The following is a 72089-nucleotide window of genomic DNA, read 5'->3' on the forward strand; positions in this document are numbered from 1 at the left end:
CCCTCTGCCTCTACCACAACCACCTCTCTGAGACACTGCTACTGATCTCTCAGTCTAAACAAATCTCTCTCCTACCATCAGACAATCTCTAATAAAATAACCAATGTCTTCACAATGGAAATAAGCTCCTGAACTTGCTCTACATATACCAGGATGATATTTCCCACACTGCTGACATAATGAGAATTTTCCTTGCAATTGAGCTCGTCTACTAGCTCCAATAGTTGTTGTATGCGGTTGATGACCTTTTTCCTTTGCATATGATCCCTTCTGACTAGAAACATCACTTTCTGACCTACTCTAGTATTGATATCTTGAACCTCGACCTCTTTTCGACTAAGATGAGGATGATGCTCCTGATCAATCATAAATCTTTCATATTGTGCAATTTCCAAATCTTTAGCTTTGTTTGCCAATTCCTGGAAAATGGTCAAATTTGTAGTCAACAGAAGTTCCCTCAGTTTGGGGGTGGATACCTCGAACTAACTTCTGGCATACATCTCTCTCTATGGGAACCATCTCTGAAGCATATTGGGTGAGCTTATTAAATCACATTCATACTCATATACCAATCTATTACCCTGTATCAAATTGAAAAAGTCATGCTTTATCTTGATAATAAGCTGCTTCCCAATGTATTTCTTCTAAAAATCTTCCTGAAAGAACTACTAAGTAATCTGATCACCAGGAACACATGTAGTCACATTCATCCACCATATACGAGCCTGACCTCGCAACAATGAGACTATGCCCTCTAGTATTTCTTCAATTGAACAATGAAGACTGTCTAACATGATCTTATCATTATTTAGCCATATATCTGCCACTATTAGACCTTCATTTGCTTCATCTTTAAATTTTATAGTCCCTAAACTTTTTAATTCTTTTAACACTGATAATTTCAGAGCTAGAGAAGAAGAAAGAGGAGGTGGAGGATAGGGAGGCACTATAACTGACTAATATCTAGCTAAGATAGCCTCTAATGCCTGTAAGGACATCCCTTGATCTGGAGCTGGCACCCACTGATGTGCCGTACTCCTTGCTACTGAGGTGCGTGCTTGACCTCATTACTACCATTATCGGTTCTCTCAGAAACCTTCTTTTCGATAGCTCATCTAGATTCCTCTAAATTCGACATCTAACAACAGTCACATAACATTACTTTAGTAAAGAGCAACATCATAAATAAAATCATCAAACTATACCAGATTAGTAATTTCGACATCCTAGTGGCATGTACATATTTTTGACATAAAATAGTCTCGGTTTAGGCCAAGGATCGACTAAACTTGCAGCTTTGATACCAATAAATGTGACATCCTTAGCTTGTATTTTGAGACGTATATGAACTATGGGTGTTACAAATATGGTTATTGATGAGCTAGCAAAATTGACATGAAACTTACCCTTCAGATTCCACATGTTTCAGTATGTGCCAAGAGAGGGGAACATGGTTGCTAATGAGCTAGCCAAATTGATATGAAACTTACCACCTATTTTAGTATGTGCCAAGAGAAAGGGACATGACTGTTGATGAGCCAAAAAAAAATTGTCATGAAACTTACTTTTCATATTCCATATGTTTTAATATATGCCAAGAGAAGGGGACATGGTTGCTAACGAACTCTTAAAATTGACATGAAACTTACCTTTCATATTCCACCGTTTCAATACATGCTCATAGAGAGGAACATGGTTGCTGATGAGCTAGCAAAATTGACATGGAATTTATCCTTCAGATTCCACATTTTTCAGTATGTGCCAAGATAGGGGAATATAGTTGTTGATGAGTTAGCAAAAGTGACATGAAATTTACCCTTTCGATTTCACATGTTTTAGTATGTTCCAATAGAAAAGAATATAGACGCTGACGAGCTAGCAAAATTAACATGAAAATTACCCTTTATATTTCACCTATATCAATATGTGCCAGGAGAGGGGAACTTGGTTGCTGATGAATTAGCAAAATTAACATAAAACTTACCCTTTATATTTCACATGTTTCAATTAGTGCCAAGAGAGGAGAACATGATTGTTGATGAGCTAACAAAATTGACATGAAACTTACTCTTTAGATTTTACTTGATTCAGTATGTGCCAAGAGAGGAAAACATGATTGCTGATGAGCTAGCGAAATTGACATGAAACTAACCCTTCAAATACCACATATTTTAATATGTGCCAAGAGAGGATAATATGGTTACTGATGAGCTACAAAAATTGAAAAGAAACTTACCCTTCAGATTCTACCTGCTTTAGTATGTGCCAAGAGAGGGAACATGTTTGATAAAGAGCTGGCAAAATTGACATGAAACATACCCTTCAAATTCAACTTGTTTTAGTATGTGCCAAAAGAGGAGAACATGGTTCTTGATGATCTAGTAAAATTGATATTAAACTTACCCTTTAGATTCCCCTGTTTTAGTATGTGCTAAGAGAGGTGAACATGGTTGGTGATGAGCTAGAAAAATTGGTATGGAACTTACCTTTCAAATTCCACCTATTTCAATATATGCCAAGAGAGGAAAACATGGTTGTCGATGAGCTAGAAAAATTAACATGGAACTTAGCCTTTAGATTCCACCTATTTCAGTATGTGCCAACAGAGGGGAACGTGGTTTCTATGAGCTAGAAAAATTGACATGAAACTTACCTGTCAGATTCCACATATTTCAAAATGTGCCAAGAAAGGAAAACATGTTTGCGAATGAGCTAGAAAAATTATCATGAAACCTACCTTTAAGATTTCACTTGTTTCAATATATGCCAAGAGAAGAGAACATGGTTGTTGATGAGCTAGCAAAATTGACATAAAACTTACCCTTTAGATTCCAATTGTTTTAGTATATACCAAGAGAGGGGAACATGGTTGCTGATGAGCTAGCAAAATTGATATGAAAATTACCTTTCAAATTGCACCTGTTTCAATATGAGCCAAAAGAGTAGAACATGGTTTTCGATGAGCTAGTAAAATAGACATGAAACTTACCCTTTAAACTCTACATACTTCGGTATTTTCTAAGAGAGGGGAACATGGTTGCTCATGAGCTAGCAAAATTGGTATGAAACTTATCCTTCAGGTTCCACCTATTTCAGTATATGCCAAGAGAGGGAAGCATGGTTGCTGATGAGCTAGCTAAATTGATATGTAATTTACCCTTCAAATTCCACCTTTTTCAGTATATTCCAGTAGATTGGAACATGGTTGCTGATGAGCTACCAAAATTGACATGAAACTTACCCTTCAGATTTCACATGTTTTAGTATGTGCCAAGGGAAAAGAGCATGGGCACTGATGAGATATAAAAATTAACATGAAACTTACCCTTTAGATTTCACCTATATTAATATTTGCCAAGAGAGGGGAACTTAGTTGCTGATGAGCTAGCAAAACTAACATGACCCTTAATATTCCACCTATTTCAGTTAAAGCCAAGTGAGGAGAACATTATTGCTGATAAGCTAACAAAATTAACATGAAACTTACTCTTCAGATTCTACCTATTTTAATATGTGCCAAGAGAGGAAAACATGATTACTGATGAGCTAGCCAAGTTGACATGAAACTTACCAACTTGTTTCAGTATGTGCCAAAAAAAAGGAACATGGTTGATGATGAGTTAGAAAAATTGAAATAAACTTACCCTTCAGATTCCACCTGTTTTAATATATGCCGAGAGAGGATAATATGGTTACTGATGAGCTAGAAAAATTGACATGTAACTTTCCCTTCAAATTCCACCAGTTTCAGTGTGAGCCAAAAGTGGAGAACATGGTTGCTGATGAGCTAGCAAAATTGACATGAAACTTACCCTTCATATTTCATCTGTTTCAGTAAGTGTCAAAATAGGATAATATGGTTTCTGATGAGCTAGAAAAATTGACATGAAACCTACTATTCAGTCTCTACCTGTTCACTATGTGCCAAGAGAGGAGAACATGATTTCTGATGAGCTAGTTAAATTGAAATGAAACTTACCATAAGTTCAAATGTGCCAAGAGAAGGGAACATGGTTGATGATGAGCTAGCAAATTGACATGAACTTACCCTTCAGATTTCACATGTTTTAGTATGTGTGAAGAGATAATAACATGTTTACCGATGAGCTAGCAAAACTGACATGAAACTTACCCTTCATATTCTACATGTTTCAGTATGTGCCAAGGGAGGGGAACATGGTTGCTGATGAGATAGCAAAATTGAAATGAAACTTACCCTTCAAATTCTATATGTTTCAGTATGTGCCAAAAGAGGAGATCATAGTTGCTGATGAGCTAGTAAAATTTACATGAAACTTACCCTTTATATTCCACTTACCCTTTATATTCCACTTGTTTCAGTATGTTCTAAGAGAGGGTAACATGTTTGTTGATGAGCTAACAAAATTGGTATGGGACTTACCATTTGTATTCAAAATATTTTAGTATATGAGAAGAGAGGGGAACATGGTTGTTGGTGAGCTAGCAAAATTGACATGGAATTTATCCTTCAGATTCCACCTGTTTTTGTATGTTCTAAGGGAGAGGGGAAAATGATTTCGGATGAGCTAGTAAAATTGACATGAAACTTACACTTTAGATTCTGCTTGTTTTAGTATGTGCCAAGCGAGGGGAACATGGTTACTGATGAGCTAGTAAATTGACATGGAACTTACCCTTTAGATTCCTCCAGTTTTAGTATGTGCCAAGAGAGGATAACGTGGGGTTACTGATGAGCTAGCAAAATTGACATGAAACTTATGTTAGAGTATGCCCAAAGACCAATCATATGATGATTGTAATAATACTTTTATTTACCGGTTTTATTGAATAAAGGCATTGCCGCTATTATTTCAGTTATATAAGTGTTAACATAAACTGGAAGATAATAAAGTTCATATAATTACATAATTATTATTATTAAAAGATCCCTAGTCAAGTATTATTATGGGCATGGACAATAATAATACGCTTAAGACTAACATGTTATTGATTAATGACAACGAGTTGTCATTGACATAGAGATGTCAGAATTGATACATGATTATATTGTTAGAGAAAAATGTATTGGATTGACCCACCATGAGCATATGTCTTGGATTATTATGTGACATTCATAACATTGCTCATGGTGATGACTATATGTACGATCCTCATACTTGAGATCAATATTATCCCAACATATATTGTTGTATGTTTTGATGCAATTAAACAAGCTCCGTAACTGGTTTCTCTATAAGATTGTTATTGAATATATCTCAATATATGTAGTGGGTGTGTATGATTAAGATAAAATTTGTCCTTCCTACATAATAGGAAATATCACAAGCCACTTGATTGAGTGAGACTAGAAACGCATGGCCATGCTCGAATAAGTTGATATGAGATATCATAAACTATTCGTTAATTAAAGTCTACTCTAGATATCAAGAAACAATAGATGGGCTATACAAGTGTGGACTATTCCAAGACTTGTGCCTATTCTAGATATAAATGACATAAGGATGTAATACATAAAAGAGTTAATCACCAAGATGATATGTCGAATCATATTTTCTTGTAACTTAGATGAAAATGATATATTGATAGATGTCACTCATTATATGTTATATTAGAATTATTCTAAAATTACTGCTAACGTTACAAGAACCTACAGGATCACACCTTAGGATTGAAACGAGCAAAGATATACAATTTTTTGTACATTACTAAAATATTTCAAGAGTTATTTATGTATGTTTGATATACATATGTTTTAATAATCCTGAATATTTAATTCCAATTAATTAAATATAGATTTAATTAATTTAAAATAATAAAATCCCTAATATGATTAGGGTAACTTGGATATAAAATGATTATTAAATTTTAATTAATTAAATAGATTTAATTAATTTGAAATAATAAAAATCCCTAATGTGATTAGGGTAACTCGGATATAAAATGATGTGTTAGGTCTAGCAGCCGTTTCTAACACAAAACATAATCTTCAACCGTTTTCTCTCAAACAGTTTTGGGGAAAAAATATTGCTCTCAATCGGTGAACTGAGTAGAGGCTGAGACGTGATTTCGTGGAGGCTTTCAATTCGAACAGTTCGTGATCACCTCTTCTCGTGATGTCCTTACTGTTTTTTTCAAGGAACTCGTTATAAGTATTCGCATCCCTTCCTCCCGTTTTTCGGTTTTACGTACTTGGATCGCTGGTGAGACCATCGAGTTTTGTTTCCGTGCACCGTGGGGCGCGCTGATGGTCCCAACAACTTACCCTTTAGATTCTACTTGATTCAGTACGTGCCAAGAGAGGGGAACATAGTTCCTGATGATCTAGCAAATTAACATGAAAATTACCCGTCAAATTCCACCTATTTCAATTGGTGCCAAAATAGAAGAACATGGTTACTGATGAGCTAGTAAAATTGACATGAAACTTACATTTAGATTTCGCCTCTTTTGGTATGTTCTAAGAGAGGGGAACATGATTTCTAATAAGTTAGCAAAATTGGTATGTAACTTACCCTTCAGATTCCACCTATTTCAGTATATGATTCCACCTGTTTCAAATGGAGATAAAGATGGTTGCTGATGAGCTAGCAAATTTGACATGGAATTTACCCTTCAGATTCCACCTGTTTCAATATGTGCCAAGAGAGAGTGGAACATGGTTGATGATGAGCTAGCATATTTGACATGAAACTTACCCTTCAGATTCCACATGTTTTAGTATGTGCCAAGAGAGAGGAACATGATTCCTGATGAGCTAGCAAAAGTAACATGGAACTTGCCCTTCAGATTCCACATGTTTCAGTATATTCCAAGAGAGAGAACATGGTTGTTGATGAGCTAGCAAAATTGAAATGGAACTTACCCTTTAGATTCCATCTTTTTTAGTATGTTAAGAGAGGATAATATGGTTATTAATGAGCTAGCAGAATTGACATGAAACTTACTTTTCAGATTCTACCTATTTCAATATGCACCAAGAGAGAGGGATATGGTTGCTGATAAGCTAGAGAAATTGAAATGAAACCTACCTTTCAAGTTCCACAATTTTAGTATGTGCCAAAAGAGCAGAACTTGGTTGCTGATGAGCTACTAAAATTGACATGAAACTTGTGTAACACATTTCTCGTATTGGACACAAACACGAGTCACAGATGTCACATAACATTTACAAGAAAATTCACATTGAAAATTGGTAAAATTTTGTTTCTTAAAATTTATATAATTTAACATTTATCACTAAAGTTTTATCGCATAAAAAATATCATTCAAATCAACCGAATTTTAGGCAGCAACATAAAGTGAAACTGCCTAATTTAAAATTCATTCAGATGGAAAATAAATTATACTTTCGTAAATTACTAAGTATACAAACTATTTTGTACCTAGTAATATCCTTTATAAGCTAACATATTTAATTATACATGTAAGCTAGAAATAACATAAACATTGAAAGATGTCATACTGATACTGTGATATGATCTGATACTCAAAAAGTGATGTCGAGCCTAACTCCTTACTCCGTACGTTTTTCTTTATCTACGCGTGAATAGTCACGCTAAGTATACACTTAGTGAGGCATTATAAATAAATAAATAATAAAGCATATCAAAATAGAAATATCATATAAACCATTATATAGGAAAATGTCTTATAATAATACAATAACATATAAAAATACTTACTAAAGTCTTTCTTTAATCAAAAACCTGTAAAATAAAAGTTCTCATATAAACACTTAATCTCATATCAAATTATTCAATGAAAGCTTTACTTTTAATGAATCAATCACTTTTAAGTCTGATTAAACCATAGCCCAATGTATATCAGATGAATACATGGTATGTGAGTAAGATGAGTGTGCACAATATGCACTCAAAAGTGCTAAACAAGAGCATAGGTACAATAAAACATAGTATCACTATACTAATAATCGGGTTGGTAGATCATAATGTCAAAACATCATGAAACCCATAATTATATAATATGTTAGGAGTACACAAATACTAAGTACAAGAGTACACAATGGTACTAATACGAGAGTACACGAATGCCCTAATATAGGATTGACAAATGCACTAATACATGATCGATTAATAAAACTCCACCTCATGGCATGTCATTGTACCAATACTCTCAATGCACATACAATGAGCTTTATATCAAACCATATATCATTCTTTTATTTGGAGTATCCATAGACACTAACATATCCAAATATTATAGAAAAGTGCATTGGGTGGTTCATACCCGAAATCATCCACAAACTATTTAGTAAATACCATATAAAATATAAGTAAAATATCATATAAAAATTATGGGTAATTCATACCCAAAATCATTAATAAATCATTTCCAAATATCATTATGGAAATATACCATAATACGATTTAAACCCTTTTCATTTCAAAACATTCAAGGTTGACTCATTGCAAGTCTTCCTCATATTATATATATAATAAGTAAAATCCAATCACATGGTAATGCCTCACTAGTAAACCTCACTTTCAATATAACCTCACTCTCGTGCCTTTTCTTTGGCTTTAAGCTTGCTCGTATCTCGATTTTGATCTCAATTGATACATACATCATTTACAAATTATGTTCAAATTTCAAATTATATGTTAGTATCATACTAACATAAGTATATTAGAAATAAATTCATAAAAATGCTTTCGATATTGATTCGATACTAGTTCCTTTTCACAACCTCGACATTATCTTTGATACTTCAAAATGACACTTCAAGTCCTTTAATATTCAGAGTCATCAGTAGTTCACATGAATTTTTGAATTTCACATTTCATCACTAATTTTAATTATTTTAAAATTTATCTCAATATTTCCAAATTTTCAAAATGGTCCTTGCCATTTAACTTATATTCAAGCTTTTAATAACATAATTAAACATTCTAACATTTAATTCAAGCATGATACATTAACTTTTGAACAACTTCCATTTCAAACTCATATTTTCCATAATCTATGATTTAATCCCTAAAGTTATAGAAACTTCCAATTGGTCTAACATTTAAAGTTTGTATTTTTATCTATTCATCATTTCTAGCCTTAGAGAAAATTTTCCTAATTTTCCCTTAGGCCGAATATTAAGAGTCATTTTTGTCATTGTCTCCAACTTGATTCAAGCATGATTTTATATTCTAAACGTCATTCCAATCAACTACAACCAATTCCATATCATTTTAATTCAAGCAACCAATTCCGTGAAAAACCCTAAGTGGCCAAACTTTTATATATTGATCCATTGACTTCATTCATCTTTCAAGCATGAAAATTATTCTATAACATCGAAATATAAACTCCCCTTCATCCACCATATTCATGAAACTAAGGATTCAAGCAAGGAAAGCTTGAACACATGGTATCAAATAATAGAGAATTTTATAGGTTAATTTCTTATTTCATGCTTTCTTTCAAAAATAAAAAATATCTTAAAAATGGAAAATACATTTATTACCTATGGAGGAACTCACGATAGCAGCTTGGAGAAGATGAAGAGTTTTCATGAGTTTTCTAATAAAAATCTAAGTATACTGATCATTTTAAGGATTAAAATGAATAAAAAAATCATTTAACGAAAAATGAAAAATACCTCATGATAATTACTATGCCACATCATGATATCGTTATCCTTACATCATCAAGTCAAATATGAACAAACATTTTCATACTTTCTACCTCCCTACATTTTTCCAAAAAGTACAATATTGTCATTTTAATCCAACGATCCCTATTTAACATGAAATTAAACTTAAATACAATGATCCATGTTAATTTTACTAATTTAAAATATTGAAATAAATTATTAACCTACTTTCATCCTTCAAAATTTCCTGAATTTTTTATTTGATCTGAGTATCCGAATATTTTGCCAAAATATATCGCTTTATAACTTTTAATACAAACTTCATCTAAAAAATCCAAGTAATACCAAACCATCACTCTTGGGGGTAAATTATTCATTTACAAGATAATTTATGGGAAAATTACTATTTTGGTCCTTAAACTTTTTGTAAATTTTCACTTTGGCCACTATACTTTCAAAATATTTTTAGTCATAGCCAAAATTTGTGATATTGCACTTTCACTTTAGACTCCACCTCTTTCAGTATGTGCTAAGAGAGGGGAACATGGTTGCTGGATGATCTAGCAAAATTGGTATGTAACTTACCCTTCAAATTTCACCTATTTTAGTATATACCGAGAGAGGAAACATGGTTGCCGATGAGCTAGCAAAGTTGACATGGAATTCACATTTTAGATTCTACTTTTTCAGTATGTGCCAAGAGAGAAGAACATGGTTGTTGATGAGCTAGCAAATTGACATGAAATTTACCCTTCATATTCCACATGTTTCAGTATGCGTCAAGAGAAAGAACATGGTTTTGATGAGCTAGCAAAATTCACATGATACTTACCACCTATTTTAGTATGTGTCAAGAGAAGGGGATATGGTTGTTGATGAGCTAGAAAAGTTTACATGAACTTAAATTCCACCTGTTTCAATATGTGCCAAAAGAGGGGAATATGGTTGCTGATGAACTAGTAAAATTGACATGAAACTTATATTTTAGATTCCACTATTTCAGTATGTTGTAAGAGATGGGGACATGGTTCTGATGAGCTAGTAAAATTGACATGGAATTTATCCTTCATATTCCACATATTTCAGTATGTGCCAAGAGAGGGGAACATGGTTGCTGATAAGCTAGCGAAATTGACATGAACTTACCCTTCAATTTTCACATGTTTTAGTATGTGCTAAAAGAAGGGAACATGGTTGCTGACGAGATAGAAAATTGTCATGAAGTTTACCCTTCAGATACATGTATCAAAATGTGTCAAGAGATGGGAACATAGTTTTCGACGAACTAGTAAAAATGACATGAACTTACCCTTTAGATTCCATCTGTTTCAGTAAGTGTCAAAATAGGATAATATGGTTATTGACGAGCTAGCAAAATTGACATGAAACCTATTTTTGACATGAAACTTACCACAAGTTCAAATATGTGTCAAGAGAATGGAACATGGTTACTCCACCTATTTCAATATGTACCAAGAGTGGATAATATGGTTACTGATAAGCTAGCAAAATTGACATGAAACTTAGCCTTCAAATTCCACCTGTTTCAGTATGTGCCACGTATGTGCCAAAAGAGGAGATATGGTGCTGATGAGCTAGTAAAATTGACATGAAACTTACCCTTTAGATTCCACCTGTTTCATTATGTGCTAAGAGAGGGGAACATGATTGTTGATGAAGAAAAATTGGTATAGAACTTACCCTTCGGATTTACCTATATTAGTGTATGCCAAGAGAGGGAAACATGGTTGTTGATGAGCTAGTAAAATTGACATGGAATTTACCCTTCAGATTCCACTCGTTTCAGTATGTGCGAATAGAGAGGGGAACATGGTTGATGATGAGCTAGTAAAATTGACATGAAATTTACCCTTTAAATTTCACCTGTTTTAGTATGTTCCAAGAGAGAGGAACATGATTCCTGATGAGCTAACAAAATTGACATGGAACTTACCCTTCAGATTCCATTGTTTCAACATGTACCAACAGAGGGGAACATGGTTGATTATGAGCTAGCAAAATTGACATGAAACTTATTTAAGTATGTGCCATGAAAGGTGAACATAATTGTTGATTAGCTAGCAAAATTGACATGGAACTTACCCTTCAGATTCCACTTGTTTCGGTATGTGCCAAGAGGAGGGAACATGATTGTCGACGAACTAGCAAAATGACAAAACCTTATCCTTCATACACCATCTGTTTCAGCAACCACCAAGTACGGTGGAACAACTGCTACCTGTAGAGAGTTGCATGTTGTAAAAGCGGCAATAGTTAGCTAGTGCTTAGCTTCTTCTTGGTTTGATACATCCTTCCATTAAAAATATATTAACATAACTTAAATTGTAAATGCAAAATTCTTTATATTTTAAATTAAAATAATATTGTAACAATATCACCTTAATAATTTATTAATTTAATTAAGCCATCTTAAAGTATACATAAATATATTAACATTTGAACTTCAAATTGTAATTACCTCAATTAAAAAAAATGTTTATGTTAATCGAAAATCAAAAATATATTATCACATTAAAATATTAAAATAATTAAAAAAGAGTATCTAAATAACATCACAAAATCATAAACTTTAATCTTAATCTTTTCTTTCATTAAAAGACATATATTTAAACATGCGATCACCAAAATCTTTACGGTAAAACTTTAATCTTAATCTTTTCTTTCATTAAAAGACAATTAAGTGAAGTGGATACATGTTTATTTCAAAATTTAATTTTTAAAATATTATTTATTTTATTAATTGTATCCATCTTAAATTTGTATTTATACCTACCTTACAAAAATTTGATTATATATTTCTAAATCTATCGACATCTAATCCTAAACCTTACCATAGAAAAACATGAAGGAAATTTATTTCACGCATTAATAATTAACCCACTCAAGGGAGTGTTGTACTCTTAAGGCCCCATAATCGAGATACGTCTGCAAGATATGTGATTTTATGACAAAATTCCCTTCTCCACTGATGGTGTCACTAGTACTTTTGCAGTCCCTCCCCATGGATAGTTAAGTTACATCGAGACCTCCACGGTCGCCCTTTTTAGACAATAGTCTTTGTATTGGTTTTTAGCCCTTTCTTTTAAAAAACAAATAAAAAAAAATCTGAATTAATAATACTACTTTCTAATCAGTAATATCCTAGGCTATTCAAACAATAAAAAAGTTAATTGCATTATATGTATTCAAAGTATTATTCTCATTTTAAATTAGTCTCTAAGTTTTTAAATATTCTAATTCCATCTCCAAACTACAACTTTTATTCTAAATTGGTCCTCAAATTTTTTGAATATTCCAATTTCATCACAAAGTATAAGTATATGCTAATCAGATCCCTTGTTAATAAAATTGTAAGGCCAAGTTATGTTATTATATGTTTGAAAAAAAAATAAAATTTTACGTTAAACTATGGTGGAAATTAATTACATATTGATGAGTTTAGGGATTAAACTAGAATATTCAAAATTTTGAGGACCAACTTAGAAATAGGATCATAATTTAAGGATGAAATTAGAATATTCAAAAGTTTAAGATCTGATTTAGAATAAGAATCATAATTTGAGGATGAACGTGAAATATTTAAAAGTTTAAAAATCAATTTAAAACGAGAGTTATAATCAAGGGACATAAAAAAAAACAATAATGGTTAAAATGCCAATGTCTTTTATGGAAGGATGGGCCTGGCCTACCATCGGTACTTTCTAAAGGTGGTCGATTGATGCAGATGAACTGTAATTAAATAAATACAGGAAGGACGTGGAGAGTGTAGCACCCACCCATTCTCCCTTGGAAGACCTCTGAGATCTGTTAAATGAAGCTTGAAATTGCAATCCCTTGCATCGGGGTTTCATTTAACTCAAAAAATGATGAGGTTTTTCCTTGGCACCCACCCACAATTAATGGCCATTCCCATGAGATTCCAGGCTTTGCTTCCTTCGCTTCTGCCCTCAAATGGGAAGGCGGGGTTTCCATGGTTCAAGGTGCTTCTCGAGGAATCGGTCTCGAATTTGTGAGTCTTCTTCTGCATTCTCTTCTTTGTTTTATTTCTATTTTTGATTTTTTTAATGGAAGGATGTGATTATAAAGCAAATCTGTTCAGAATTTTTCTTTAACTATTGACGATACAATATAGCTGCTCAAACTTGGTATCTCTAGGGAGAATAACTCTCCACTTAATCATGATTTCTTTTATTTTTCTTGTTTTGCTTGAATTGCCCTTCACATTTTATTCTCTCTCATGTAACGTTAAAATAGTTAAGTGAAAACTAATTGGAATTTTGGGAAGAATACAATTGCATGCACTAGATTTTTTTAATTAACTAGACAAGCGATTCTTTTGTTAGAAAATAGTTGTATTTCTTCTAAAGTGTGTATTACATAGGTGCGACATGTTTGGGAAATCAGTGCAAATGATGCCTCCACTGAATTGATCTAATTAGAGCATCCCAATATGCGAGAAGGGGTTGAATTGGAGTATTTACGGGTGTAATTTCTAATAATGATTTTTTATTTTATTTAGTTCATTTTTAACTACTGGGTCCATCAAATTCTCTGCGATTACATTTGCTAAACAAATATGCATATGAATTATAATTTCTTGTGATTAACAGAAGTTGTAATTACTACCCTAGTGATTATATTTTCTTGTGCAAACACACTCTTAAATCTTAATAAATTCTATTCAATGGTCTAATAGTCTTACCAAGTGCTATGTATTTCATTGTTGGTTAAAGCATCTAGGCAGTTCTGGTATTATAGTTATGACTTTTAAGTGCAATTTAGTCCTTATATTCGCATCTGAGTAGTATTTGATCCTTGTAATTTTAATATTATTGCAAACAAGTGAAATTGGTGTAGCTGCTTACAGATATCCATTGAAACGCTGAAGTGGATTTCTTGAATTTGATTATACCGAATTGTAGATGAAACCTTAGTGGCAACATAATTTTTACTATTAAAGAACATATGCTGTCACATTTGAACTCATATCATCATATTTCAAAAGTATATGCCAGCATTTGACAATTTTCTATTAATACCTGTTATCAATTTTATTTGTTTGACAATGATGATTAAAGTATTTAAGTAGTCTGTGTACCATTAATACCTTATGATCCTATTTACTTTATGCATGTTCTAGTGACTCATTCACCAAGCTCAACATCATGTCCTTGTGACACCATTTTTTTTGTTGTCATACTGAATGGCTATATAGCTCGTAGATCTGTATTTATACTTACTGCCAGCAGGATGATGGTATGGTGTTAAAGAGTTACATGTTTTCTTGGTACTTTTAAGCAGCTACAGTAGAATATTTGGTTATGAGGAGCGGGGATTAGTTTTCAGTCTTGTGTAATTTGCATATATTTTAATTGGAAGAGGCAACTTGATTTTGAAATGTTCACCTGTTGATTCAGGTTAGACAATTGCTGGGAAAGAACAAAAAGGGGCAAGTTATTGCCACGTGCCGTGATCCTACTAAGGCAACAGGGCTTCTTGAATTAAAAAATCAGTTTTCTGAACGCCTTAATATTTTACCATTGGATGTGACGGTTGAAAGTACTATAGAGGTTCATTTTCCGATTCTGTTTCTTCCATTTTATTCGTCTTCTTGCATATCAAATCCATGTTACCCGGACTTTGAGTAAATGTTGGATGCGAGTATGTGTCCTACACGAGTACTTTTTCTAATTTTTTATAATAATTTTGGAGGAGTTTACCCCTATACATATGCTTGAATATGTTTCGAACACTATGATATATATATTTACTGTAGGAAAAATGAAGAGTCCATGAAGAATAGTGTCAAATATGTCAAAAATGAGACTGAACTTTGACGTATGATGCCTCAGGAGTCTGCAAGATCTATAACAGAAAGATATGGCTCTCTTAACCTTCTCATTAATGCATCAGGCATTCTTTCAATACCCTGTGTATTGCAACCAGGTTTGGCTTTCTGCCATTGCTTTTAGTTTTTTAGGCTTTAACATCATCAGTGTCTTGCATCTGTAGATCAGATCGGGTTTCAAAAAAATCCCTTAAAAGCTTAGATCTACGACCAAAGTGGCAGCTTTCACCTCACTAAAAGCTCCATTTCCGCCAGTCCAAACGAAATCCTTTCATATTTTTTTTTATCTGGGTTCTGCTTGCTTCCACAAACGCAGACAAATATCGCATAAAAGGAGGAACTTCTAGGCCGGGACTGGGATCTACTTTCGCTACCCACCTACGCTTATCCTTTTGCTCTCTTCCTTTGCTTTTAGCTCCGCAAATCTTCAGATCTACTCTTTCACTCACCTGATTTTCGTTTCTCGGAAGCTGGAGATCCAGAAAGGAAAGTGTGGAACCTTCTCTCTCTCCCGATATTCGTTGGAGTTACTTTTGCTTTTTACAGGTGAACGTTACCGCAACCATATTCCACCGGTGATCTCTACAGGTGACTCCGGCTACCCCATTAAAGTTCCACAGCAGAATCTTCGTCGGAAAATAATCCCGCCAAAAAAATAACAACTACTTCTTACTTGCCGGTCAGGTACATATAGTAGTTGGCCAGATATTTAAACGTATTATGCTACTTTTACGACTAGTTTTGATTCTGTATTAATAGTAGGTGTATCTATGTGATTGTTTAATATTTTTATTTTTGGAATTATCACTTACTACACTATTTTAATCATATTTATATTACTTGATATTAAATTAAAAATCATTATAAGGCACTACTGGATCTATATTTTGCTATATTGCTCTGGGTAGGAGTTACTAGATCATTTTTTTTTTTTTTTTTTTCATTGTCCTATACCTCTAGTATCTTATATCATTATTTATATTTCAAATTGAGTATATCTGTTATAAATATTTATAAACTGTTTTTGCTTTTTGGGTGTTGCATTTTCGGGCCTGAGGATTTTCAGAAAGGTTTCTTCTTTGGATATTCTTTTTCATAGTCCCACATAGCTTCGATTATAGATGATTACGTGAGGTCATGTCATTCTTTTAGATCCCATAGGGCGTATAGGGGGAGGGCTCAACGGAGTGGTGTCAAGGAGACTAGACTTAGAGTTTGTTCGTTAAATGTAGGCACATTAAATGCTAGGCTGCTGGAGCTGACCGACGTACTTAGTAATAGGAAAATAGATTTTGCATGTATTCAGGAGACTAGGTGGAAAGGGGCTCGCGCCAGAGAGTGTAATGGGTACAAGTTGTGGTATTCAGGAGTAGATAACGCTAGAAATGGGGTGGGTATCTTGGTATCCTCTAGTCTCAAGGAAAATGTTGTTGAAGTTTGTAGATACCGGGATAGGATCATGATGATTAAGGTTATTATAGAAGCGGAAGTGGTTAATGTCCTTTCAGTGTACGCTCCACACGTTGGCCTAGGGGAGGGGGAGAAACGTTGCTTCTGGGATCAGTTAGATATTGTACTTAGGAGCATCCCGGAGGACCAAAGAGTTTTCATAGGGGGAGACTTCAATGGCCATATAGGTAGTGCAATCGACGGGTATGACGGTGTTCATGGAGGTTTCGGTTATGGTAACAGGAATGATGAGGGGCGTACGTTGCTTGATTTTGCTACTGCTCACGACTTAGTGATCACTAACTCCTTATTTAATAAAAGAGATGCGAACTTGATTACGTTTCACAGTGGGGGACATTGTACCCAAATCGACTACATCTTGGTTAGAAATCGGGAACGATGGGCTTGCATTGACTGTAAGGTGTTCCCTGAAGAGGCATGTACTTCACAACACAAATTGTTGGTTTTGGTGTTCCGCGTACCCAACGGGCGGAGCACGCATAGGAGGGCTAAACTGGGTAAACCTAGGATCCTCTGGAAGAACTTACATGGAGCGACAACTGATGACTTTAGGAGTAAGCTTTTATCTAATACAGGTTTTGAAACTACAAACTCAAATAACGCAGATATGTTATGGAAAAATATGGCAAATTCCATCAGAGAGGTGGGCAAAAAAACCCTTGGGTTGTCGACGGGGAAGGCCAAGGAACATAAAGAATCGTGGTGGTGGAACGACGAAGTCCAAACTAAGGTGAAGACAAAACAAACTTGCTTCAAGGAGTTTCTTCAATGCAATGACGACGAAGAAAGGTCGGGAGCTAAACAAAGATACCAGGAGGCAAAGCGGGAAGCCAAGAAAACGGTAGCTAAAGCAAAGGATAAGGCATATGAGGAAATGTACAAGAGATTAGACACTAAGGAAGGACAAAATGGCATATTCAGACTTGCAAAATCTAGGGAGACTAGGAAAAAATCTAGGTAACATTAGGTTTATTAAGGACAACAATGGTGTTCTTTTAACGAAAGAACAGGATATTAAGAGGGTTTGGGGTAGTTACTTCTTTGGCTTATTTAATGACGGTGCCTCTCCATGTAGAGATAATATCGTTGTTGGGTCAGCCGACCATCATACTACGGCCAATGACTGCCCTACAAGTAGGATTGGGTTTGAGGAAGTCAAAATGGCTCTTAAAAATGGGAAGGGAGAAAGCTGTCGGTCCTGATCAAATTCCTATCACTGTGTGGTTAGCCTTAGGTGAGGAGGGAGTTAAGTGGTTGACCAACATCTTTAATATTATTTAGAGACTGCCAAGATGCCAGAGGAGTGGAGAGAGTCTACGGTGATACCAATTTATAAAAATAAAGGAGATCCCCAACGTTGTGGTAACTACAGAGGTATTAAACTACTCAGCCATACCATGAAGCTATGGGAAAGGGTGATAGAGGCTAGGTTGAGACAAGTCACTAGGGTTTCGGAAAACCAATTTGGCTTTATGCCAAACAGATCTACCACGGAGGCGATTCATCTACTTCGACGGCTTATGGAGAAATATAGGGAAAAGTCTAGAGATCTCCACATGGCGTTCATTGACCTTGAGAAGGCCTATGATAGCGTTCCTCGCGATACGATATGGAAGACTTTGGAAACGAGACGGATACCAACTGCTTATATCCGGACGATTCGTGATATGTACTGTAGATCTACTACTTACGTCAGGACTACAGTTGGCGACACCGAGGCATTCCCGGTGGAAATCGGACTCCACCAGGGGTCGGCTCTTAGCCCTTACATCTTCGCCTTGATTATGGACGACATCTATTGTGCGACACCAGACGGTGTACCTTGGTGTATGCTTTTCGCTGACGACATTGTCTTAGTGGCTGAAACAAAATCTGAGTTGAATAGCAGACTGGCTACCTGGAAGACTGCTTTGGAAGAAAAAGGTTTAAGGATCAATATTGAAAAGACAGAGTATTTATGTTCAAACTTCAGTGGGAACCAAAATGATGAAAATGTAGAAGTATGCATCGAAGGACACGTTCTTCCCTCAAAGGATTGTTTCAAGTACTTAGGGTCTATGATACATAAAGATGGGGGTGTAGATGATGACGTTACACACCGTATAAAGGCGGGATGGCTAAAGTGGAGGGCTGCTACTGGAGTTTTGTGTGACAAGAAGGTGCCTCTAAAACTTAAGGGAAAATTTTATAGAATGGCAATTAGACCAGCGCTGTTGTATGGATCAGAATGTTGGGCACCCAAGAAGGATCACGTTAGGAGGATAGAGGCCGCAGAAATGTGAATGCTTCGATGGACATGTGGTAGGACTCTGTGGGATATGACGACAAACTCTGCTATTAGGATGTCCTTAGGGGTGATGTCTGTTTCCGAAAAAATGAGGGAGGGAAGACTACGGTGGTTTGGACACGTCCTTAGGCGACTACCGTCGGATGCGGTCAGGAGGGTAGAGTCGATTACAGTCGACGGTGCCAGAAGGAAAGGACGACCAAGGCGGAAGTGGGATGACTGCTTGAGATCTGATTTGAGGGATTTAGGCCTTACCGAAGACATGACCTATGATAGGAAATTATGGAGGCTTAAGACTAGGGTAGTCGAGTAGTGTGGGTCACATCTATAGGGTGTATCATCTTTGTCTTCTTTTAAATACATTTGTAGTTATTTCCTTGACTTTTACTTTTTATACTTTTCTGTTATTGGTATTTATGAAATATTAGAACTGGGCTTGCTATCGTTGTCTCATGTGTATCATTCTCATCATGTTTCCTATGTTAATTTTAGCCGGGTCTTAGGTTTCTGTCTATATGCAGAGACTCTTTCGCAGGGATTATTTTGCAGGGATTTACTCCCCATTACAGAAGCACATATGATATTAATGACTGCATATGAATACTGTTTAGCTATGTATTTATGTAATTATTTATACATGCATTGCATTTTATCTATATTTTTAATTTTCTGACTGCCGGAGGTCTTTCACGGGAAGCTATTCTCAACCTGGCGTTGGGGGCAGCCTACTACCCTACCTCCCCCTTACCCCATACATATGGGAATTGGGTTTTGTTGTTGTTGTTGTTGTTGTTGTTGAGTGTCTTGCATCTGTACTAAAAGAGGAACTGAAGTTCTGCCCCTACACTTTCTTCCCCTCTTCATCTTTCTCTTGTTTTTCAATTTAATGCATAGGCGGATGAATAAACTCCCTTGATTCAAGTGCAGAAACAACACTGAGCAAAGTACAAAAATCATCCATGATGCTTGCTTATGAGGTTAATGCTGTGGGTCCTATTTTAGTTATGAAGGTATGTTGACTTCGCTTTAGTTTTCTTTTTCTTTTCCTTTTTTAATATAGAGGACTTCTCTTTGGATTTCAACTTACAAATGACTCTGAATGTTCTATAAATGCCCCAGTTGAGTTCTTTCAGTTAGGGAAGCTATTTGCAGTCCAACTACGTTCTGTTATCATTGTTGTCTATAATGATAAAATGCTTGATCTTTTCTTCTGGCAGAATTTCTATGGTTGTCAACTTGTCATTTTGTTTAACATATTTTGGGGCGTAACATTTATCTGCAGTCACTAACCCAAACTAATGTCATTTTTTTTTAACTCTAGCTTCAGCTTGTAACAACTGATATACAAAACTTTGCAGCTTTTCTAAAATGGCACCATTTTACCATTATTCATTAAAAAAGAAAAGAGAAAACCTGGGCAGTAATTCTGATCTAGCAGTCACCTTAGCTTATTGTAGGATAAATTTTTGCTATATAAAGGAAACACATAAACTAGTAGCGCCCCCCCCCCCCGGCGGAAATTTTAGCTGGTTTCTGGCTTAAAATTCTCATATGCCTTGTATTCAAAATTTCATTGCTTTTGCTGTGGAGGAATGAATTGTGGGATTTGCATAGGAAGGAGGAAAGCATCTGGCTTCAAAAGTCACGACTTAAGTGGATAAAGGATGGGGATAGAAATACTAGATTTTATCATTTATGTGCTCTAAATAGGAGCAGAGTGAATTCCATTTCGACGCTGAAAGTGTATGGGGAGGACACTGCTGATCCGAATCAGATTAGAGCAGCCATCGCAGATTATTTTAAAGTGAATTACCTATCCAGCTCAGTTGGTAGAGCACAAGGCTCTTAACCTTGTGGTCGTGAGATCGAGTCCCATGGTGGGCAATTCATAATTCGGAGGTTTCTCACGGAAGTTGCTCTCAACCTGGTGTTTGGGACAGCCTACTATCCTACCTTTCCTTTACCCATTACATATGGGAATAAGGGTTAGCTAATTTTTTATAATGCGAATATAACTCTGGAGGTGGATGAAATCAATTTGAATTTTGCTAAATTGTCTGATGGCCAAAAGGAGGGTTTAGAGGTTGATTTTAATGAACAAGAAGTGTGGGAAGCTGTCTTTTATTCGGACAGTGCCAAGGCACCGGGTCCGAATGGGTATACTATGGGTTTTTTTAAAAAATATTGGCCTATATTGAAAGATCATGTCATGAAATTTGTCCAAGATTTTCACAGAGGTAAAAAATGGTAAAATGGGGTTAATCCCTCTTTTATTACGCTAATCCCCAAGAAAGTGAATCCTGTGGACATTGAAGACTTTAGACCCATTAGTCTTGTTGACAGTCTCTACAAAATTATTTCCAAAATACTCTCCAAAAGGATGGTTGCGGTTATTAATGGCTTGGTAAGTCCTTCGCAGTTTGCATTTATCCCGGGTAGGCAATTGATTGACTGTGCTCTTTTGGCTAATGAAGACATTGACTATTAGAGAAAATTAGGGAGAAAAGGAGCTGTTTTCAAAGTTGATTTCCGTAGGGCTTCTGATTCGGTTGAATGACCTATCTTATTGAGAGTTTTGAAGGTTATGGGTTTTGGGGAAAAATGGATATCATGGATTGAATGTTGTGTTTCTTCAGCCTCAATTTTAGTGTTAGTGAATGGATCTCCTACTGAGGAATTCCACATTAGTAAGGGGTTGAGGCAAAGTTGCAGTTTGTCCCCTCTCTTGTTCAATTTAGTTGGGGAACTTTTAAACTTAATGTTGATCAAGGCTGCTGATCTAGGTCTTTTTCAAGGGTTTAGCATTGGTAGGGTTGATAATTCCTTCTATTTGACACATTTGCAGTTGATCTAATCCTTTTCTGCAGAGATTCTCAAATGCAGATTTTAAATATTAGGAGAGTTTTGAGGGTGTTTGGTGTTATGTCAGGGTAGCATTTAAGAAAACGGGCTGTGGAGTGGGGTCTTTTCCCATGACTTATCTTGGTTTGCCGATTGGTACAAGGAAAAATTCTGAGGGTATGTGGGAACCAGTAATCCAAAATTTTAATAAGAGACTAGCAGGTTGGAAAGCTAATTCATTGTTGATGGCGGGAAGACTCGTATTGGTTAAATCTGTGTTGTCCTCCTTGCCGATTTTTTTCCTTTCTATTTTCAAAAAACCTCTCAAAGTGACTCAGAAGTTGAACTCTCTGATGGCTAACTTCCTTTGGGGAGATGACCATGCTAAGAAACGAATTCACTGGGTGAATTGGAAATCGGGTTGTCAACTTTTGATGAGGGAGGTTTGGGAATTTTTTATTTAAGTTTGATTAATAGAGTCCTGCTTGGGAAATGGGTTTGGAAATTTGCTAATGAAAAGAATAGTCAATGGAAAAAGTTGATTTGTTGCAAAAACAATGTTAGTAGCCTGTCTCTTTCTATTTCAAGTGCTGCTTCACCTTCAGATTCTTGGGTATGGAGAGGTATCTTGAATAGCTATGCGAAAAATGATAAGATTGGAGAATGTTTGAGAGATAATTCAAGGACCAAGTGGGAAATGGTAGGTCGATAGCTTTCTGGACTGATGTTTGGGTTACTAATTTGTCTTTAAAAAATCAATTTCCCTGAATTTTTGCTTTGTCGACTAATAAATGGGGAAAGGTATTTGAGTTTGGTGAGTTTGTAAATAATGTTTGGGTCTAAATAATGTTTGGGTCTGGAATATTCAACTAAGAAGAAACCTCTGCGATTGAGAATTAGAACAGTGGATTGAATTAATGACATTGATCGACACTATTAAGCTTTCTGGTTCTGTGGATGATTTTCTGGGCTGGTCGGGAAAGGGGGATGGCTTGTTCTCGGTCAAGTCTTGTAGATTGATGTTATATGGTAGTCTTGAACGGAGTTTAGAGTGGAATAAGTGGGTCTGGGCTGGATTGGCCCTCCTAAAGTCCAAATTTTTTTGTGGCAGATTTGTCAATGCAAATTAGCAGTGAGAGTGGAATTAAAAAAGAGAGGGATTCCCATGGCGGATGTGCTTTGTCCCTTATGCCATTCCCATGAAGAAACCATAGAACACCTGCTCTTATTGTGTTCTGTTGCTAGGGAAATGTGGATCAATTTTCTAAGGTTATGGGAAATCACTTCTGTTCTGCCACAAGATCCATCAGCCCTTCTTTTTTCATGGCCGGACCTTAGGCAGAATTCTAATATTTGGAGGTTTATCCCGACTGTTGTTTTCTGGTTAATTTGAAAGGCAAGGAATCTGGTTGTGTTTGAAAACGGGAAATTGGACAGATCAGGGCTGTACTTTATTATTAGATTCAGGTTGGCAAAATGGTTTTTAGCAATACACCCTACTGCTTAGATTCAGACTGACCTACTTATAGAGGATCCTTCGAGAGCTGATAAAATTCATCTTTCTTCTACTCCTAAGAAGGTTATTGGCTGGACTCCTCCTCCTTCGGATGTGTTTAATCTGAATGTGGATGGGGCTGTTAGTGGAGATGAGATGCAAGGTGGAATTAGAGGTATTTTGAGAGACTCTAAAAGCTGCTCCTTAGCCTTTTTCTCTTCTGCAGTAGGGCCTGGTCTTCCTATTTTGGCAGAACTGAAAGCTATTAAGGAAGGAATTGATTTCTTCTACTCGTCTGATTGGGCTAAAAAGGGAAGTCTAATTATAGAGAGTGATTGCAAAAATGCAGTGGAGTGGATTCTTAAATTGCAATCTGCCCCTTTCTTTTTCAGTGATCTAGTGGAGGAAATGGTAGCTGCAATTTATGATAAAGGCTGTGTTCTTAATTGGATTCATAGGAGTTGTAATTTGGAGGCTGACAGACTAGCTAAGCAGGGGATTGGTTGACTGTAGAAGGTTTTTTGTTCTATTGTTTTCTGATTTTTATTCGGGTTGTATAGGTTATTACTTTGTAATTTCCTCCCTAGTTTTCGTAATCAGGACGCACCTTCAGTTGCGGGGGACCTAGCTTTCTAGGTTTAGGCCAAGTTAGTGTTGTTGTTTTTGGTTGTTTTAGGGCGTTGTATGGTTTTTGTTTTACACACGGGTGTTGTCCTGGATGTATCTTATGTACTTAAGTTGTTGAATGAAATTCTAAGGCACTCTTTTCCTCTTTCCAATGATTAAGGAGCTTTCTTTCAAGCTCCATTAATTAAGAAGGAGGTTTTTAATGAGACCTTCAATTCTTATAAAAAAAAAATCATTTTTCTTTCCAGCATCTGTTGATTCATAGACATGATATATGCTCTAGATATTTGGTGATACCAACTTGGCAGAAATGCGTACCTTAATTTTTGTTTATCTTCATCACCCATCAACCCAGTTTATGAAAGATCTTTACTTATTGAGTTCTTTTTTTTGTGGTGTAAATGATTTAAGATGTATTTTTTTAATCTTTTTGTTTGTTGAGTAGTAGACAAAGGTGTTGCAATTACAACAATTTAAGGCTTCAAGTTTCTAACTTCGATAAGATTCTGTTTCTTTTTTTATTTTTACATGGAGAGCAATCATGTGTTAGAAATACAAAGGAGAAATTTGCAGAATCGAAGAGTAGGTTGATTTGTTTGTCAATTGTACATGTTTGTCTATTGTACATGTAAAAATGGTTTGGTCTAGTAAGCAGTTCATTTCTATAACCAGTTTTCTCATTTCTGTCAAATTCTTTTACAAATGCTAGTTAAATGATCTATATTGCAAATTTAAGGATGTAGAAGGTTTTGTGGATTTAAATGAAATTTAATGTTGGGTTTAGTGAGCAGGGTGGAATTACTTATATTTTCAGCAAAACTGTAGAAGGTTTTCGTGATTTCATGTCGGATGATTAAGTACTTAGGTTAATAGCTATCTAGTCATGTGTGCAACTTAATTTTCTAATATGCTAATAAATTGTCTTCTGGTCACCAACGTGAGAAAAGGAGCTAGTTGGAGTAAATTAATATCAGTAGCTGTCGCTGCATTAGCTATACGAGGAGGTCTACCATTTAAGTCTCAGCACTGATCCTGGATGGATTTCCCATTCCATAGTGTGTGTATGTTACCTCTACATGCATTGTGACCCTCGCGGTCCCTTAAGCTCTTCGATCACCATGGGAGCTTCTACCACCATCAAATGTACCACCTGTATTTCTCTGTGTTAATTGTGTAGCCAATGCATACTGTTCACTACCTGAACTACTTCAAAGTTCAAATAAGAGTTGATTTTGCGAAAGAAAAACTTGAGAACTCCAATCTTCTCTCATTGTTTCTGTATTTCATGAACATCAAAGAAATAGGTTGGAAGACTATTTAGTTCCTCGTTTTATCATCTTCAAGTTAGCATAATATTCACTAACCAATCTATCATTTTTTTGTCAACTTAAAAAATTCAAGGGAAAGATATAAAAACTTGAGAACTGCCATCTGCTCCCGATGCTTCTGCATTTCATGAGCATCAGAAGATATTGGTTGGAGACTATTTAGGCTCCCCATATACCCTCTTCAACTCAGCAATATCTTTTCCTTTTCTCAACTTAAAAACTTAAAGAGGAAGATCATTATTACCAGTTAGATCACTAGTATAAAACCACTTAAGATGCTTGTATACATGCATGGATTAAGGAGGGTGTACATATTTTCCTCTTGTGGCTCCATAGAAATGCACAAAGAAGATAATATCTTAGCATGTCCGTGTCTCTTCTTCAAATTGTCTCCCCTGTAATAGATTGTTATCTGCCGTGATGTGGAGAATCTAGTCACCATTTTTGTTAAAGATTTTATGCAAGTGGCTTCTTGCAGGAGTAATTTCAAATGAAACGTGCATTGTGTTGAAATGACTACACATTATTGGTATTATATCTTTTACATGTTATGCTTGAATTGAAGTTCGTCATTGTCCTTTGGTCCCAATAGGAGTTGGCTAACAATATCTTAGACATTGCTGTTTGTGATATTGCTGACAGCATATGTGGCCTCTTCTGAAAGTTGGAGGAGGGTTTGGCACTGAAAGGGATGTTGCAGTTGTGGCAAATATAAGTGCCAGAGTCAGTTCCATTGGCGACAATCGTTTAGGGGGCTGGCACTCTTATCGATCTTCAAAGGCTGCACTTAATCAATGTATGATCTTCTTCCCTCTCAAGTCTCTGTAGGATTACAGTTTTCAACAATGAAAAATATAAACTATAGGGAAAAATGTCAGTGTGTCTATTGCTTTCAGTTGTAAACACCTTTTTTCTTCTCTTCTCTTTTCTGAATACGAACTTATATGCTTTGAACTATTTTCGCTGCTCATCCAATATCTACAACGATACACTTGTAGACAAATATAATTTTATCGAACTTTTGTATTGTTTTGTTTGGTATTTGACTTGATCAAGTGCAGTGACCAGAACTATTTCGGTTGAGTTTGGAAGGAAGAAAGAACCGGTTGCATGCATTCTTTTGCACCCAGGCACAGTGGATACCGATCTGTCAAAGCCATTCCAAAGAAATGTTCCAGCAGAAAAGCTTTTTACCAAAGAGTTCTCAGTGGAAAAGCTCTTGAACATTATTAACAACACAAAACAAGAAGACAATGGCAAGTTCTTTGCTTGGGATGGTCAGGAAATCCCATGGTGATTTAGGAATTTCATTTTTCATGGTATAAAAACAACACCAAGAGATCACGTTGACAATTTTTTTTTTATTTTTAAAATATAGTTTAATTGATGGTTAAATTGTCTTTGGTTTATACATTTTATCCAAAAACTTGTACGTTTTTATTGAATTTTCGTTGCTTTGATAATTGTAGATTGCTATGTTCCTAGGCTTCACATTTATTATGTCTCAATGTTATTTTATTAACCTAAAAAATTATACAATGTGTAGTAATTTCAGTTGCAAATGATATGTTACGATAGATTTTAACCTAAAATGTATTTGTCTACTCTAAAAAATTACACAATTGATAATAATTTTGTTTACAATTGAGAATGTCTTGAAGGCAACTTTTAAGAGTTGTAAAAATAATTACGTAATTTACAAGAATTGTTATGAAAAATATAATATTTTTGATTTTAACTTAAAATGATAAATTGAAAAATTATGTTCTTGATAAATTTTTAAGTTACAATCGATTTTTATCTTTTTCTTTAATATTATATTAACGGATTGTATTTTAGACTCATCCTTTCGACAAGCATCCAAAATGACAGAAAATCATCCGCACGAGTGGTGAGTTTGAATAGTAGCAGCAAGTTAATCATATAACAATGACAATGGTTGAACCAACACCGAAACTTTCTATTCTACAGCTGCTCTCAGTTTCGTCTAGCTTAAACCACAATGATTCTTCAAGTACATTTGATGCTGACGCTATATAAGATTTCTCAAATCTTGAATTGACTTCCAACTTTTTGTTTGAGTATGACAAGCAACTTCACTAATTTGAGAATTATGTTCATATATAATGCTTAATGTGTTTACGATGGTTTAAACCAAACTTCTGAAATCATGTTTGAGTTTTCTATTTTATTAGACAATTTAATAAATTTTAAGGGAGTATTGGGTTCAAATAATAATATCTATTGAGTATGTGTGCATTTTTAATAGATAATTTTTTTTATAAATTTAATTTGACATAATCTATCATATATATTGCTACAAAAGGTATTCCACCATATCCATCCTCTCTCCAAATTTCATTAGTTTAAAAGCATTTTTAATTTAACAAACTACATAAGATTAATTCTTATTTCGAAGAAATAATCATTTTAGATACCATATTCAAGTCGTCGTCATCATCCATTTGTTATAACCCTTAAATATTTTATTATAGTCATCTTATTTTTTTCAATGGAAGTCATCTTATTTTTTAAATAAATATAAAATTATCTTTAATTAAACGTAAAAAATATGTTTCTTTAAAAGATAACTATAATAATTGAATTGAAGAAATAATGTACAAACATTACAAGACGTTCATAGAGAAATGATTTTAACAGGATAGTTCTACTGACTGACAATTAATTTAAGATTAATCTAAAGTGGATTTCGACTTCAAAATATCATTATGTTCAAATTACAATGTTATAAAAATTTATAGTATTTTCAATTAGAACCGAAAATATTATATTATAGTATTATTAGAGTTTACGATAGAAAAAAATTATAATAATTTTATTATATATTATTAAAATAAAAATATAATATAATATATTGTTATAATATATATGCGTATATTATTATAATAATATTATATAATTATTAATTAATATACTTTAATAATTAACATTTTTATTAAAATAATATTAGATTATTATATGAATATTAAACCCACAAAATAATATTATTTTAATTAAACATGCTTGGAAGTAGAGGTGGCAAACGGGCCGTTCAGGTCGGGTCATTTCGAGTCTATATTATATTCAGTTTAATTTTATTTGGGTTTGATCGAATTTCGTTCGGGTTTAGCTCTGGTGTATGATAAATCGTGTCAAGTCGGGTATCGGGTAGGTCGATTTTTGTGTGGGTCACTTTTCGGGTTGGGTGATTATCAGATCGATTGCTTTTCGTTTCAGATCAATATTGGTTCGGTTGACTTTTGGGTCGGATTAATATTCGATCGGTTAGATTTTGGGTCGGATTAATATCGAATCGATTGATTTTTAATTGGGTTAAGATCAGATCGATTGATTTTTGGGTTGGGTCAACCTTTGAATGAGGTCAATTCAGATTGAATTTGTTATAAATCTAATTAAGTATATATAGAGTTATTGATATATTCTTGTAAAAATGTTTCCTTGTTTGTTAATCTTATCATTTAGGCTTAATCTGGTTATAAGTCTAATCAAGTATATATAAATTTTTGGTTAAATTTCTTTCGGTTCGGATTAATTTTGGTTTGGGTTACTTTTGGATCGGGTTAAATCCTATTCGGGTTACTTTCGGTTCGGGTTGCTTTCAATTTAGGTTATTTTCGGTTTGAGTTACTTTTGGTTTGGGTTAATTTCAGTTTGGGTTTTTTTTTTGGTTCGGGTCAAATTGAATATGAATCCATATTGGGCCAGCTAAATTTTGGATCGAGTATGGTTTCAGGTTTCTGATCAAATTTGCTCATTATGTTCAAGTTAATATCGAGTATTGGGTCGAGTAAATCGGTTCGGGTCAAATTTTCTAGGTTTACTTTGAAGTGAAAAGTTTAGAAATGACTTACGAAAAATCAAATTGTAAGTCATTTTTTTCGAAAATACAAAAAAGTTCTATTAATAAAAATAAATAAATTACATTAACCAATATGTTTTTTGCTGACTAAACATTAGAAATTAGTGAAAATATTTTCTAAAAAATAATTATAATGAAACAAACATATGTTAAATAAAAATTTGGGTTCATTTTTAAAGACTTTCAACCATTTGACATTGAACGTACATACACCCCACATACGTGGTGCTCGAACCTGAGATCTCAAAGGATAATAACAAACACTTAATCACTAAGATTGCTTGATTCATACTATTTTCATGGAAAACTTGTTTATATATATATATATATATTATGAATTATTCTTGTTATATCACCATGATTTAATCAATATAAATTATGTAACACCTAAATCCCACGGACTCGAATGTCACACGAAACCAACGAAGTGGTTAACCTGAAACCTTTTCCTTGAAACCATACTTACTTCAAAATATTTACACAAGGTATAAAATCATAACAATTTACAGAAACGGGGTCCTCTACATGCCCATTAAGTTGTCATCACTGTACTCTGGTACTCTGCTGAGACTCCTCCAATGATGTCATTGTCCCATCGCACTCCATGAAAGCTAAAACCTGCAAATGAAAACGCATTCCAAACGCGGAGCTTGCAAGCCTCACGTCACACAATACCTCTACCATACTACATGCATTCATTAAATGATCATGCTAACAAACGAAAACATGTGCATAAGAATACACTCAAAAACATGCTGAGGTAAGTCTTGTAATACCCCAAATTTTGGTTAATGACCAAAACATAATTTTTTGAAAGTTTAGTAGACAAAGTATAAATTTAGGAAACATTTAAGGACCTAAGTGGTAATTTTCCTAGAAAGTAATTTTATTCTGTAAATGAATAGTTCACCCCAAGAATGACGTTTTCGTGGGAATCATATTTTTGATCCAGAATTTGTGTTAAAAGCTATAAAGTGTTAAAGTTCGGTAAAAGTTAGGTAAATTGGATCGAATAGAAATTTTGAGAAAATTTGAAGGATGGTTAATTAAGCTTAGAAATATTATTTCCACATTTTAAAATTATTGAAAATATTATGGATCATTGGATTTGAGAATTTATTTCCATGTTCAATTTGGATCGTTGGATGAAAATGGCAAGATTGAAATTTTTGGAAAAGTGCATGGATAAAGCTGTAAAGGGCAAAGTAATTTATTCATATTTGACTTTAGGAAGATGATAATTAACATATAGCTTGGTATAGATGTAATTATCAAGATTCATTAAGGGTGAAATTATCATTTCCCAATTAAAAGAATTTTAAATTCATTTAAGCTTAATAAATGAGAAATTGACATGAAATTAACTAAAATTTCATGAGACTAAGCCCATCTTCATCCTTGTGGCCATGGATCATAAACCCTAGGTAAGAGAAAGTTCATTTTTCATTTTTGAGTAATTTCCTTTGGTTTTTGGATTAAAGCGTGAAATATAAATTTGTTATATTCGATGAGCTCTATCATTTGGTACCATTTATGCATGCTAATCTTGCTTCAGTATTTAGATCCCTAATTTTAGAGTTGAAGAAAATGTTAGTGTTTTATAGTTTGATAAAGGATTTTGAGGTTATTGATATTGTAGAATCATTTCCAATCTTGATTGATGTTTAAAACCACCTAAAAATGCTTCTATTAAATTTGAGCTATCCTAGGGTTTGGGGAAAAGTTGTGATTTGGTTAAATTAGGTTAGGGGTTTGATTGTATAAGCCTTGAAATGCTGTTTAGAGGTGGAATCCATGCTTGAATCAAGTGAAAATCATGAATTCCTATCCTCTATACTATTTGGCCTTGAGGAAAGATTTGGGGAAAATTGTGAAAATTTCCCATGGATTAGAAATGATGTTTGGAAGGTTCTACAAGCCTTAGAAAAATTTTAGGACCATTTTGTAATTTTGTGAAAGTTAGGGACCTATTCTACAATTTTAAAAGTTATGGGGTTAATGTGTAATTGTTTAATAGTTGTTTTACTATGCTGGAATTTTATATTAAAGGGTTGAATTTGATGCTAGAATGTGAAATTTGGACTATTTTGGTAAGTTAGCAAAGTTTGGCCATTAAGTGCCAATTATTGAGAAAGTTAGTGACTTAAGCGGTAATAATGATATTGGGCTAGAAATTAGATGCTGAAAATTTTATTAAGTTGTTTGAGACTTGAATTGAATAAAAATGGAAAGGGACCATTTTGAATTAAAATAAAGTTAAGATGAATTCTAAAAGAGTTCATAAATAGTAGTAATACTTTGGTATTATTATGTGCATAAAATGTTTGTAAGAATACTAACATGTATTTTATATTTGTATGTGTTGTGTATTATTACTTGTGTAGATCATGATAGAACTCGTGATACAAGCAAATCCAAAGGCAAGGAAAAAGTACAAGAGTAATAGGATATTGATAGTAAGGCATAATAGTGAGGCATACCTGATGAGTGCATTTTATTTTGTACATATATGATATGAGGAAGACTTGCGAAGAGTTAACCTCGAGTGTTTTAAAAAGTATGTTTTTAACGCACTATAATAGTTTTTCATAAAGTTTTATAAAAATGATTTTATAAATGATTTTAGGGTATGAACTACACGAAACAAAATGGATATGTCTTTATGATATTTTAGCATCTATGGATGTTTTTGAATAAATATTAATTATGCGATTCAAATATAGAAGCACGTTGTATGTACATTGAGAGTCATAGGTGCACTTGGCATACTTTGAGTAAAGTGGTTATCGATCAATTCTGTTTAATGCATTATTGCATTCCCATATTAGTACATTTAAGTACTCTTGGCATTATGTGTATATCTATGGTGTTCATAATATTTTGAAGTTGTGAATTACCATTTTGATGTATTTGTATACTATCGATGTGTACTGCAATACCTATATTTCTAGTTAGCACTTAGATGCATTTTATGTAACTTGCATTCTCATGTCATACATTGGGCTGTGTATGGATTTTGAGTACTCCAATTGATAAATATGCTATGCATATAAAGTGATGATTCGCAGGTTATGTGACCAAAGCCTTGGTTTATTAAGTTAATTTTATGCTTTTATATATTTTATACAATTTAAATATTGTTTTGATCTTTTATGATTTATTTGTTTTTTAAAATGCCTTACTTATTTTAATATGCCTCACTAAGTGAATATTTAGCGTGTGATTGTTTCACACGTAGGTAATACCGTATGATCAGAGTGAGGAGTTTAGCTGGTATCATCTATTAAGAGTTGCCTCTTCAGTAACAATATGACATCTCTTGATGTTCTTTTTATATTACTAGTTGGCATGTACTTAGTTATGTTATGATTCTCTGGTAAGAGTAGCTGAAATATGGTTTGTAGTATTATATTTACTATGTGATAGATATAAATGCTATTTTATATATATTAATAATTAAATGACATTTTATATATTATTTTATTAAACCGTATCATTTAAAGAAACATAATTTTACTGTTTTTCAATTATGAGAAATGTTTTAAAAAGCACGTGGCATCTTTGACTCGTGTTCGGGGTCGTAAACGGGAAAGGGGCATTACAAATCTAGTGGTGTGGTCGGAGGAATTTTACGTGCATCTCAGATGACACACTAACCTACGTTGAATATGTGATAGCGTTGGGGTAAGAACTAGAATTTTATGTGTATCATAACTTACATACCTAGTCTATCTTGAATACTAGAGGGTCTCGGGGTAAGAACCTAAATTTTACGTGCATTAGAAGCTTATATCGCTAGCCCACATGTATTCTCTAAAGCATTGGGCGCGATCCAAAATTTTATGTGCATCAGATGCTCACGTCCTTTGCTTGTAAGCTCTTGAGTACTGAGGTACGATCCAAAATTTTACATGCATCAGATTTGTACGCTTGACAAACCTACTCAATCAAGTCTTGAGGTGTTCATGCCTATATGGTAGCTGAAGTGCCTAACACACTAAACAAACATTATATCTAGATACTACATCATGAGAGAATCATCATACAACTAAAGAGACTCAGGTGTCCTAACTGTTTCCCGAGTGTCAACAATAACCAGTCTTATGTCATCCTAACTGTTTCATTTCTAGGTGTGAATTCAGTTACTTTAGTTGTTTTCTCTTGTATTCGGGTACATAAAGCTTATACGACCTCAAAACCCTCAAATCCAAACACTTAAACCAATTTGGGCAAAATTTTCCATTTCATGACGATGATATCGATTTTGTGCCAGCAGTATCGATATTGACCCTTGGATATCGATACTCACCCTGAGCATCGATACCAAAAATAACTTTGAGGTTTAGGAAGAACCTTCGGTATCGATACTCTTATGGGGGTATCGATACTCTTATGGGAGTATCAATACTCCTCTAGGTAGGTATCAATACTACCCCAAGTACCGATACCAAAAATGGCTTCGATGTTTTGAAAAAAGCCTTAATATCGATACCCTTATGGGGAGTATCAATACTCTACCCATGATACTGATACTCCCATCAGTATCAGTACCAAAAATGGCTATTGGAATCTTTAAATTGCCATCGATATTGAAACCACCCTATGAGTATCGATACTCTTTGAGAGAGTATCGATACAACCTTGGCAAAACATCTTATTTTTACACAGCTTGAAGGACAATATCGATATTGTTCTTCCAGTACCTATACTCACAACCTGAAGTGTACTGTTAAGGCTAGTAAACATTATTAAAGTCTTATTTAAAGTTTTTGGAGTTAAAATGAGCCACCTTTCATTCTTACATACATCAAACATAGAATTTACCATGTATTTACTCTAGCATGATTCATGAGCTAAACTAACCATTTATGCACATATAATGATCTACAGTGGTATGGACAATTTGGAAACTTGTTACTACTCTTCACTTGTTGGGTTATTTGTTAAACTAACGTTCGAATCAGGTTTGCTACTTAATGGTGATACTTTAGTCATTCTCATCATGCATTCCATTGATTCACACTTGAATTAGAGAAACGACTGATACACTCTCTTCATGCATATGTCTCGTATAGGCTATTTCATTCACTAAGACCCATAAGGGTAATTTTATAAATACAACCCAAGGGCATTTTAGTGATCTCTCACACTCGAACTAGATACCCGATCTTAATCGATATTAAATTCCTCTTTCTTGAGTCTATTTGACATCATGAAGTCACTCAACCGTTTTAGGTATTGATATAATGTCTTCGATATGTATACTCAATCTTCAGTATGGATACCAGTCCTTCGGTACGTAGACTAGGGTCTTGAGACTGAGCATCCAGTCTCGATACTGAGCATCCAATATTGATACTAAAATCCTCAATATAGATACCAAGGGGTCGGTATCGATACCAACACTCCATTATCAATATCGAGGAATAAAAAGCTTGTTTTCACCTAGAACATGAACAATATTGATATTGTTCATACAATATCGATACTATCGCTCAATACCACATAGTGTTGCTCAAGAAACACCCCCAAACTCATTCTAAACACTTATTTAAAGGTGTAAGTTGATTATTAAAGCTTATGGAAGTTACAAGGGGTCATTATACATCATTTTTACACTAGAATAACATCCAAAATGTTCATAACCATAAATGAAGAACCCAAAGCCCACATGTTCTTCCTACCTCGTATAAGCAAGTACACTCATTTAAATGACATACAAGTTGTAAGGAAGAGTTATAGTGTGTTTCCTCGACTTTTAGCAACTAAAAAATGTCTATAGCTTACCCAAGGATTAACTTTTCCTTGACCTAGCTCAAATGGGGGGTTTCTTGCACCATTTTCCATCACTCAAAAGCTACGAACCGATTCCAACATGAAAATGAAAGACACTCGATATAAAAACTAAACTACATGAAAATTAAATTGAAATCATGAGAGGGAAGCTCTTGGAGCTTAAACCCCCCGAAAACCTAAAATGAGTTCATGACCACCATTGAAGGAGATTGTGAGCTCGTCTTAAAGCTATAATTTGAAGATTGTGAATCTCATCTTAGATTTTCAAATGGAAAGGAAAAGACTTTTACTATAACTTTTGCTATAACTTTTTCTTGGGTGAAGAGAAAAGAAGAAGAAAGAAAGAGATGAGATGAAGAGAAATGTACGAAAAAAAGAGAAAATGAGTATTCTTATTAACCAAAATAGGCCCACGTGAAACAACAAGAATCTTCTCCATATCAGCCATATTTTTCTTTAACGGTACAATTACACTCTAGGTCCTCGTGCATTATTTTTAAGTTTAAAAAATCTTTTTTTTATCTTTTACAAGGCTAATTTCTTACCCAATTAAACTCAAATTCAAACCAATTGACCCTCATGCTATAATGAATATATTAAATAAATTCATGGGTCGACACAAAACTGTTATACCGATATTCGAGGCTTTACAAATTATCTATTTTATATTTTTATAATAACTTATATTTTTTTTATTTTTTGCACCCATGAATGCTGTCTAGACTGCTGCAACATTTCTTCGAGTCTTCTTACCTAGTATGCCACAGTAAGTCTCCACTTCTCCTTCGACCATATTTACCGGCACATCATCGCTAGAACAAACTACTTTTCCCTTAAGAAACACAAAATTCATGAACAAAATGTAGCAAAACAACACCACTATATGCAAATACAAGGGTTTAAATGCAACTATATGCAACTGTATACAACTAAATGGGCTTTAAAACAAACAGTAACCTAAGTAAAAAGGCACATAATATAGCCTTTTTATGAGGTTATAAATCCTACTCTAGAAGATACACCCAACTATCATACCATTCTCTTGTGGGGACCAAGATAACTTTCTCATCTCACGAAGAGATGATAAAAGGGCTTGTCATTCAAGTATGTATAAGAGCAAACAAAATGGGGTATTTATTGTGTATGGAATTGTAAAACCAATTAGATTGCACTTCTATTAAGGATATTCAATGATGATCATAATCTTCACAAATAAGATAGCGGAGTATATGGATTTAGTTTAGGTAAGTTGCTTGGGAATTGAACTCTAAAGATAAAATTTTATGACTCTTGATGACACCCATACTTAACAGGTTCTTCTTTATGAGCTTAAAAAATCAAATGCGTATACCCATAAGGTTAATAAAGTATTTTCATAAGGTAAGTGTAATAAAACTGAGGTATTTTCTTAAAGTAATTGGTTATAGAGGTAACTCAAAAGCCTTGGTTTTATGAATATGTTACGTTCAAAACATGACATTGGTTGGATACTTGGTAATTCGATGTTTGCTCCACTGTGGTTGTCAAGTTGAAGACTCTATGATGAGATGAATCCCTTAGCTACGCCTAAATAAGGGCAAATGATTAAAGTTGAAAAATTTCAAGCAATAAAGGCAATATTGCCTAGGGTTTTGATTAATAAGGAGTTTCGATGAACATATTCTAAAGGAGTTGAGAAACACTTGTTATAGTCAACTTCACACAAGAACTCAAGAATTTTGTTTTTAGACTAATATTTATGCAATACTTCTACTGAAGGAGTCTACGAAGCTTGAACAAATGAAAGATTTTAGAGAACCAAAGTAGAATTGTCCTAAAAGGTATATCAATTAATATGCTAGTTGTGACATTTTGTCTACATCTAATTAAAATACCAAGCTGAGAAAGAGGGAAATGTCATAACATTCACAAGGACTAAGAAATGAATGACATTTCGTTGACTCAAACCCTAGAAAAAAAATAGGAAGCCAACCTTAAACCAACCCATTAATCCTGACACTTGTCAAAGAGTTAAAACTTTGAAAATTAAAAGTGCAGTTGATTATTTTGATATTTAGTGAACTCATGTTTTGTGATTTGCTTTAATTGTGAGCCTAAGAAGGGGAATTATTTTTTTCTTAAATAAACTTTTCAAAAGAAGAAAAATATTTTCAAACAAGATAGTTTCCCTAGAATGGTATTTTGGAAATTTAACAAAGGTCTCTTAGACTTAGAAGTTCAGAATCATAAACTAGGAAAAAAGGAGTTGAACGTTAAAGGGTAATATTGTTGGGGGTAAGAGGAAAAATTTGTCACGAGTCAAGAATCGTAAAGGTATGCTCTATTATGAAAAAGAATGAAGATGAACAAATCAGGAAGAGAATCAAGACAACTTGTGCATTTTTCATCGTCATTAATCAGGAAAACATGTATATAGATGGTTTTTCATCTTTGCATCAACCATCCATCATCATGTGCAACCATCTTGAATGTTTTTATGAACATGAAGTTGAAATTCATTTCAAATATTTTATCTTTATTCCTTGAAATCATGTCTTTCTTAGGAATATTTCTTCCTTTCACGAGGTCAAATTCAAAAATTCATTTTTATTAAAAGATCAAATACACGAGATGAATCTAGAACCTCAATAACCTCAAAATTCATCATCAATTCATGAAACTCTAACATGAACATAAACCATAGAATTTGGGATCTTTGAAATCAAGCAAGAGTAGCATGCAATATTGGTACCAAATGGTAGCGTTTTTCGAATAGAACAATTTTCTATTTCACGTCTTAATCCAAGATCCAAATGAAATTGCTCAAAAATGAAAAATAAAATTTCTCTCACCTTGGAATAGGGTACACATCCATGGAGGAAAAATGAATAAGCTTCATGAAATTTCTCCATAATTTTCATGTTAATTTATCATGTATTTAAGCTTAAATGAATTTAAAATTCATTTAATGAGAAATGTCCATTTTGCCATTAATGAAACTTGACATTTAACTTAATACAAAGCCAAACAACCCTTTTCATCTTTATAAATTCAAATATGAACAAATTAATTCAACCTTTACAACTTTGACCATGTAATATTTTCAAAATTTCAATCTTGCCATTTTTCATCCAACGGTTCAAAATGAGCATGAAAATAAATTCACAAATCCAATGATCCATAATATTTCCATCATTTTAACATATGGACATAATATTTCTAAGCTTCATTTAATTTCCTTCAACTTTTCCCAGAATTTCTATTTGATTCGATTTACCGAATTTTACCGAAATTCAACACTTTATATCTTTTAACACAAATTCCGGATCCAAAGTCTGATTCTCACCAAATCATCATTATTGGGGTGAATTATTCATTTTTGGGGTCAAAATACATACTTTTGAAAATTATATTTGTTGTCCTTAAACTTTTTTAAAATAACCTTTTTGGTCCTTAAACTTTTCCAAACTTTATACTTTACTACTAAACTTTCAAAATTTATATTTTGGTCACTAACTAAAATTTTGGGGTATTACAATTCTTCCCCTTAAGAAAATTCATCTTCAAATTTTCAATACACACATGCTGAAGACAAATGAATGTACTGTTTTTTTCATATCATACTCTCTTTTCTAACTAGCTTTTCCAACTTCTGATTTCATAAGTCAAGTTCTGACAGAATCTTAATATCATCCGATATGACAACATGAGAAAGATCTGATCAATACTTTTAGAAACACTTATCGCCATTTAAAAAAATACCTCTTTTCTTTTTAAATTTGAATGAGACTTTTGTTGATCGACAACTGTCTTGAGATTATCTTAAATAATCTTTACTAGTTACAAAGTCCATTGTAACCCGTTCTTATTCCCACTAAGGGATATAAATTGATTACAATAATAAAAAAGACACTTGATGTTGTACTTTAACTTGCTGATATGTCATCCATTTAGAAAAAAACTCGGTGATAGCTCTTTTAATATCTGCCATTAATATTAACTCTTTTCTTGATAATACTAGCATCCATCAGACTTAATTTCAAAGTCTCTGGCTTCACCTCTTTTCACTTGTTCTATCTTTGTCAAGCATAACAATTTTCATCCTTTCTTTGAAAATCCTTTACTCGATCTTGTAACACATGCTTTAACTTTAGTTCTGGAATCAAAACATCACATTTCTTTAAGACAACCACAATATTCAAAAATCTCAGAACATAAATATATTTTGGCTTTATCGTATCAGCCACCACATTAGCCTTTCTTGTGGCAGTCAATAAGCACATCATCATTTTGTAAGGAATTCAATTAATTTTCTTTATTTTCACTCCTTTGAGTTAACACCTACTTGTTACTTTTGAGAGCCATATAGACATAGCATTACTCACCATATAGATAATGGTATTTTATAATGAAGTAAACACGACTGTTACCAACTTGAGATTATGAATCAGATGATTTCTTTCACGGTTCTTTAGTTTCTTGGAAAAACAAGCCCTAACTTTTACTATTGCATTAACATGCATCCCAAACCATTATGAGACTCATCATTGTATATCATATAATCTTTTCTAGATTCTGATTATACTAACCTTAGAGATTATGCCAGTATTATTTTTAACATCTCAAAGTTTTCTTGTCACTTATCATTCTAATTGAATAACACGCAATTCCTCAATCGCTTGACCAGAGGGAAGACAATCAACGAAAAGTTATTTATGAACCTTCGATAGTAACCAAAATGTCTCAAGAAACTTTAAAATTCAAAAACATTCTTTGGACTTGATCATTCAACTATAGCTCATGCTTTATTGAGATATTATTCTTTTCCCTCAGCTTAGACCACATGGACAAGGAATACAACCTTAGACAACTAGTATTTATACTTTGTCAACTTAGCATACCATTGTTCTTCTAAAGAGTTGGAAGAGCTAAGATATACATCGTGTTCTTCCTTAGTCTTGTAATAAATCAAAATATCACCAATGAACACTACCCCTAATTAGTCCAAGTATAACTAACATACTCAGTTTATCAAATCCATGAATGTCATCAGAACACTCATTAAACCAAACAACATTACCACAAACTCGTAGTGTCTATATTGAATTTTGAAAACTATCTTAGGAAGATCTTCTTCATTGCATTTAATTAATACTATCCAGATAAGTGATCAATCTTCGAGAAAATCAATGTATCTTTTAACGGATCAAAAGATCATCAATCATCAGGAGAGGATAGTAGTTCTTTTATGTTACCTCATTTTGACTGATAATAATCCATGTATAATTACATAGACTCGTCTTACTTTTCTCAGATAACATTGATGCTCTCAGATGGCACACTTATTCTTATAAATCCTCGATCTACGATTATACTAAACATGCCTTTAATTCTCTGAGCTTAATCGAATCCATTTGATGCGAGGCTATAGAAATAAACACAATACATTATAAAAATCTCTATTTTAATTTCTACCTCTCATTGAGAGGTAATCCAGGTAACACTCCTAAACAACATATGGATACTCTCAGATGGTTGACATTTCTCTAGTTTAACTTTGAAAATTTGAATATGCACCCTTTTTACTAAGAAGGCTTGACAACCTTATAGCAATAACTTTGTAATAGTCACTGCTAAAGTCACATTAGAAAATCGATTTAATATTTTTCCTTACCACTAATATATCAAAGCTTTTTAGATTTTTTAAAATCAATTGCTTTAAGCAATTATTCATTATGTCATGGTATGAGATAACCAATCCATACTGAAATTACCTCATATTCCTCGTAAGGTAAATCTGTAAAGTCTTTTAAAACTCAACACTTTGAAACCTTAACAAACAATTATTGTCTACAAATATGACTCACCCTCGAACTCTAGCTTAAAAGGGTTAGTCACACACATGTCACTTAGGATCAATTCTCTTAGAATGTTCCATTCTTTAATCAATATTATACTAATATATGAACAATGATTTCCTTAAAATTACATTGGCACTTTCTATTGTGCCGATGTATTAACTTATTTAGACTAAACAGTAGAATGATTAAAGTGTTGAGTTTTGAAAGACTTTGCCCATGCAATCATTCAAAATTTTCAATTTTGATTTTCTCTGATTAATTATTTTATGATAAATGTTATTTTCAATTTCACGTGATTAAATTATTTATGTTAAATTGTCTGATTTCCAAAGAAACAAAATTTTTATTGCATTTTCAAATAACAAATGTTTTATACAGTTGATATGACATCTCTAACTTGTATACGGGAATGCATACAAGTTAAGGGTATTACAATCTAAATTAAGCATGTCCACCAAAATTTTTTAGGGATGTATAACATTTGCGATGGAGAGAGATAAAAAACAAGAGGACCAACAGGAAAGGCAAATGTTGTTACAAATACATGTAGTCGGAAAACTTTTGCAGTTTTACGAGTTATGGATGCATGACTAGTGTTGAAAGAAATGGCATTGTTGGCCGAATAAAAGATAAAGCCAATGTTTTTAGATTGAAAATAGAATTGCAAAGGAATGATGAAAATTTCTTAGTAATAATTGCACAAGTAGAAAATGACGAGATTAAGGACTTTTGAGGTCAGGTTCGATGGATGTTTGTACTATTGTGGGAGACTTTGTATTTTCGACGATGAAGATCTAAAGAAAGATATTTTTTGGGGCATTAAGTCAGTTGAATATGAATTCAGGTGGAAACAAGAAGTACCAAGTTTTAAAGAGTCGATTTAGTGGTCTGGCTTGAAAAGAACCTTATTGGAAATGGTGGAAAAGTGTCTGACGTGCCAATTGAGGAATGATTAACATCAAGTATCTTCTGGATTATTTCAATCGATCTTGATTCATGAATAGAAAGTGGAAACAAGTCACTGTGGGCTTTGTTACAAGGCTACCTTTGACACCTAGTAAAAAAGACTCAATATAGGTGATTGTTGATAGATTTACCAAGATAGTTCACTTCGTTTTGGTACGAACATATTATTCGATGGATAAATATGATGAGTTATACATTAAGAGATAGTTCGGCTGCATGGAGTGCCAATATCGATTATATCGGAAAGAGATCCAAGATTCACTTCAAGATTTTGGAATTTCTTACATAAAACTTTTGGTACTCGATTGAATTTCAGTACACTATTTTAATCTCTTATTTTTCTAGTTAAAGTGCTTTGGTAAAACAATAGTCTTAAAATTTGAGCACGAATTTTCTTAAGGGGGAAAATTGTAATACCCCAAACATCGGGTCAGTGACCATAGTCAAAGGATTTAAAAATTTAGTGGGTTAATTTAAATAAATTTAAAAGTACAAGGATTTAATTTAGAGATTTTGTTTAACATTTATTAGTAAGAATGGAAGAATACAAGGGCATTATGGTCTTTTAGAAAAAAAATGATTTTATTATTCATTTTATTTGGGATATTTATTAACGGTTGAATAGTAGAGAAAGGGAAATAAAGCTAAAATTAACTTGGTTAACTTTTCTTCTTCTTCCCATCGACCCTGTGCCCTCCATAGCCAAGGTAAAATTCCTTCAAGTTGGTTTTCCCTTTGATTTATGGGTTGGTTTTGAAGACTTAAGTGATATAGAAGCTTAAGGACAACTTAAGAGTGAATAAAACTAGGAAATTAATGATTTATTAGAGATTTAATAAAATGGGGTTTTAAGTGATTTGATGAAATAGAGTCAGTTATTGGAGTTTAAAGGCATATTTGACTTATCAAAGAAGTAAATAAGAGATTGGAAGCCTTAGAAATGGTTAAAAACATGTTTGGAATTTGGGTGTGATTCTTAGTTTTGAGTGGTTTTTGGAGATTTTGGATGTTAAAAGGAAATTTATGGATATAAGTTAGTATGGATAAGTGATATTGAGTTTAATGGTATGGCTGGAGAAAAGTGTACGAGATTTAGGAGAATTTGTGTAGAATTCAAAGTAAAAGAGGTAAAATATGGGTAAGGGTATCAACACTGTAAGAACAGTACCGATACTATAAGGTTAAATTTGAGGAAAGAGGATGAACACGATGAACAATATCGATACTGATACAAGTAGTATCGATACTGATGTGGATGTATCGATAACAGAAGAAGGTATCGATATTATGATTTGAAAAATGGATTCCAGAATGCTAGAATGGTATCGATACCGAAGTGGGTATCGGTACCATAGAGAAGTATCGGTACCAAAGGAGGGGTATCGATATTATTCAGTCTAAAATGTTAAGTTAGGGTGAATTTTAATAGAATTCAAATTTAATAATACTTTTGAGTATTATACTTTGGATAAATGTTAGTAAGTATACTAACATCATATTTGTATGTGTGATTATGAATGCTTGTGTATAATGTAATCAAGCTCATGAGTCAAGCAAACAGAAAGGCAATGATACAATCGCAGAATAGTCAGACTACATTTGAGCATTATAGTAATGCAAACCAGGTGAGTGCATTTATTCTGTACTTATATGTTATGATAGTCATAGATGCATCTTGTTTAATGTATATATTGTGAATTACCGTATTGGCACTATGTGGGTAACCTAAGTAATTCATAATTAGTCTGTGGTTTATCGTATTGACCCTATGTGTGAAACTCTACGAAATTCATAACGAGTTTATGAATTTCCATATTGGCACTATGTGTACAACCCCACGAAATTCATAATGAGTTTATGAATTTCCTTATTGGCACTATGTGTGCAACCCCACGAATTCATAATGAGTTTATGAATTTTTGTATTGACACTATGAGTGCAACCCCACAAAATTCAAAATTAGTTTATCAATTTCCGTATTGGCACTATGTGTGCAAGTATTGGCACTATGTGTGCAACATACGTAATTCACAATGAGTTTGCAAATAACTGTATTAGCACTATATATGCACCCCAAGGAATTCAAAACGAGTTTATGAATTTCCATATCGACACTTAGGTGCCAATTCATGCACCATGCATTCTTATTCAACATATATTGAGCAAATAAAATAATAATTTAGATAAATATTGATTGATAAGTATGTTGGGCATATCTTATCCAAAAAAAAGTATGTTGGGCATACTAAATACGGTTTCATAAGTTATGTGAAAGAAACTTGGTTTACCAAGCCAACTTTATGATTTATACGAGTTAATTTTGATTTTTATATTTATGATATACATAAGTTTTGATTTCACTTCATTATTATTATGCCTCACGAAGTGAATACTTAGCATGTGATTGATGTTCACATGTAGGTTGATAACTCCGTAAAAAGACAATATTTATGGCTTTTTCACTTAAGTTATTGACTGTCTATGAGCCCATATAGGATCATATAGATGCATTTAGGAGCATATAGTTGCATGTGGTGGAAATATATTTTGCCGTGGCATTTTATTTTGAAATCGGTGCTGCGTTATTGGGAAGGTGTTTTATTTGATGATGTGTAGGATTTGGGAGCAAGGATAAGAAAAAGGGAATTTCCGTGACATAATGAGACTGCTGAGTAGAATGCAAATGCCAAATAAGACGACATTTTGGAAGCGAAAAAGATGAAAGATGATATTTTCAAGAGCCAACTATCCTTTTCTTCATGTGCCCTCAACTGCTAGTAACGTAGGAGGGAAAATCATCCACCTGGGTCGGTTGATTCTGTCGAAATCAAGCCCAGCTACAAGCTTCCCAGGAGGGGACCACGCTCAAGTACCCTGGAGGGTACCACTGCTGTATTTGCCTTACCCCTCACATGAAAGAAACCATCTTGGGGTATCCTAGGAATTTTAACACAAATTCCTAGGTTTATTCCCCACTATAAATATGAGATAAAGCCACCATATTTAAAAAAGACTTTACACGTTGACTTGAGCTTAATTTTAGAGAGAAAAATGTCTCTCCTTTTTGTCAATTATCTTTACCGTGGCATTCCTCCATTAACAAGCTAGAGGGAGTGATGAGTTAGGTGTCCGAGAGGACCTAACGAATTGGGACAGTTAGTAGTGACTGAATAGAGCTCCAGTAGTGCATGTCGAAGGCTTTTCCTCATTCCCTTTTCTGTTTGCTCTATTTTATCTTATTTGGGTTGTATGGAATGGATTAATTTCATGCCTTGTTGCTTGGAATATTTGAACCCCACCATGAACTAGTCTTATTTGGTGGGAGTTCCTTATGGATATTTAAGTTTTATTTTAACGGATGGTTGTTTTTGTATGTTGTTATTTGTTTTGTTTATGATGATTAATGCCTTAAGGTTGTAGGAGCTATGTGAGTAGCCATTCCTTAGGAGATTTCTTACTGTTCGAGAGAATAACTAAGTAGCATGTCCTTAGTGTTCGAGAGAAACTAGAGAGGATCCATATAAGTAAGGGACTATTGGTAGTAACTAGGCCTAATCCAACCTTAGACATAAGGCTACGATTTCAATCGACTAAAAGGAGTAGTGCTCGGTCAAGAGGTTAGATGTTAGTGTTGCTGCTAAAAGGCATTACCGTGACATATCCTATTATTTGAACCAATAGGATCCCTGCACTAGCTAACACCAATAGGTTTTTCCATGGCATCTTGAACCTGTCGAGTCCCATGTCTAGAGATAGCATAGGGCACCATTAGTAAACTTTGTAGGGTAAATAAGGCATAGAAGTAAGACCATCTTGAGAAGTAAACTTAAGTTTCCTTAGAGACTCATATCATTCATTCTCGTAGTAGCTTGTTGTGTGAGGAGTCTAAAGTTCTTATAATCAAATCCAGTATTTAAATTTTGTTATGCCTTTATTTTCATTTGATTGCACTAAACACAATTTAATTTTTCATGACATTTCCATTTGCTAACATATTCCATTACACCATCATTCCATTCCCACCAACATCTATTTCATTTAACCACATTATTCTCATTTGTATATAACATCACTAGCTATACTTAGGTGAAATAGTAAATTGCTTTGATTGAACTTCTAAATTTCCTCCAATCCCTGTGGATATGATACTCACTCATCACTGTATTACTTGTTCGATTATGTATGCTTGCACATATTTTCGCAACCATATTTAGTAGTCACAATTCACAAACAAGTTTTTGGCGTCGTTGTTGGGGATTGGCATTTAGAAGTTAATTAGTTTTGTCATAGCCTTTTTATTTTACTTGTTTTTTTATAGTTTTACTTGTTATTTTCCTTGTCTTTTTCAGGCTTTTATTTTATGGAGTGAACGTGCTTAAGCAAAGATGTATCAAATTAGAAATCAAGGAATTGGTCAAGAGGAAGATCAGAATGTTGAGGCAATTCTGAATGCTGAGAATGTAGCTAGGCCTCGTACTATTTGAGATCACTTAAACCCTATCAAATCGATTATGTTCGACATGTTAGACTTGATTAGATAGTTTGGTGGTGCACCTCATGAGGATGCAAGGCAACATGTTCAGGCATTTTTGGAGGTATGTGACTCCTTTCGATAACAAGGTGTGCATGAAGATGTACTGAAATCAAAGTTATTTCAATATTCTTTGAAAGATCACGCCAGGGCATGGCTTAATGGAGTACCTTCTGGCTTGAGAAGGTCCTGGGTAGACTCGTGCAAAATGTTTTTGCTATGGCATAATCCACCAAATATGAACAACCATCTTAGAAATGACATAACATCTTTTCGACAAGGCGATAAAGAGTCTATGTATGAGTATTGGGACCGATACAAAAGTTTGCTTCGTAAGTTCACCAATCATTGATTCAAGGACTAGACTCAAGTTGAAATGTTCTACAATGAAGTCCATGCATCCACGAGGATGATGCTAGATGCCTCGACAAATGGGACATTTCTTAATAAATCACCTGTAAAGGCATTTGACATCCTGGATAGGATTGCCAACAATGATTATCAATTTTCATCTTCAAGACTTAGAGCTGGGCGAAAAGCGCTTGGGACATTTGAGTTGGATACTATGGATTCCGTGTCTGCCCAACTTTCTTCCATCACCAATATGTTGAAGAATTTACAACAATCAAGAGAGGTGAAAGAAGTGAAGGCAACCAACTCAGTATGCATATTATGTCATGGAAATCACCATGAGAATGATTGTGTGACCAATCAAGAGTCCATTAACTATGTAGAGAACTACAGTCGAGGCAAAACAACCCTTATTCTGACACCTATAATTTTGGATGGTGTCAGCATCCAAACTTCTCTTGGGGAAATCAAGAACCAGCAACGCTAGTCAACCCTCTAGGCAATATAATTTCAATGAATCCTAAGGTTTCAAAAGAATATGCCATGGCATAATTCTGAAAAGGGAGTGCCATCTTCATTTAACACAAGTTCTTTGGAGGCCACGATGCAAGATTTTATCACAACAACGAAGACCATGTTGCATGACCATGCGACCTCTATAAAAAGCCAGTAAGCTTTACTTTAAAGAACTCGTCTTTGAGGGCCTTAGAATGTCAGATTGGCAAAATTGCTACTGCATTATATTCTTTCCCACAGTGTAGCCTACCTAGTGATACTGAAGTCACTAAGGTTCAAGACATGGAGCATTATGGTTAATCAACTTAAGGAGTGGCACCAAAATCTACAAAGATGCTAAGTTTAGGGGGGAGATACTTAGAGAACCCGATCATGAGAATGTGCATACAGATATGAAGGTGGAAGAAGATTCACATTCATTGGAAAAAAGGATGAGGGTTTCGAAGAGTGCAACCAATGAAGTCAAGAAAAATTTTGCCACGACAAACGAAAAGTCCCTATCACAAGAGTTGATGGCCAAAGGAAAGCTACAGAATTTGGCCATAACAAATTTTTAAGCACTGATAATCACTTGAAGCTTGATGAAGAAGACAAAGAGGAGCTCGATGATATTCCAAAGGAGATGAGTCAGTCTAGCTTACTCATAGCTAGATCAGGTACGAAATTTGAACATTTGGATTTCACACACTAAAATTAGTTATTTAAGTTAGTTTTAAGGATATATATATATATATATATATATATATATATATATATAAAAGTCTATTTTCAAAAGAACAAATTAAAGTTATTAATATTGATCGTGATTTTTTTTTTCAAATCTCATAATGGCAAATTTATAAAAAAATGTAAAATTTAAAACTTAAAAGTACATAATACAAATCTAAGAAAAACTTAGGTATTTAAATTTAATTTTAAGGAAAACATATTAAGGAAACTAAAATTAACATATAAATTAAACTAATATATATATCTATATATCACTGGATCGGGTTGGGTATTCGGTTATAAAATAAATTAGACCCTGACTCGCCCAACTACCTAACAAAAATCAATGGTTGGGTACTTCTCTTGGTCGAGTAATTTTTTTAGAGATTTACCTGGTTTTTTAAGTTCGATCGACGGGTCAACCGGGTCGGGTATATTTGAACACCCATAAGTGGTAGAGGTTTGAAGACATATGAAATGTTGTATAAGCTGCTGAGTAAGCATGATGGTGTGGCTGAGGGTTATGCATCTCATAGCAAACATCTCTCTAGCCTTCCTAAAATACCCTCAGGTATTTAGGGTAAGATATATAACTACATCGAAAACGTACACCCGACTAACTTACTCCATCGAGCCTTGTGGCAACTACGCCCAGTCGGCTACTGAAGTGCCTTGAAACTGACTTGGATATCTAACTGAATTACCTAGCTGGGTGTCCTAGCTGTTTCCCGAGTAAAAAAAAGGTTAATTTTTTGTAATCCTAGTTGTTACTGTTTTTAGATGTATTGCATTTAAATATTATCCTTGCTTGTAGTTTTGTGTGTTGACATTCTATTATCATTGGGCCCCTCAAGTCTAACCCCTTAACCATTGGATTACCTATCAAAAAATATATCCTGGTACCGATATTGAACTCTTCAGTATCAATACTAACCCATGAGTATCAATACCCACTCTTTGGTATCGATACCTAATAACTAATACAAGCTGATAGGGGAGGGTAATATCGATACTTCTAGACTGAATATCAATACTCTGGCGTTAGGGTATTGATACTCTGTCGCTAGGGTATCGATAGTGTATTGAGTATCGATACTGACTCATGAGTATGAATACCCCTACTGAGAGTATCGGTACTCTACCCTTGGTATCGGTACTCCCTTGAGTATCGATACCAAAAATAGATAATAGAATCCGTTAATTGCACCCAGTATCAATACCACCATACGAGTATCGAGGCTGAACTTACAATATCGATACTCAGTGAATGAGTACCGAATCATTCTTTCCCAAAACTACTTATTTTAACTAATTAATGAATAATATCGGTACTATTCTTATAGTACCGATACTGGTGCCCATAAATGCCCTGTTTTAGGTACGAAAAATGCCAACTATCTACTTCAAAGACCCTACTAAGGTTCCCAACTTTTATTAAAGTTTTATGAGGATTAAAACAACCTTTATAGGTCTTTTAACATGTTGAAAAAAATCAAAAGATGTAAATACCATGGACATGCTTCATAACTCATGTAACCTACCAAAAACTTATCAGGTGATCTACATGTGGTAGAATTGAGTTAAAAGAGTTTTACCTTTGATTTCTATGCTGCTGGATATGTCTAAGGCTCAACCAAGAGACATTTTTTTCCATATCTATTACCTTTGGAGTTTTCTTCTAATTCTCACACTAAACAAGGATCAAAAAAGGTATACAGACTTTCTTTAGAGGTTAGAAAGAGTTTATAACTAGTTTATAACGCTTGAACTCCCTAAAAATATATCAAAACACCTAAGTTCTTTAAACCCCCATAAAACTTATATTTTGAAGACCATGGCCAAATCTCGCAAGAGAGAACTTGCTTGAAAGCTTTGGAGGAGAAGATTGAGGTTTTTACATTAGTGTTGCTAGGAAATTTTGGAAATGTAATAAAACTCTTTACTCAGAATGCTAGGGGAGAAGATGAAAACTTTAAAATAAGAATAAGACAAAGTTTGTGAAGAAAAAGATATGAGAGAAAGGTGTGGACATGATATCATATATTTTTAATGGGATTCAACATTTGAAATAAAAATTAGTAATATTATATCCTTGGTCTTCCTAATTTTAGCATCAATATAGAAATATCATTTTTATCCACTACTGGGCTTAATCCAAGCTCAATTTCACTCAAATTTGAGTTAAGAATTCTTACAAGACATGGGGTTTATCCAAGGCTCATCTTAGATTAGCCCAAAACTCCTAACCCAAAATTTAGGGCGTTATAGGATCGACTTATTCCGGATTCAACTATACGTGATTCGCTTGTTAGATAGTAGAGAGGTAGGACTAGAATGTTGATGTGGCAAATGCGATGGCAAGTATGTTTTCAACTATCTTAGTTTTTCATGTTCCTTCAGTAGGCATAAGTGCGTGCATTCTCTTTGGGGGTGTCAAGTGGAATAGGTAATAAAATACTCATGTAGAGGATCCAACATGAGTACCTAAGTGTCTAGTTTGTGGGTATTAGTAGAATAGATAAGGTTACCTTAGTTATTATTTAAGGGCTTGGGTCAAACTCGATAGTCGATCTAAAACAAGTTGTTAGAAAAAGTGTTGCTTTGACCTTAGGATTGTGGGTCCAAAGATGGGAGAACGTGTGGTTGTTCCTTGTTGAGTTGAAGGTCAACTCTAAGAAAATGTTTATCCAAAGAATCCTCTACCCTTTTGTGTTTCGTAGGGGAAAATCCCTTCAGGTTGTCAAGCTAGATATGAGACTATAATGACTTTTTCGCATCATCGGATAAAAGTTTATGAGACCAACCGTACAGAGATTTTATAATCCCAAGTCCATTCTTGGAGGTAAGGATCTCCACGATAATGTTAAGAATACCCAAGTTTTCATATCCAGCATGTCGATCATCTTATTTCTAGAAATATTATGATATATATCAATTAGTTCCAAGGAACTTTAGTTGCTAAATGGACGTAGATGCCCCTAGTACTCACGAGAAGTAAGTTAGTATAGTGTATGTTCCGATACCGTAGTTATGAAATTCCACCCTATGTACTAAGGGTCCTATAGGTAAGATAGTGAGTTGTGAGTCTTTAGGTTCAAAGAACTCTTTAATTTTGTCATGATGTATTCGTGCATTAACAGTAAGTTAATTAGCTAGGTGAGAAAATCTTCATCCGTGATGTCTTCGTGTTGGTATATTAGCACGAGCTATATACAACACATACCAATATACATCGTTGTGTAGTACCATGGATGTTAGTGCTTGAGACTAAAGGAGATCAAGTACTTTAAGGGTTAACTGACTAATGTTAGTCGTCAGATAACTCAATGGTGGAAAGAGATAGTGAGTGTAAGATACAGAGTCTCGGAACCATTAAGTTAATTTGTAGTCATGGGAGATCTCTGTTTTGTTAGGTGTGCTTTCCAGGAGAGCCAGATGTTGCTAGTTTGAATAGACAAGTGGCCAATTTTCCCGTTGTGAATAACCTAGATGTGTGATCAGGTGAGTAGCGTATATGTGAACCACATGGCGAATGAGAACCAATTGAGTAGCACAGATGAATATGAAATTAGAGTTACGTAGAAGAAGCATATAGATCAATATTTGGGAAATCAAGAATCATCATTATATCATAAGTGGACGACATCGAGACCATGCAAAGAAAGTATCCATAAGATTTTGGTGTGTAGCATGATGAGTTACCTAAGTTTAGCAAGTAACATATATTTATAGAATGATGCAATATGTTAACTTGATTGAGTTAAGTTAGCTAGTGAAGGGATTAGTGATAACAATTGAATTGTAGAGTATAATTTTCCTTGTGAAATATTATAAGCATATAATATCATACAATAATAATGCGATTCGTTAGCTTCATGCTTCTCAAAGGTTTTTGCTTAAGGTTTGATGCATGTAGCACCCCATAGAAAAAGGGGGAATAGATGGAATTATGAGTTTCTGAGTAGCATAACATGTTGTAGGGACTTTTTCCTTGAATATCAGACTTAATTAAAGTTTAGATGCTTCAAGGCTCCTAAGTGTGTGACCAAGCATAAGTTGTTAATCGATCTAAGTAAATTTCAAGGATGAAATTTCTTTCATTGAGTGGAGAGTTATAACACCCCAAATTATGCGTTAGTAGTTTTTGGGTTTACCCAAAAGGTAAGTGGATCGTGTAGACATTCCAATTAAGGTCATTATATCAAGCTACACCTAATTGGGTTAGAATTGGGACCAATTAGCCATAAAAGTGGATTTTTATTTATAAGGAAAAAACAGGAAGGACTAAGAGCATAATTAGACCATTAAAGAAAAGATGATGATACTTTAGGGTTTATTTGTGAGTTCTCCCATTTTTCTCCCTTTTTATTTCTTTTTCCTTCCATCCTCCAACAATTTTTTTCTCCATTCTTCCTCCTAAGCACCATAGCTCAAAGGTAAGTTTCTTAGGCATCTTCCATACTTCAATTTTGGTTCTAATCCCTCCAGCAATATTGTTTTAATGATTCAAAGCCTTGGGTTCTTTGTTTGCAAGAAAAATGGGGGTTTTATCAACCAAGTCTTAGTGGAGAGTGATTGCTAGCTAAAGGAGCTTCATTTCGAGATTCTTCAACCAAGATAGTGTATTTCTAATCCTTTAGATTATTAAGGGTTTCATAAATAAGAAGAATTGCTTAAATTTATATATATTTAAGTATTTTAGGGTTTATACTTAATTTCATAAGTAAATGGCATTTTAGATGTAAAGAATGTGTTTTATGTCATTTTAAGGCCCTAAGTAACCTTTTAAAGCTTTAACACAAGATTTAGAAACAAGCTAAGAGTTTTAGGATGATTTTTGAGTGTTTCTGGAGCTTAAATAAGACATTTCGAAGTTCGAGTATTGATACTAGATGAACAATATCAGTACTATATGAACTAGGAAAAATTTGGGGAAATATTAGCTGGAAGAATCGATACTGGTGGGGAGAGTATCAATATTTCCCCTACAATATCGATACTCAGGGTAACATTTTTTATACTAGGTCACTTTTCAACAAACAATAGCCATATTTGGTAACAATACTCATAGGGGTATCAATATTTGACCCTAGGGTATCGATACTGCAAGTAGAGTTGTAATACCCTAAATGGTAAGTCAATGGCTATTTTGAATGAATTTAAAATTTTGAGGATTTAATTTTATAAATGTTAAAGTATAAGGAGTGATTTGACTAAGGACTTAGTAAGAAATGGATGATTGAAAGGGCATTTTAGTCCTGTAGAGTGAATTGAATTTAAAACTCATTTCTTTTATTAGGGATTTAAGAAAAGGGGAAAGTTAAAAACTAAGTTAAGTTATTTACTCCTCTTCTTCTTCCTCCCTTGGTTTTGTGCTCTCCTCCATAGCAAAAGGTAGGCTTTATCTAACTAGTTTTTCTTTTTGATTATGGTTTGTTCTTGTAACCTTAAGTGGCGTGTAAGCTTAAGGAAGGGTTAAAGAAAATTAAAACTAAGAGATGAATGTTTTATTTGAGATTGAAGTAAATGGGTTTTTAATGAAATGTTGATATATGAGTTTTTATTGAGGTTTATTAGTATATTTGACTTGTCAAAGAAGTAAAAAAGAGATTAGAAGCCTGAGATGGGATTAAAAACATGTTAGAAAAAGTGGTACGATTCGTGGTTGAGATGTTCTTTGGAGATTTCAGATGTTATAAGAGGCTAAATGAAGGAAAGTTAGTTGGGTTACGTAAAAAAGAGTTTAATAGTATTGTTGGAAATAAAGTAAAAGATTTAAGGGAAAATTTAGTAAAAATCGGGCTGAAAAATGGTAAATATAGGCAGGGTATCGGTACTGGAAGAACAGTACCGATACTATAGGTTTAAATTTAAAGAATTTCGATGAACAATATCGATACTGATGCAATAGTATCGATACTTCTGTGGGTATCGATACCAAGAGAAAGGTATCGATACCAGGAATTCCAGATAAAAATGGTATCGTTACTGAAAGGAAGTATCGATACCATAGTATAGAAGTATCGATACTAAGAGAAAGGTATCGATACCTTGAATTACATAATGTAGAAATAGTATTGATACTGGAAGGGAGTATCGATACCATAGTATAGAAGTACCGATACCATGGTAGGGGTACCGATACTATTGAGCATGGAACTATAAGACTGGTTGAAATTGTTATAGAAATTGAAATAATAGTATATTTGAGTATTATTAAAGTATAAATGTTAGGGAATATACTAACATTTGGTATGGTATGTGTCTTTAATGGATGCTTGTGTAGATCATAACCAAGCTCTTGAGTCTAGTAAGAAAAAGGGAAAAGATAAAGTTGTTGAATAGTCGTACATCATTGCATCTTATTAGCGAGGATTATCAAGTGAGTACATTTATTATATTTATTTGAGATGAAGAAGATTCATAATGAGTCAAATTAGAATTTTTTAATGTAATGTATGTTTTACAATATTTAATATGTTTTCATTATGTATGAAAAGGATATTATGAATTAGTTTTAGAGTATGAACTACTCTAAAATGAATTAATAAATGAAATGTATAACGATGCATTATCGATATGAAAGGATGCCATAAATGAAATGAATAATGGTTCATATTGGGCATGAAAGGATACAATAAATGAAATGCATAACAGTGCATTATCGGCATGAAAGGATGCCATAAATGAAATGCATAACGGTTCATTATCAGCATGAAAGGATGCCATAATTGAAATTCATAACGATGCATTATCGGCATGAAATGATGCCATAAATGAAATGCATAACGGTGCATATTCGGCATGAAAGGATGCCATAAATGAAAATGCATAATGGTGCATTATAAGCATGAAATGATGCTATAAATGAAAATAAAGGATAATTACTAAAGAGATAATGGGAAAAAGAAAAATATAAAGAAAGATAGGTATACTAGGCATACTAAGAATAATTACGATAATTGTGTGAATGAAAATCTGTTTAACTGAGGAGGATTTATATGATCCTTAGGGAGTATAAAATTTAGTGCGAAACTATATAACTATGATATAATTATGTATAAATTAATGTTTCTTTACAATATTATGTTTCTCTAAGTAAATACTTAATGTGTGTTGCTTTCACACGCAGGTAAAAGTAGAGACTAGTCAAGTAAGGAGTGCAACAGTAGCAACAACTATCATCAATTAGGGTTGACTCGTAGTAAAAATAAGACAATCCAGTTTATTTTGAAAAATTAGTTGGCATGTAATTAAAGTAAGAAAAATTCTCTGAAATTTATTTAAGTAGAATCACGTAACAAACTACAATGAATGTTGTGTTTTATATTAAAAATGTTGTGTTTTAAAATCTGGAAACAAAACTTTTATGACTTTTATAAACAAGTATATGGGTTCTAAAAGTAAGGTGACATCTATATCTTGTATACGGAAACGTATACGAGAAATGGGTGCTACATTTATTGAAATTAGCGCTACAGGTTTAGCCGATTCTCGGCCGAAACTGATTTTATTTCAAATTAGTAAAAAAGGATCACATGCCATTAAGATTGTCAATGTTACTGATATGGTGTCATTAGATTGTGATTGATGACACTCCTTACTAATTTAGTGTTATTATTATGTATGTCATAGTAGATTTCGAAATTTTTGAACTCGCAAAGAGCGGGGGAACAAGAGATGAGAGAATGATCTGGTAGCAAAAGTTACGAGGCTAATAGTGAACAACCGATCCTATCTGAAAATGCTAGTGCACCTACACATCAAGGATTTCAGTGCCTAAGTTTGGTACTTTTATGCAAGCTCTTGACGCTATACTGACTCGATTTCAACCTCCCTTGCTCCTCCATCACTGAGGATGTTGATCCCAAAAGAGCTGAAGAGCTTGGGAGCTCCAGAGTTCTCGGTAGAAGTGGGTTAGGGTCTATGGAGGCTGACTTATGGCTAAATGATGTTATAATAATGCTCGGAAGTCTTCATTATTCTGATTCAAAAAAGTTGGGTGGAGCTAAATCTTTACTTAAGGATCAACTCGAGTATGGTGGTCAAATACTACGATGTATGCACCACTAGAGCAAGTGACTTGACAATTCTTCAAGGAAGAATTCAAGAACAAGTATGTTGGTGAGTAGTTCAAACATACGTTCCTTAATTTGAAATAAGGTAATCGAGCCGTACATGAGTTCGAGGTTGAGTACAACAAGTTGAGTAGTTATGCTACTACAGTAGTTCTAAATGATAAAGCATGACGTGATTAGTTTATAGAGGGTTTGAGGCTAAAGTTAAAAGAGATGATGTTGGCTTTGAACTTGTCGAGTTTACAAGAAGTCATAAACAGAGCCAAGGCTATTGAAAGAGCTCAAAAGGAGACCTTAGCTGCGGAGCAGATTTTGCAGACTGGGAAAAGAGTAGGAATACCTTCAACTCCCCATCATGTTAAAAGAGGCAAGGGCTCGAGTTCCAGATATACTGATAGAGATAGTTCTGTGGCAGCTTCACAGAAAATAAACAATCATAGTCTTTTACAGCTAAATCGGGTAGAGCATCTGGGAAAAGGACTCAATGTCAAAGATATGGTAAATTGCACCGTGGAGCATGCAAACTTCTCAGTGGAGCTTGTTTCCAATTTGGCAAGATTGCTCACTTTGCCTGAAACTATCCTAAGAAATCTGGGGACAATTCGACACAATCTGAAAAATCGGTGGCAGCCTCTAATAGAAACAGAGGAAGGGGTGGATCCAGGGGACAATCTGATTCAATACAGAGACAAGAGACTCGGGGAGTTGCTAGAATTTACAACATTAAGACCAATGAGGATCGGGATGACCCCAAAATCAAACATGTACTTTCCATCTTTTTTATGAGCCTGTATTTGTTTAAGTTGACCCTGGTTCTACACACTCATACATTAGTACAAAGTTGGTTAGAGCTAGAGGAATTCATTTAGAACCAATTGTTAGTGAGATGATAGCGGTAAATCCTTTGGGTCACAGTGCGAGAGTAACTCAGGTATGTATAAAATGCCCTATAAAGATCCAAGGGATTGTGTTCCTGGAAAACTTGATGGAGTTTCCCTTAGATGAATTTGAATCATTTTGGACATGGATTGGTTGTCTCCACATTATGGATGGGTTGATTATTGCAAAAAACGATTGTTTCTAAAAGATGCAGAAGGCAAGGAAAATCATGCCAAAAGGATGTATAGCTTTTCTAGCCAATGTGATAGACGCTCGAATATCGGAAGTTAGAGTATATGATATCCCCATGGTTAGGGAATTTCTGGATGTTTTTCCTAAGGTGTTACCGTGATTACCCCCAGATCGTGAGGTGGAATTTAGGATTGAGGTTTACCCGGGTACCGAACCTATTTCTATGGATCTATATAGGATGGCTCCGATGGAGTTAAGAGAATTAAAAGCCCAATTGCAAGAGTTACTTGATAAGGGATTTGTAAGACCCAATGTTTCTTCTTGGGGAGTACCTGTTCTCTTTATGAAAAAAGAAGTATGAGTCTATGCGATTATGCATCGATTACCTCCAGTTAAATAAAGTAACGATAAAGAACAAATATCCTCTTCTGAGGATTGATGATCTGATTGATCAACTGAAAGGTGCAACGGTGTTTTCTATGAAAAGATCTAAGGTCAGGTGTACCATCAATTAAAGATCAAAGAGGATGATATTTCAAAGACATCTTTTCGGACTCGATATGGGCACTATGAATTTTTATTGATGTCATTTGGATTGACTAATGCTCCTGCAACATTTATGGACTTGATGAATCGAGTATTCCAACCATATTTGGATTAATTCGTGGTGGTATTTATAGATGATATTTTGATGTATTCCAAGTCAAGAAAAGAACATAATGCTCATCTTTGAGTGGTTCTTCAGACACTTCGCGAGAAGAAGTTGTATACCAAATTGTCCAAGTGCAAATTTTGGTTAGCCGAGATTGCTTTCCTTGGTCATATAGTCTCCACAGAGGCATAAGAGTGGATCCTAGAAAGATTCAATCTATATTGGATTGGTAACCCCCAAAAATGTTTATGAAGTTTAAAGTTTCTTAGGGCTTGCTGGTTATTATAGACGGTTCGTGAAGAAATTCTCAATGTTAGCGTTGCCACTAACTAAGTTGTTACAAAAGGATGTGCCTTTTTTTGGATGGAGAAATCCAAGAAAGTTTTGAAAGACTCAAGAGAATAGTAACAGATGCCCTTGTTCTTATACAACCTGAGTCAGGTAAAGACTATGTCATTTTCAATTATGTATTACATAATAGACTAGGGTGTGTGCTGATGCAAGATGGAAAAGTTGTGGCTTTATGCCTCAAGACAGTTGAAGAATCACGAGAAAAATTACCCAACACATGATTTGGAATTGGCAGTAACTGTGTTTGCCTTGAAAATTTGGCGTCATTATCTGTATGGTGAGTGGTGCCATATTTATACGGATCACAAGAGTCTAAAGTACTTGTTGACTCAGAAAGAACTGAACTTGAGGCAAAGAAGATGGATTGAGCTTTTAAAATATTATGATTTAATTATTGATTATCATCCCAGAAAGGAGAATGTGGTAGCAGATGCACTTAGCCAAAAGATTTTTACCACTCTAAGGGCTTTGGATGCACATATGTCTTTAAAGGAAGACAGTGCCTTATTTGCTAAACTTAAGTTAAAGCCGATGTTTTAGGATCAGGTAAAAGAGCTGCAAGGTCAAGATGAGAACTGCTTGGCGAGGATGGCACAAATAGAAAAAGAAGAAACCAAAGGCTTCGAAATAAGGTCAAGATGTTTATATTATCGAGGATAACTTTTTATTCCCGATAATGAGAATTAAAGAAAGATATTCTTATCGAGGCACGTTGTAGTCCTTTAACTATACAACCAGGCGGGAATAAGATGTATCAGGATCTAAAAATTCGTTATTGATGGCCTAGTATGAAAAGAGTTGTATCGGAGTTTGTTGTAAAATGTTTGACATGTCAGTAAGTGAAAGCTAAACATCAAGTTCCATATGGATTATTACACCTGATATCCATTCCTGAATGGAAATGGGAACGAGTTACAATGGATTTTGTTTCAGGGCTACCTTTGTCACCAGGTAAAAATGACTCCATATGGGTAATTGTAGATCGATTGGCCAAGACAACTCATTTTATCCCAGTTAGAGTAGATTACTCGATGGGTACGTATGCAAAATTATATATAAAAGAGACAGTTAGACTGCATGGAGTGCCTATATCAGAATTGTCCGATTGAGACCCAAGGTATACTTTAAGATTTAGGAAGTCCTTACAAGAGGCGTTGGGTATTTCAACACAGTTTTTTATCCTCAGACATATGGGAAATCAGAAGAACTATTTAGATATTAGAGGATATGCTAAGGGCATGTGTAATTGAGTTTAAAGGATCATGAGAAAGGTATTTGCCTTCAACGAAATTTTCTTATAATAGCAGTTATGAATCGAGCATTAAAATGGCCCCATATGAAGCTTTGTATGGGAGAAAGTGCATAACACCATTAAATTAGTTTGAGCTAAAAGATCGAGACCTAGTTGGCCAGATTTTATGAAAGAAATGAAAGAGAAAGTGAAAGTTATCCAGGATAATCTAAAGATAGCCACCATTCAACAAAATTCTTATGAAGATTTGAAAAGAAAAGAAATTGAATCGCAAGTGGGAGATAAGGTATTTCTAAAAGTGTTGCCTTGGAAGAAAGTATTACGGTTTGGACGCAAAGGAAAGCTGAGTCTGAGATTCATTGGACCTTATGAGATTTTGAAAAGGGTACACTAGATAAAATAGATATTTGACCAAATTTAACTTATGAGGAAGAACCAGTGCGGATCCTGGCTAGAGAAAACAAGGAATTACGTAACAAGAAGATTCCTTTAGTTAAAATGATATGGCAGAATCATAAGGTTAAAGTTCGAGTATTTAGAGCCTTCTAACTGTGCTTTGTCCCGTTAGGTAGGGATGAACGCTACACTTACATGAGAAAAATTATTTTTCCTTGCATGGGCTTTAGCAAGTAACCTCTGGGGTGCATATGCTTTGTGTTTACGAGAGAAACATTGAGTTTTCTTGTATCGACATGAGGAAATGCATCTTATCGAATTGAAATCGACCCGTTTAAGCCTATAATGAGTGAAGATCGAGGGTCTGGTAGGCCCAAGGGGGAACCATCAAAGGATAATTCGAGGGCCCTGTTAGTAATACCGAAACTCTACCCGATTCATATTAAATTTCTATCTGATGTTCTTTAAAATTCAAAAGGGGAAACTCACTCTAACCTTTTCCTCAAATTTATTTATTTATTTCGCAAATAGCATGAGAACTTGAAGAGTATTCGATTAGGTTTTATATTTTTATACAAAGCCTGTGAACTAGAAAAATATGGTTAGGGTTTATTTTCCAAATAAAAGCATGAGAGTAATTATCATGTTGGGTAGATTACATGTAGGTAAGGTTTATGATATATTTTATTGTTATTCGATTATTCATTGTATATACTGACACAATTCTATTTTTGATTATATTTTTTGGCATTGTTGCATTGCTTGATCATTCGTTAAGAAATGTGTTGGTTCACGAAATGGTCATCAGCGTAGAAGGCTATCATAAAATGGACAAGAGTTTTCATAACAAGAAAATAAAGAATGCAGAACTGAGGTCATGGTCTGAAGAAGCTTAGAGGAAGAAGGGGGATAATTTGATTGAAGACTACATATGAGTGCTACCAGAGGTCGCTCTAATCAGTCTTAAGCAAAATGATCTACAAGGGCTATGTGAAATCTGGGAGGTTGGAGATCTGATACGAGGCATGCATTCTGGAAAAAAATATGGTGACATAGCTCTTTCGTTGTATGTCAATGTAAACAAGCCATCAATCAAGGCATTGATCCAGTTTTGGAATTGATGTGATTCCAATCAGCACTAACTTTCTTCTTGATCATATTAAAACATATAAGTTCACCAAGGATGATTCAAAGGGAGTTTTACCTTACTTCATCCTATACCTGCTCATTTATGCACTATATTTTATCATATGTTTGTATTTTCCTCTTAGGATATGCTTATCATATGATATCATTCATTGCATGAATTTGCATGAGTTTTATTAGTTGCATGACATTCATTGCATTTAATAAGTATGTTGTTCATTAAAGCATGCATTGCATTTAAGCATGTATTTCATTTAGGGAAGTATTTCATTTATGCATCTAGTTGTTTAATAAACTAATTCATTCATGCATTTAGTTCATTGAATAAAGTTAGTTCATTGAATAATTTTATTTCATTAATCAAACTAACTCTTAATTATCCCATGCATATTTACATGTTATGATTGAATAAAGTTTATCTTTATGTTTAGGTGCAATAGGGAAGCTGAACAGTCTCAACAGATGCAAGATTATCAATCAGAATGTCTTCCAATTCTGGATTAGATACAGACGTGTTTGGGTCCAAAAATCAATTGGACATTATTCCTCTATCTCTTATCTTTCCAATGCCTTTTGAATCACCTCAATCCGATATCGGGAGCTTGAGATATGATCGATTTATTGAAGACAATGCAGGCTGGAATTTTGATACGGGAATTTCATGCATGGATGATTTGGATGAGTTTGAGCCAAGGAAGAGTCCTTTCATCTTCTAACAAGAGACAAACAATTGATGGTCATCTTAATTCACCAATTCAAGGCATTCAAGGTTGATGTTATCACCCATTGAAGGCCATTTATGTTCAAGCAAGGGGACATGCAAATAACCATCATTCAAAATTTAGTATTCAAGGCCTTTATCATCTTTTGAAGGCTGATCATATTCTTCAAGGGAACAAGCAATGAAGGCTGATATTAATTCATTTAACCACCAAATTAAGGGATAGAACAAGCAAGGAATTTGAAGAGACAAGCTGATTTGGACATGTAGGATGTCCACATTCATCCTATGACTTCATTTAACCTCTTTTCTTTCATTTGCAAGCAAAGAAAGGTAGCCCAAGAGTCACCCCTCCTTCTTGGACGAAATTAAGGCCATATTCAGCTTCAAATTATCTAGATTCATCCCCAAAATGATCTAGAATATTCATCCAACTTTGAACATAAGAAGACAAAGCATTCAAGTGCATTTTATTGCTAAATTGATGAGAATGTTATCATCTTTTGAGTCTTTTCATATACTTCTTAGAAATACTATAAATAGGCACCTTTGGGATCATTTGTACACACAATTTGATTTATGAAAATACTTTGAAAGATTGCTTTCATTTTAGTTCTTCGATTAGAACTCTATTGGTTTCTTGTCGGTCTTGAAGCCTTCATCCATTTCATCTTGTTATAGCGTTGGTTCCTAGCTCTACTATAGCTAGTGGGTCACATTCCACCCTCTATTACTTCGATTTCGTCTTTATTATATTGTTGGTTCCTAACTCATATATAGTTAGAGGGACACAATCCATCCTTTGAATTACTATCATTCTCCACGCCAACCACAAACATCCTTCACCATTTTCGTCACATCCATTCAACCACTATCACCACCACACTTCTTTCATTTACAATACACTTCAACTTCATTCTATCATTCTCTTTTTCGTACACATATTTCCCTTCTTATAACATTGTTTGTACATTTTCAGTCTTCAATCAAAGCACTACGAAGTTCTTACTAGAATCACGATTGGGAAATAATACATATGAATCGAATCTCATAATCGAGATCATATCATTTGGTATCAGAGCTAGCCAATTCAGTAAGCGTATCATTTCATTTTCTCTCTCCCGGGTTATTAAAAAATAAAAAATATCAGAAAAAATTTTAAAAAAGAAAAGAAAAATTTTAAGAGGGCGAGAGAAATTTTTTCATCTTTGAAAAAAGTAATTAAGAAGGTTTCGTATTTGTTTCATCATTTGTTTCATTATCTTTAAGATTTCATTACCTATTCTTGTCTTCGTTCTTTCTTGTAGCCATTTCGTTCTTTATCAACATTATTCTCCAACCTTTCAGCCGAAGTCTACGAGACGCCTTGTAAACCTCGAGGGAGTTCCACAAGAACTTTAAAGGAAACCAAGAGCGGTAAAAGGCAAGAGAGTGCATTAAGAGTAAAAGGCATCCTGAGTGAAACACGAGAGGAGAGACTTTTCCTTTGAGTGTATTGGTGAGGTTTTTTGTTGGTGAGGTCTATTTTTCATTTTTTTATTACTAATAATGTCTTTTACTTCTATAGACAATTCTTATATTTTAGGAGGTGACGATTAAAATGATGGTAGTGCACAAAACTTGCAAATGCAAGCCATGAAAGGAGAGATAAGGAGTCTGTTTCAAAAGCATCTTGACCCAATATCAAAGAAATTAGAGCGAATGATCTAACGACCTTCTTTTCACAAATGCGTCAATCGAAGATCAAAACACAACTAAAAAGGAGAGGCGACAATCGATCTTTTTCTAATTCTACATCCAATTGAAGAGAAAGATCTTACAAGGATGATCTCAATTTTCGAATAAGAAGTAATGCCAGAAGTTCAACACGGAGTAAGCTAAGCAGTTTTTCATCTTTCAGTCTAACTCGTCTTCAAGAGTGTTTTGACAATTTTGTCAAAGAAACACAATTGCAAGAACAACTAGAAAAAGGAAATATTTTCAACAAAGAAAGAGAAATAAGAGTTGAAAAAGACATTGAGAGCGGAGAAAAAGAATTTTATGAAAGAGGGGAAAGAGGAAATTTTCCACAAAAAAGGAGAAAAAAAGTGACATTGAAAAAGAAATTCAAAAAGTATATCTAGAGCATACCGAGAAGCTCATTAATCTAGAGCATATCTCAACTGCGTGGGAACAAAGGGTCGGGAGACTTGAACAAGCGAAGATGAGGCCAAGCAGACCCAAGGTGTTGTGGAATCCCGCCTTGATCGATTAGAGTCCATGGAGGGCAGATTCAAGGTCGAGACACAACGAGTTCTTGACGAGTTGGAGATGGTTCGAGGGAGAAATGCCCAAGAAGCCGAGGTAGCGGCTTTGAGAAGCGAGGTGGATGAGCTCAAGGGAGAGCTACTCATATGCAAGGGAGCAATGAGTGAATGGGGTGCGCTCAAGACCTTCTTGGAAGGACTTAGACCAGGGGCGATGCTCGGGGGAGAGCAAGGTGATGCCCAGAGATTTTCGGGAGCAATAGCTGTAGCCGGAACGCCGACTGAGCTTGCAGATGTCAAGCCAAAGAGCGATGTGTCGTCCAGGCCCATGCCCAGGGATAGTGGCAACAATGGGGGAGACCGGGAAAAGGTGCAGCGGGGAGATGGTATAGAAAGCTCTTCGAGTGGCCAAGTTGAGCCAACGACTGTTTTTGCGGCCAAGGAAAGCCATCGGGTAAGAATGGCAAGGCCAAGTCCGGGGAGAAGAAGAAGGCGAGCAAGGAAAAGCTCAAGTGCTACTTCTGTGATGGTCCTCACTTGATTAGAGGATGTCCCGAGAAGCGTCGCCTTACCACCATCATGGAGAGGATGGGAGAAGGAGGAGTAGCAAGCATTGGCGGAGGCAGAAGAGTTCAAGCTGCCAAGTCAAGGGAAAGACTTGGTCCGATTGATGGGATCAATGCGGCCAAGCAAGGATCAAGACGAGGCAAGGCTGTCGAAGATGAGGCAGTCAAGCCAAGAAAGAAGCCAGATGCGATTGCGAATGATCGAGCAATCAAGTCAGGGGCAAGACTTGACGAGGCTACATGTTCCAAAGTAGCCGAATCAAGGGGCAAGCATGGTGAGACTACAAGTTCTCAAGTAGTCAAGCCAGGATCGAGACGTGACGAGACTGCGGGTGTCAAAGCAGTCGAGCACAGGAAAGGACCCGGTGCGATAGCAAGTGATAAAGCCGTCAAGCCGAGGGTGCAAAGTGAGCAGGTTCGCTCACAGTATGCCAAGATGGAGGCGTGGTCCAAGTTGAGGCGCCTCAGGCATAAGGGGACACTGAAGGAGTATGTGAGCCGATTCAGAAGACTCATGCTCAAAGTCCCAAGTTTGACTGAAGAAGAAGGGTTCTTCACCTTCATGTTCGGATTGAAGCCGTGGGCAAAGAAAGTGTTGGAGCGAAGGGAAGTCAAGGGGCTGTCTAAAGCCTTGACAACCGCCGAGTCCATCAAAGAATTTGGAGTCAAGAAGAAGACTTCCAAAGCAAAGCCCAAAGCCGAGGGTAGCGGCAGGAGATTCCAAAATGAAGGCAAGTCTGATGATGAGGAAGGTTGTTCCTCGAGTGGTAGAGAAGATCCACTCAATGATGAACCAGACGGTGACTCTGGAGGCGATGTGCGCAATCATGGCACAAGTTCAAGTGCCGAAGATGCTAAGCCGAGGGTGAGAGGTGAGCAAACCAGGGGGCACAAACTTAAGGTGCCCGAGGTGTTGCAAGATTACCCGAGGGGAGCCGAGTCATCCAAGGTAACGGATGAGCCCAGGATCGAGTTGTCCAAAGAAGAGGACGAACCAAGGATCAAGGGGGCATTGCGAATTGGCTCAATACGGTTCATTTCTGCCAAAGCAAGTAGAGGCCAAGGGCAGACTGAGTTGACCATGTCCAAGGAGTCGAGACAAGGGCTTACCGAGGATGTTCAAGAGAGGAACAATCCTTCAAAGACTCGTAGACAAGAGTCGAAGGAGGCCAAGACGTTGAGGGACAAGGCAACCATGGATACGCCACCCATTTCAAAGGTGGGAAGCGAGCTCCAACCTTCGTGTTAGAAGGGATGAAGCAAGGAGGGGCATCGGACTTTGCCGCGAGAAAGTGCCGATGCAGGATGGCGCAAAGAACTCCAATGACAAGGGTTCAATGCGGGGAGTGTCAGACTTCATTGAGCAAGAAGGGCTGACGCAAAATTTTGAGCAAATGCCAACAAATCAGAGGGGAAGGTACATCTCAGCACAATTCTTGTGTTCTTGTGAGCTTGATTTGCAACTTTAAGTGAGTGTAGGTCGGGCAAGACCTAACTCTTAAAGCGGATGAAAAAAAGTTTGGATGGGATCCAAGACTTTACCGCAAGGGACAAGGAGGTCCAAGTTGAGGCAAATCAAGACTTGTAGGAAAGAGTTCCTACGGAAGAGATGCACTTGTGGGCGTGTTAGCCCATTTCATCACTTGGCGGCAAGAGCCGAAGCAAGCACAGCCATTATGGGAGGCTGAGTCCTTATGGGGGGACATGAGCAAGCGAAGGCGTCGAAAGGCAACCAAGTTGATGTGAAGTATGGCGCGAGGGATCGTGAAGTTACATGCGGCACAAGCCAAGGCAAGCAGTTCGTATGGGAGGACCGCAACAAGCCAAGGCAAGGAAAAGTATCCAGAGTGGTGTTGCCAGGATCGTTGAGTGCAGCGACGAGGGCGTCGCTAAGTTCAGTGGGGGAGAGTGTCACGGGCTAGGAACTTGGGTCCGAGACACTGGTGCAAGTGTCCGACAGAGAGGTTCAAGACAGAAGATTGGGCTTGCTAAGACATTGGTGCAAGAGTCCGAAAGGGAATCTCAAGATAGTTATCGGGCTTGCCAAAGCCACCAGACTTGGCCCATCGCTTGGAGAATGCTATAGAGCCCGTTCACATTGGTCGTGCAGAAAAGGAAAGTGGCATCATATCTGAAGATGATCACAGAAGCTCGGTAAATATGGCAAGAGGCAACAAAATCAAGAAAATATTGTGGGAAAATCTTACCATATCCAGTGTGAACACCTATCCATGGAAAGAATCCTACTAATGGATGTAATTAGGAAGGATTTGGTTGTAATTCCTTGATTTAGGGGATTTGTCATTAATTGGGCAAATCTTAGCCGTTGATGTAAAATGATCTAGGCCATTGATTGAGAGGGAGCTCAACTATAAATAGAGAGCTCTCCTCCTCATTTGTAATCACCCAATTCCATTCTTCTCTTTGTGAGAGAGTAATATAGCTCTGAGGCATTTGCTCTATTCTTTCTGAGTTCTTAGTTTCTTTGTTCTTGTTGCCTAGCTTGGTGGCCAGGAGTAGCCACCTTCGTGTTAGCACTTCCACACGATAGTCCGACCTTGTCGGCATTCTAAAGCTTCCGCAATCCGAAGCCTTGAGGGCTTGGTTCCAAACTTTGTGAGTTTGCACACTCACTAGGCTTGGGTAAGGCTTACTTAGTCGCCGAGAAGACCAAGGAGCGTCTAAAGCGTCTAAGGCCGCACGACCCGTCAGACCTTGACTCTGATATTCCGACGGTGTGAGGCGTCGAAGTTCTGGGGGCATGACAAGAGTGAAAATGATGAGTTTGAAAAATAAATTGTTTGTGCAAAAGAAAGAGAGAGAGTCATATTTCATTTTGCACTAACAACCTTAACCATTCTTATTCTATTCTTGAATTTTCATTGTTGCAGGATGACGAGAAGAGCACTTCAAAAGACATGTCAAACACATCACCAATTATAATGATGATAGAACATCGTCCATGCTTTAATCATGTTTCAAAGGAGGATCCAATGAAGTTTTCTATCACCAAGGAACCAGTGCCCAATAATATCATCAAGCATCCTCCATGGTTTGATTTTTCCATTTCTTTTGTTATTGAATTATTTACTTCTAACTTTCATTTACTTTTCAGAGGGATGATTCAAAAATAAGGAATTAATGTATTGAGTTGCGAGGATAAGTTTCTTTGCAATCTTGAGATGAAATTGTCACTCTCCATTTTTGCAAATAGATGATTTGAAGAAAATGCTATCCACCTACTCAAGAGCCATCATATGGAAGGGCACAAAGATTAAATGAGATGATGTAACCTACCTACTTCAAGGAGTTAAAAGGTCAAAACTTTCCACCCACCCTCATGATGATGAAAAGGAACACAAAGAAGGAGTGCAAAGAACATATACCTATTCGGATGAAAAACATGGAAATGAAGTGCACAAGCAAGCAAAACTTAATTCCAAAGAGTGGTGTTTGTGCAAAACAAGAATGAAGAAATTCCTAGCTAAAAGGAAGCCGAGATTGTTTTCTTTTATAGTAAACATCAATTTGGGGACAAATCGCATTCAAGAGGGTGGGAATGATGTGATTCCAATCAGCACTAACTTTCTTCTTGATCATATTAAAACATATAAGTTCACCAAGGATAATTCAAAGGGAGTTTTACCTTACTTCATCCTATACCTGCTCATTTATGCACTATATTTTATCATATGTTTGTATTTACCTCTTAGGATATGCTTATCATATGATATCATTCATTGCATGAATTTGCATGAGTTTTATTAGTTGCATGACATTCATTGCATTTAATAAGTATGTTGTTCATTAAAGCATGCATTGCATTTAAGCATGTATTTAATTTAGGGAAGTATTTCATTTATGCATCTAGTTGTTTAATAAACTAATTCATTCATGCATTTAGTTCATTGAATAATGTTATTTTATTAATCAAACTAACTCTTAATTATCCCATGCATATTTACATGTTATGATTGAATAGAGTTTATCTTTATGTTTAGGTGCAATAGGGAAGCTGAACAGTCTCAACAGATGCAAGATTATCAGTCAGAATGTCTTCCAATTCTGGTGTTGATACAGACGTGTTTGGGTCCAAAAATCAATTGGAAATTATTCCTCTATCTCTTAGCTTTCCAATTCCATTTGAATCACCTCAATCTGATATCGGGAGCTTGAGATATGATCAATTTATTGAAGACAGTGCAGGCTGGAATTTTGATACGGGAATTTCATGCATGGATGATTTGGATGAGTTTGAGCCAAGGAAGAGTCCTTTCATCTTCTAACAAGAGAGAAAAAATTGATGGTCATCTTAATTCACCAATTCAAGGCATTCAAGGTTGATGTTATCACCCATTGAAGGCCATTTATGTTCAAGCAAGGGGACATGCAAATAACCATCATTCAAAATTTAGTATTCAAGGCCTTTATCATCTTTTGAAGCCTGATCATATTCTTCAAGGGAACAAGCAATGAAGGCTGATATTATTTCATTTAACCACCAAATTAAGTGATAAAACAAGCAAGGAATTTGAAGAGAAAAGCTGATTTGGACATGTAGGATGTCCACATTCATCCTATGACTTCATTTAACCTCTTTTCTTCCATTTGCAAGCAAAGCAAGGTAGCCCAAGAGTCACCGCTCCTTCTTGTACGAAATTAAGTCCATATTCAGCTTCAAATTATCTATATTCATCCCCAAAATGATCTAGAATATTCATCCAACTTTGAACATAAAAAGACAAAGCATTCAAGTGCATTTTATTGCTAAATTGATGAGAATGTTATCATCTTTTGAGTCTTTTCATATGCTTCTTAGAAATACTATAAATAGGAACCTTTGGGATCATTTGTACACACAATTTGATTTATGAAAATACTTTTAAAGATTTCTTTCATTTTAGTTCTTGGATTAGAACTCTATCGGTTTCTTGTCGGTCTTCAAGCCTTCATCCATTTCATCTTGTTATAGCGTTGGTTCCTAGCTCTACTATAGCTAGTAGGTCACGTTCCACCTTCTATCACTTTGATTCCATCTTTATTATATTGTTGGTTCCTAACTCATATATAGTTAGAGGGTCACAATCCATCCTTTGAATTATTATCACTGCACCATTTTCGTCACATCCATTCAACCACTATCACCACCATACTTCTTTCATTTACAATACACTTCAACTTCATTCTATCATTCTCTTTTTCATACACATATTTATATATACATATTTCCCTTCTTATAACACTGTTTGTACATTTTCTGTCTTCAATCAAAGCACTACGAAGTTCTTACTAGAATCACGATCGGGCAATAATACATATGACTCGAATCTCATAATCGTGATCATATCAGGAATCCAACATATAGTTTTTTCACTTTTAACAAAGAGGATATGACTCCCAGTCTGGAGGAGTACACCTCCCTTTTTCATTTCGAAAAGATACACTTGGATAGGATCTACTCAAAGGCGACAAGAGTACAACCCTTCAAAAGCAAGTCACAAATATTAACGAAATGAGGGAGAAATGGATAACTGACCGTATCCAAAAGAAATGAGAGTCCGATTGTTTTCCTTGGTAGTTCATTAAAGAACTAATTGTCAAACATAGAGATATTGAGAAGAGCATGGAAATGTTCGCTTTGGGAATTTACTGCTTAGTGATTTTCCCAAAAGTTCTTTGCCATATAGAATCAGCTGTGGTTGATATTTAATCTTTTAGAAAGGAAAGTAATTCCTATGTCTGTAGTCTTAGATGAGACATTTAGATCGCTTAACAATTACAAAAGAGCAGAGAGTAGCCGTTTCACTGGGTGTGTTCAGTTTCTTACTGTGTGGATCCGTAGACACTTATGGAAGATTGAACGAGAATACAATCATTGATTCTCAAGTGGTTATTCTCCATTGAAAGATTTCATGACCAAATAATGGCCAGAGTATCTCACAAGAAAAGATTGGGTTTCACTTTTAAGGAATTTACAAGATCATGATATAGTGTGGCACGTCCCCTGGTTAGCCTATGTTGATTTGATTTATTGTAAAAATGTGGGGAATCTGATTGTATAACTTTGTTAGGGTTATGGGGTCGAGTAGGTTATGCTCCACTAATGGTGTTAAGGTAATATGAGGCAGGCCAGTTCGTCTCGGCCACCTTTGGCCTATATAAGTCCGAATTTGTGTACCACAGAGATCAATACAAGAAAACAACTCGTTTAATGTTAGATGCTTTTGAAGTTAACCTTTCAAACCAATGTGGTAGCAACCGATGTCATGTTAAAACCAGATTATGTGGCTTGGAGAGATGCAAGGAATAATGACATCATTCCCTTACCTAACAATGATCGAGTTATTCCTTTAGAAAAGTAATTAAGATATGTGACATCTGAGTTGGAAATACTGAGGAATGAATGTGAAGCCGACATTGCCAAGAAAGAAAAAGAGTCTGAAGGTCTTAGATGAGAAAATTTCATGTTGGACCTCGATATTAGGTTTCATATCAAAAACTTTGAGCTCATGCGAAAGAGGAAATATGAGGTTGAGGGTGATTTTACGGGCCTATAGAAAAATTATCGAAAGATTAATCGGGCCTGGAAATTACTGGATTAGAAAAGACTTCAGAACAGTGGAAGTTGGAACTCAAGGCTGAAAAAGATCGTCGAATTAAGGAAGTACAAGCTGAAAGAGAATGTCTACTTAGAGAATTAGAGGCAGAGAAGAATAAAATAGATCAAGAGCTCGAAATAGAGAATAAGTCTTAGACTTATGCATTAAGTGGTGAAAGAAAAGAAGCCAAAGAATCAAGACAAAGGCACACCCTTAGCAAGAAGTAAGAGAAGGAGGTCACTTTTGAAGTGTAGCGATTACAAGCTAAGATTGCAGAGCTCAAAGTATAAAACCATAACAGATTAAGCGAGCTAGAAAAGGAGAAGCAAAGAGTCAAACAATTAGAAGTTGAGAAATGTAATATGTTTAAAGTGTTCAAAATAGAGGTGAATAGCATGCTGAGTGAGCTCGATATTCAACAACAAATAATAGATTAGCTTGAAGCTGAAGAGAGGCGAAACAGTGAAGAGTTGAAATTAGAAAGGCAACATCTAGATCATGCGCTCCAAGCTAAGAAGTATGAAGTTTTCCTTTGGATACAACGATGTAGGTTAAATAATTAGCAAATAGAAGTCCTCAATCAAGAGAAATAAGAGATGAAATTAAGGCATGTGGAAGAGTTAGCTCAAGCTAATGCTAAGAATGAAGAGTATAGTTCTTACATTCTACAACTCAAAAATTCCTTATTTATTAAGAATTGTCAGCGTGGGCGGACAAATCTAAGGGTTAACCTCGAAGAAAATACCACTTTATGAAGAAAGGTTTGTGACTTAGAGGATGCTCTGCGAAGTTGTCAAGTATATATCACTAGTCTTGAGCATACTATCCGAAGCACCAGACAACAGTGGCAAAATGTGAATGATTACTATAAGGATTGGAAAAAATATGAATCGTGTAATAATCAAAACCATGAATCAGTT

At 34.9% G+C, this 72089-nt stretch overlaps 1 protein-coding gene across 1 annotated transcript; it reads left to right on the forward strand.

Annotated features, from left to right (window-relative positions):
- The first annotated feature begins 13403 nt into the window (after positions 1-13403).
- On the forward strand, positions 13404-39447 carry LOC120126000 (C-factor). Its single transcript, XM_039144307.1, has 8 exons — positions 13404-13616; positions 15025-15177; positions 15460-15553; positions 20140-20222; positions 26146-26299; positions 26565-26822; positions 31661-31670; positions 39437-39447. Exons 1-6 carry the CDS (start codon positions 13419-13421, stop codon positions 26798-26800), a joined length of 918 nt encoding a protein of 305 aa, XP_039000238.1. The 5' UTR covers positions 13404-13418; the 3' UTR covers positions 26801-26822; positions 31661-31670; positions 39437-39447.
- Positions 39448-72089: the final 32642 nt, after the last annotated feature.

This window comes from Hibiscus syriacus, unplaced genomic scaffold (assembly GCF_006381635.1).
Source record: "Hibiscus syriacus cultivar Baekdansim isolate YM2019G1 unplaced genomic scaffold, ASM638163v2 tig00110450_pilon, whole genome shotgun sequence".
Lineage (NCBI taxonomy): Eukaryota > Viridiplantae > Streptophyta > Magnoliopsida > Malvales > Malvaceae > Hibiscus > Hibiscus syriacus.

Excerpts from the sequence above, each read along its gene's own strand:
- LOC120126000 (XM_039144307.1), top strand. The coding sequence starts at position 13,419 with ATGAAGCTTGAAATTGCAATCCCTTGCATCGGGGTTTCATTTAACTCA. Across the intron at positions 13,617-15,024 it reads GAGGAATCGGTCTCGAATTT|GTTAGACAATTGCTGGGAAA; the intron begins GTGAGTCTTCTT and ends CTGTTGATTCAG. Across the intron at positions 26,300-26,564 it reads AAAGGCTGCACTTAATCAAT|TGACCAGAACTATTTCGGTT; the intron begins GTATGATCTTCT and ends GATCAAGTGCAG.